The sequence below is a fragment of the Trematomus bernacchii genome, unplaced genomic scaffold, assembly GCF_902827165.1.
Source record: "Trematomus bernacchii unplaced genomic scaffold, fTreBer1.1, whole genome shotgun sequence".
NCBI classification, from domain to species: Eukaryota; Metazoa; Chordata; class Actinopteri; order Perciformes; family Nototheniidae; genus Trematomus; species Trematomus bernacchii.
Window position 1 is genome coordinate 405,621 of NW_022987690.1, and position 72,089 is coordinate 477,709.

A 72,089-nucleotide genomic window follows, 5' to 3' on the forward strand; every position below is an offset into this window, starting at 1 on the left:
AGCTAACTTGATCCACACACTCCTCTTTCATCAGACGGGAAGCGAAAGAACGAGCAAGACCCATTGCTGGTATAATAACAACCTGGTACTAAGCACACAGGCATCTTGTGAAAGTTATCTTATCTTAGCCAGCGCCATATAGATAGATTCTATCTATATGGCGCTGATCGTATATATACGGTATTATACGTATATCGTAGTGTCTCAATTGTGACATCACTTACGCGACTCTGGGATTTGTAGTCTTTCTAGTTGCGTATTTTTCATAGTCTTATATTTCAACAGTTTTACGACAAACTGTGACTTTTTTGACATGGAAATGATTTTTTAAGATTGACAAACATCATATGTGTAATTCATGGCACAATTCAAACGGGATCGAAAGATAAGTTTTCTCTCCCCATTGACTTCAATGCATAATTTTTCCGAAATAAGGTCCCATTACCCGGAAGTAAGTGGGCGTGACTTCGCCACTCTATAGAGTGGCGAAGTCCCTCCCCTTCCGGTGGACCTCCATGGAACCTTATTTCGGAAAAATTATGTATTGAAGTCAATGGAGAGAGAAAGATTATCTTTCGATCCCGTTTGAATTGTGCCACGAATTACACATATGATGTTTGTCAATTTAAAAGATAATTTTGCAAGTCAAAAAAAAAAAAATGTGTCGTAAAACTGTGAAGTAACACATTTGTTTGTGTGAAACGCTCAATGAACTACATCTCTGGTCAACAACACACGTCACCAAGATGGCCGTCACTACTGTCTTGTCAACAAAAAGATTGACTATCCTCACTATCAGCACAATGAAACACGTCCTGAAGAATGTCATGCAAAGCTGCCTGCCTGCCTTCCTTTGATTCTCTCTGAACTGCCTGGTCGTTTTAATGTTTAATGTCAACCATTTGTGCAGATAGCATGAAGTAGAGAAGATCGCCGATGCTAACGTTAGCGTTAGCATTTCTCCCCCGGGCTTAAATGGTGTATTATAGAATGATCACACCGGTGACAGTACTATTCAAAGGGTTCACGAAATATGACTACTACTCTTACTGTTTAACATTTTGGGTTACTTAATGTTACTTCATGTTAAGGCTAATAAAAATGACAAGGCTGTAATGCTAACTAACGTGCTAGCTACTAGCTAGGTAGCTAACTTGATCAAGCCACTCCTGGTCCTTTCATCAGACGGGAAGCAAAAGAACGAGCAAGACCCATTGCTGGTATAATAACAACCTGGTACTAAGCACACAGGCATCTTGTTAAAGTTATCTTATCTTAGCCAGCGCCATATAGATAGATTATATCTATATTGCGCTGATCTTAGGTATCTGAATGGTGGAGGAAAACAATTGTGACATCACTGGTACACAGTAAGGTCTCCACGGCATACAGCTGTCCTCAAACTACATGAGTAATATATACGCGTCATTTGCGCTGGGGACATGTCCCCTCTACTTTTTGAAATTGCCAATTTTGTCCCCACCACTTTTTAAAAGTATAACTTATAATGGCGCGTTTCCACTACAGCACGGAGCCCCGTTTAAGAGAGCTGTGACGTCAGCGGCCCGTCTTTGGTTGCGTTTCCACTTGGCCTAGTACCGGCTAGCGGGTCCTAATTCACAGTTTTTCTGGCCCCATAAAATCGAGGTTCTTAGCGGGCCAACAACCAGGCTGAGTCGGGCTGAGTATGCTAAACTAGAGAGAGAATCGCTGGCAAGGGGGCTACAACTACAACAAGATGAACATATTTGACCGTGATTTAATTGTAATAAACGTTTCAAAATGATGCCGAAGTAACAACATACTGATACCGGTTAGTAAAAACCATGAATTAATGCTTTGACAAGTCTGCAGACAGACGGCAGGCGAAAAACCTTTTAAAATGCGTGTTTTCTAAAAGGAGATTGGCTAAGCTAACGCAATATATGCTCCGACCGTCCACAACGGCCTATACAGACATAAATAAACCAGCGACTGTATTCACCATGACACAGACAGTCTGTGGTGTGTACTTGTTTAACTTTTGTCTAGTTTAGATAGATAGATAGATAGATAGTACTTTATTGATCCCAAATTGGGAAATTGTTGTTGTTACAGCAGCATAAAAGGCATTTTACAATAAAACAAAACTACAAAATATACAAGAATAGAAAGAAAAATAAAATAAAATATACATGTCGAAATAGAAAATATACATGCAGATATTATATATATATATATACAATATATATATATATATTCAAAATATATGGAATATGGAGTATAAATATTGAACAGATTATGTATGAGTAAAATGTACAACGTGGTTTTATTTCAAGAGAAACTATGGAGCAGAGAGTTCTCTTCCAGCCAGAGGTGATTTGTTGTACAGTGTTATTGCAGTGGGCAGGAATGTTTTCCAGTATCTGTCCTTGTGACAGGGGAGCTGCAGCAGTCTGTTGGAGAAGGAGCTCTGTTGACTGTCCAGCTGCAGGTGGAGAGGAGGGGGGGGGGGGGGGGGGGTTATCCATGATGGACAACAGCCTGTTCAGTGTCCTCCTCTCCACCACAACTTCAAAGGGGTCCAGCTTGATGCCGATGACTGACCCAGCTTTCCTGATCAGTTTATTGATCCTGCAGATGTCACCGTCTCTTATGCTGCCCCCCCAGCAGACAAAGAAGAAGAAGAGAAGAGTGCACTAGCCACAACAGACTGATAGAAGATCTCCAGCATCTTGCTGCATCCGAAAATAGAGTCGGCTCATCCCCTTCTTGTACACAGCGTCAGTGTTGATCCTCCAGTTCAGCCCATTGTCTAAGTGCACTCCCAGGTACTTGTAGACCTCCACAACTGCCACATCCTCTCCTAGAATGCACAGGGGCAGAGGAGGAGATGTCCTCTTCCTCCATTCTGAACAGATATGAGGAGCTGTGAGCTCTGAGTGCTAACAGCTAACGGCTGTGTTGTTTTTCTGGGGTTCTCATTGAAGATGACGTCACGGCTCCGCCTACACTGCGTTACTATAGATACTACCCCAGTTCCTAAACTGTAATGGAAATGCGCCATAAAGTGAGCCAGTCCTAACGAGGCCTAGCCATACCGAGCGAGGCCGAGCGAGGCCGTGTAGTGGAAATGCGCCATAAATGTTCTGAATAATAGCTCGCACAAACAAATGTAACAAACAAGAACATTGGTTTAGTGTCAAGATATGCAATTTGGACATGTTGGTAAACTTTTAATAGGAAATGTAAAAACGAACATTGATCCCGCTGTGCAGCAGGCAGTGCACTTTAATAAAGGCAACTAAAAAGAATTCCTCCTGACTCTACTGACTCTCAAATTACGCAAAACATGCAGCAGTGTTGTTTGGCCTGTTTGCCTGAAGTAAATGTTGTCTTTTTGCTTTATTACTCCTCAGAGTACGAGAATGCAGATATGTATGCGTAATTATTTACAATGCAAAATAATTGTGCAAAAGAGTTTTTTCTAAATATGTTTTATGTATATATTAATATATAAATAAATATTAAAATAATCTTTTTTATATATATATATTTTTTATATATATATTAATATATATATATATATATTTTTTTTTCATAAAATAATATATATATATATATATATTAATATAGTCTATAATAGGCTATATTAATATATATATATATATATATATATATATATTATTTTACGATATCCACCATTATGTCTGATGGTAATATGACACCATTAAACACAGTAGCCGTGACGCCCTTAAAACCAATCCCAAATCAGTCAGAACCCGAGCTGAGCAGAACCAATCACAATGCAGAGTTGTTTGAATTGAATGCTGAACAAGCCAATCAGAAGACTTCGCGCCTTCCTGGTCACTGGTAGTTTTTGCTCAGAGAGGGAGGGAGAACGAGCACTACGTCAAACGTTAGGACAGTCTGTTTTTTTAAAATATATAGCTACATTTATCAATTATTTGTCTTACAAGGGAATATTCATCAGGTGTAATTACTGGAGCTACCCGCGGTATAATAAGGTAAGTCCAGCGCATGAGTTTGTGATGCAATATCGCAAAAAGCTGTCGATTGCCTTTGTTGGGAAATTGTGTTTTAGGCTCCGACTACTTCCTGAAACCATAACTTGCTCTTCAGGTCCAAGTAAGATAATAAAGTAACTGTTAACCCGCTTATGGTTAATAGTTTTAGAAAGGTTAGATCACTGTGAAGTGAACTAGAATGTAAGCAGATGAAGGACACGCAATTAAATGGTCAGAAAGTAGACCGTGCCTGCTTGGTCAAAGACTGATATCAGCCTAGGAGCGGTTTAGATTTGTGTGCACCTAACGTTAGATGATGTGAAATGTTTATGTTCTGGGATACGTCCCTGTGTCCAGCAAGACTTATTCACTCATGTGCTTGCGGCTGAAGGACCGTCTGTTTTGCTGGCCAACAGGATTTGAATGCATGACGTTTTCCCTCCTTCCTTCCTGCTGTCTGCATGCTAACAAAGCTTAAAGCAACAGCTCAGAAACATTACAATGGAAGAATATAACTGCCTGCTTTACAGGAAGACTTTGTATGTTAGGATATATTTACATTGTGGAGCGTGTTGTAAAACAGCGAGGGGAAGTTCACAAAATAATTTAGAAAAGTGCTCTAAATTCGTCGATATTACCTTAACTTTGCCAAATCACAAACGGTAGCGCAGTGAAAACTGCAGCCAGAATGAAGAGTGTTAGGTTTTGTTTTATTTTAAGGAATAATGTTAGTTTAAATGTGATGGTAAGTGTTACTTAAGGTTTATTTTAGATTGTATTGTGACCCAAATGTTTGGTTTTACTGTTTTATTTCAGTTTTAGTTCGTTATTTTAAATGCATTCTGCTTTTATTGGAAAGCACTTTGTTACTGTTGTTTGATTACTACTACGGGGTTAGCTCACCTATCGTTTGATCTTAGCTGACACATTAACAAACGGAGTATATAAGTAAAGTTAAAGTTTGAGAGTCATTTGCTATCGACTGGAGGGCGTTTACCACTGGATTCACATGCTACATTTCAGAGGGGCTGTTCTGCATACCATGTGGAGCTAAACAGCAGTTTTCCGCACAAAGGGGGACTTGTATTTAAAACTCCACCTATGGTGCAGCCCTTATCCTGTCACCAGCCCAGCCGGAGATGGGGCTCTGCGGACAGGCCGGCCGGCACAGCAGCGCGGGGACTGAGCTCGGGTGTGTCATTTTAACATGCTTTCCATTTGGATGTTGTGGCTTTTTGAGATTCGACCAGTGCAGTGGAATAGGGGTTGACTATGTTTGACTCTCCTTGCCCTTTTTGTAATCCTGATGATCCAGTTATTTTGTGTTTTAGAAGGAGTACACATTGATTTGCTATGCATGGATTTGACAGTGAAACAGCTTGGTTCAGTATACTTATTGTAGTTTTTAACATGAATGTGTCTTTGCCGGTTTGAGTTTTTTTTTCTCAGATGGACACTTTATGGTGACAATCGCAATAGCAACTAATGGTAAGCAGTTTGTGAACGCTGCCTGCCATTCACTGAAGCAGAGCGCAGTGTTAACCAATGGAACTTAGACTGCTGTCAGGAGTCATTTAAGGTCGGTGGCTAAGCTGTCAGCAGCAGAGAGCTTCACCTGCTCTGCTGAAGCTCTCATTCAGTGAGCTACACTTGTTGTTAAGAAGTGCAAATAATCAAACATTTCTAACACATTGTAATGCCCCCCTAGGCTCTGGCGGTGGCAAAGTCACTTGGAAAAGGGATTTACTGCACCGCCAATGACATTAAAGATTCTGCAGATCACTCAGACTGTAGATTATGCCGTCATTATTGAAATAATGACAAGTCCTCTTCTACAGTGCCAAGTCACACACAGCCCAGCAAAATGTATAACCATTAGCGAATGTCACCTTTTTTACCGATGTGCTGACGGCAGTAAGTAGGGCGAACATTGGCCGATGTCCTGCCAATGCAAAGGGGCATCCCTAGATATTATTCAGGTGTTGGTTTCTGGAGCATTGAAAATAATAATATTTGTCGAATAAACTTAATGTTTGTCTCATAGTAACACTGAGCAGCTGTTATAACCATTTTAAATATTTTGGTTTCGTTAAAGTGGCTGCTAGATTTGACAAACTTAACAGTTGCAGCTACAGTTGAGGGAGTGGGAGTCGGACAGACAGCTGGGGGACCCTACAGGGACAGAGCTGTCAGCAGTTCTACACACTGAGCCTCCCTGATCTCTAAGGTCCATAATGCTGAGCTGGCCTTGGCCACCTCATTGTGTCCAGTGGTGCACATACAGTCATGTTAGCAAGTATGTTTGGATGTTTTTAAAATAAGACACAGACACATTTTAAACTTGAAGATAAACATAACAATGATGGGGTTTTTGATACCTTTTTAATGATTTATTTATTAATTCTAATACTGTTAATAAATATGATGATAGCAATGTGTGTTTTCTGATTGACAGATAAGCAAACAGAGTTGAATCAGAATGTGAGAAGAACATTTTATCCGTATTTCTCAGAGCAAGTCTTTTTTGGTTAGATGCCTGAAAGGTCTGTGGTTGACACCAGCTGAAGAAATGTTGATGTTTTCTTCTTCGACATAAAAAAACGTCAGTTAAAAACCCCACTGGTGAATGTCCAGATCCTTTTTATCTTATAAAAACAGATTCATAATGCGCTTCAGTGCACTGTGTGGGAACATAATGACAATGCCTTGCAAATTAGGTTAGCTCTGCTTTGACAGAGTTCTAAATACATATTTTAATGTATATGATTCCTAATGTAGGATTTTTCTCTAGCTTTTATTTTCACTATAAAAAAAAAAAATCAAAAATCCAGCCTACATTCTTTTATATTCCTATCTCCTGCCGCTCTGCTCTTATGTCTTTGCCTTTGTATTTTTGCTGTCCTAATCTTTACCCTTCTAATTCTCTCCCCTTTTCACGATATCGTCTGCTTTATAATCTACCTGTCCTTGTGTCTCTCACTCTTTCTTAGGTCAACAAAGATGCCTACTGTGAAGTATCAGAGAGGGGACATGGTGATGGGCCGCTGGCCTGGCAGCAGCCTGTATTATGAGGTGAAGGTGCTTCACTTTGATGCCAAAAGCCAGCTTTACACGGTCATCTACAAGGACGGCACTGAGCTGGAACTCAAGGAGCAAGACATAAAGGTACCTGTCACAAAATAACTTACAAACTGTCTTTTCACACTTTCATGAAACATTACTTTGTGTAAGTGTCTTTGTTATTATCGGCTTTGATATACAATACTAGGTGACACAGGTCGCAACCTTAGGGAGATAACCCCTTATCAAATATTGTAAGGCAAACGTAAAGAGGTAATTAAAGCTTTATCATATACAGTGTTAACCAATAATAGGGCTGTCGCCATTCTGCAATACACAATTCAAGTTGCCCTTAATTATAACGTCACAATTTGGTTTCTTCTGTTTTTTAGCATCAACTGCTATTCAATTGTTAGAATATAAAGTCTTGACTCTACAGATCATCAGATCATTTATATTCTGAAACTCTCATTGACAAGTCTTCATAAAGGTGTGGTATAATCACCATATTTGTTGAGAAGTGTACCAAGTAAATAGAACGTTCATCAGCTGATGCCGATATCTGAGCCATGCAACGGTGCATTCCTAATTGTATTAAGTTTCATTCGATGATGAAGCTTTATGTGCTTAGGCAATTTTGAGAGTTTCCCTTTGCTCTGTATTATTTATTTGCTTGTTCTATTTATTTAAATTTGAAAAATACTTGAAAATGTTTATTTATGTTACAAATGAAGACACACGTTCAAAGGCTGTGTGTACGATGATGTAACTCATGCTATAATAAATTAAATGTTTAATGTGTTTCCTTGCTGCTTGTTCCGACACACGTTAGGAATCGTTACAGGTGCAGTTTGAATTGTCTCTTCGTCCATGCTGTGTGATAACGATAACGCTTTTTCTCAGCCCTGGAATTGAATTTTGTGAAGCCAAAGAAAATAATAATATATCATAAATGTGCACCAACTCGACTTATAACCTAAAGTGACGACTAATGGTTAACTAGGAATATCTTTAAGCAGCCCTAAAAACCATGACTCCCATAACAAACAGTTAAGCCCGAGTGTACTGCTACTAGCCTTCACAACGAATGTAACTCGGAACATTTCTACTCGGGCAGATAAATTATATATTACGCTTTTAAAATAATGAAAAAGTATTGTTTTCCTGTCATTTCCAAGGCAGGATACAGCTTAAATGTAGAAACAACGCTAGAAAACTTCCGAGTGCTGACTGACTACTATAATGAATATTTGTCCTTATTGCCTAAACTATTTAATGATTTGGAGGAATGCTATTGTAATGCCTCCTGTTATCTTTGCCAAAATCTCTTCCTGACCTTACTGTGTAGTCTATGAAGGCTTCTCAATTCTCTAATTTCCCCTCCTCGACTCCCCTCCTCGTGACTTAGTCCCGCCCACAGGAGATGCGAGCGGAGGAGTCAAGGAGGGGAACCGAGGAGAGAGGAGGGGAAGCAGCAGGCGTTTAGAGAAATGAGAACTCCTCTCCTCTGAGCGGTCATTTTAAAGAGACGTCCATTAATGATGACAGGAGGCACAGCAGCCCTCTGTCTGATGGACAGATGTGTTCATGATGACTTATATATTTACTTTGAATTCATTGACAGTGCGGTATAATGAGACAATAACAGGCTACAGATGCGGACATATACACACACATATATTTATATAAATATATACAATTTCAGAATCAAACAACAAACGTAACACAATTAGCCCCCCCTCTCTGGTCGCTGAAATGGGGAATTGAAATTACGGGCCAAACGTTTTATTTAAAAGTAAGCATAGGACACCAAAGCAACTAAGACCTGTCTGTCCGCCGCATCTACGCACTGTACAACACACACCTACACACTGTACCACACACACACCTACACACTGTACCACACACACCTACGCACTGTACAACCACGCACCTACACACTGTACCACACACACCTACACACTGTACCACACACACCTACACACTGTACAACACACACCACCACACATACCTCCACACTGTACAACACACACCTACACACTGTACACACACACACCTACACACTGTACCACACACACACCTACACACTGTACCACACACACCTACGCACTGTACCACACACACACCTACACACTGTACCACACACACACCTACACACTGTACCACACACACACTACACACTGTACCACACACACACCTACGCACTGTACAACACACACCTACGCACTGTACAACACACACCTACACACTGTACAACACACACCTACACACTGTACCACACACACACCTACACACTGTACCACACACACACACCTACACACTGTGCCACACACACACCTACACACTGTACCACACACCTACACACTGTACCACACACACACCTACGCACTGTACCACACACCTACACACTGTACCACACACACACCTACGCACTGTACAACACGCACCTACACACTGTACCACACACCACACTGTACCACCTACACACTGTACCACACACACCTACAGCACTGTACCACACACACCTACACACTGTACCACACACACCTACACACTGTACCACACACACCTACACACTGTACCACACACACCTACACACTGTACCACACACACACCTACACACTACCACACACCACACCTACACACTGTACCACACACACACCTACACACTGTACCACACACACCTACACACTGTACCACACACCTACACACTGTACCACACACACACCTACGCACTGTACAACACGCACCTACACACTGTACACACACACACCTACACACTACCACACACACACCTACGCACTGTACCACACACACACTTACACTGTACCACACACACACCTACACACTGTACCACACACACACCTACACACTGTACCACACACACCTACACACTGTACCACACACACACCTACACACTGTACAACACACACCACCACACATACCTACACACTGTACACACACACACCTACACACTGTACAACACACACCTACACACTGTACCACACCACACCTACACACTGTACCACACACACTACACACTGTACCACACACACCTACGCACTGTACAACACACACCTACACACTGTACCACACACACCTACGCACTGTACAACACGCACCTACACACTGTACCACACACACCTACACACTGTACCACACACCTACACACTGTACCACACACACCTACACACTGTACAAACCACACCTACACACTGTACCACACACACACCTACACACTGTACCACACACACACCTACACACTGTACCACACACACCTACGCACTGTACAACACACACCTACACTGTACCACACACACACCTACACACTGTACCACACACACACCTACACACTGTACCACACACACCTACACACTGTACCACACACACCTACGCACTGTACAACACACACCTACACACTGTACCACACACACCTACACACTGTACCACACACACACCTACACACTGTACCACACACACACCTACACACTGTACCACACACACCTACGCACTGTAAAACACACACCTACACACTGTACAACACACACCTACACACACTGTACCACACACACACACCTACACACTGTGCACACACACACCAACCCTACAACACCTACACACTGTACCACACCACACACCTACGCACTGTACCACACACACACCTACGCACTGTACCCACACACACCTACGCACTGTACCACACACACCTACGCACTGTACCACACACGCACCTACACACTGTACCACACACACACCTACACACTGTACCACACACACACCTACGCACTGTACCACACACACCTACACACTGTACCACACACACCTACACACTGTACCACACACACCTACACACTGTACCACACACACACCTACAACTACCACACACACACCTACACACTGTACCACACACACACCTACACACTGTACCACACACCCTACACACTGTACCACACACACCTACACACTGTAACCACACACCACACCTACGCACTGTACAACACGCACCTACACACTGTACACACACACACCTACACACTACCACACACACACCTACGCACTGTACCACACACACTTACACTGTACCACACACACACCTACACACTGTACCACACACACACCTACACACTGTACCACACACACCTACACACTGTACCACACACACCTACACACTGTACCACACACACACCTACACACTGTACCACACACACACCTACACACTGTACCACACACACCTACACACTGTACCAACACACACACCTACACACTGTACCACACACACCACCCACACACTGTACCACACACACACACCTACGCACTGTACAACACACACCTACACACTGTACCACACACACCTACGCACTGTACAACACGCACCTACACACTGTACCACACACACCTACACACTGTACCACACACCTACACACTGTACCACACACACACCTACACACTGTAACACACACCTACACACTACCACACACACACCTACACACCACACACACCTAAACCCTACCACACACACACACCTACACACACACACACCTACACACTGTACCACACACACCTACACACTGTACCACACACCCTACAGCTCCTAAAGCATATAATAGCTATATATCAGGATACAGCCGTTGTGTATTTATTATGTGAAGCACTAATGGTCTTAGAAAAATATGGACTCTTTGTTTGTAGATATCTACTAAACTACAGCATACAAATACAGACGAGTAATGTAGGCCCTGTTATACTGAGAGATATATATTATACCACACTGCTCTGCTTTCTGCACGGACCTCACAGCTGTTCTCACTGTAAACATCGCGTCGGGATGAAAGCAGTTAATAACATAATATCCATCCTCCGTGGGTTATAGTACGGATACTATAACCGTGTATCCTCGGTTATAGCTCCTCCAGAGAGCCTCCTCGACGCTCGATGCTCGGTCCTCGATGTGCATTTAGAGAAATGAGATGTCCTTCAACATGGCGCGCTGAAATCCATTTCCGGGTCACTACCGGAGGACCGAGGAGGGGAAATTAGATAATTGAGAAGCCTTCAATATGTATTTTCTATACGTTATAGAAAAGATAAGGCAGACTTCTTTTAAATATCTTGTCCAATACAAAACAAGGTAAAATTGTTCACAATGTAGTAATCTCCTCTTTTGTCTAACTGCTGTCTCCCCTCAGAGTGCAGCTGGTTTCCAGTCGCGCCCTCGCTCCCGCTCTCGTTCTCGATCACCAGGGGCCGTCGACGCAGTCGCTCTCGATCCCCAGCACGGACCACGCGGCACTCGTCCTCGTGCACAGCGGCGGCCGTCGCTGCTGCAGCTATCACAGAGAGCGCACCGCCTTCTCGCAGAGATGCTAAGCTGGAGGATTCATTCGAAGTCAGGCTAATTCCCCCGGTGAGTGCCACCTACTCATTCAGCACTAGGGAGGTTGCAGAAGCTGATGAACAGAAAGAGATCAGTCCCTGCGACTGATATCAAAAGCATCAGTAAATGTTAAACACCACAGTAATTCTGTAATGCTGTTCTACTCTGCTGCCTACAGGACGTTGTTGTACGCCCCTGTCGGCTCAATATAAATTCTCTTTTATTGGCTGCCTTAGAGTAACTTGACTCATGTCTGCCATTATTGTCTTGTCAAACTTAAAAAAAATAAAGCTTGTGTGAAGTTTGATATAGACGTGCCTGCTAAGTGTCAGCTGCATAAGCAAAGACTGATTGTGTCGCACAATCTGAAGCTACATTCTGTGTTGACTGGAACTGTGCATTGGTTTTATTTCTATAGTTTGACTTGAACCTGTGAGATGTAGTTATGGAATGTTGGCTCCCTGTGAGTCAGTCAGTATTTGGGATTTAAGTATTTGATTTGTAGTTGTGTCATTCCACTCGGCTCTTCATTAACTCAATTACTAAATTAAAGAGCATCACAACCTTGTGGCTTGTTGTTCTGAATATTGACCAGAACCTCTCACGCTCACTCTGCTTATTCCTCACGTGGCGTTTTTCCCTTTTTTGTCCCTTTTCATCTCCATCAATCTCCCTCCATTGTTTGATGGGCAGGAACAGACAAAGGCACCTGAGAACAATGGCAACAAAAAGCATGAAAAGAAAGAGGACAATGAGCCTGCTAACAAAGTAAATGAGGTGAGTTGTATTTTCTTATTTAAAGCAATTCCCCTCTGTCTGAAAAAAGGACATTTCTTTTCAAATGAAAGATTCAGAAATGCATAATTGGTGCAGTCACATTGGCCAGTTCCTCTCAGTACCCACATGACCATCAACAAAGAACAAAGTCAGGACATACACTCACACAGAAACCTTAGTATGTGTAAACACAGCTGCATTAGAAGGCATTAATGTGTACATGTACAGCACTTTGGCCCGACCAAAAATCGCTTTTAAATGTGCTTTATAAATAAACCTTGATTTGATTAATGCCACTGTTTAACTTGACACGCTTTTCTGCTCTCTCTCAGGTTGAAGGGCAGTTGAGTTGAGAGTTTAAGAGTTTAATTAAAAGTTCTTCAGACTATTACAAACAAGCAACATCTAACTTGCCTGGCACTACTCCTATAGTGAAAGTTGGAGCTGATGGAATGTCATGATGCATGCAGGTTGGGGGGCCGTGTGAGGTTTCAGCTGAGAGGCTCCCCTCACAAGATTGGGCTTCATGAGCCGGTCACATGGCGAAACATGTGCCTCTCCTTTCCTCTCCCTTGCAGCTTGTTTTTAAATGCCATTTTAGATCTTTGCTTTTAAATTAGTGTTTTTAAATGCCATTTTATAATATGTTTCTTAATGCTCTTAATGTCTTTCATTTTTGTAAAGCACTTTGAATTGCCTTGTGTTGAAAGGTGCTATTTAAATAAACTTGCCTTGGCAGTCTCCTACATTTACACAAAGTGCAGTGGTAGAATATGTGATCCTTTTTAAAAAGTACTACGTGTTACATGAATACACTGTCTTATTTTTCTAGCTCGGTTTAGTTTTTGTTAGTAGGATTGCAGACGCAGACCCGAGAGCAGCCAGCCTCTAAAGCAGGGGTGGGCAAACTTTTTGGCTCGGGGGCCACTATGAGTTTTAAAATGTAACAGACGGGCTGGCAGATCGGTGAACAAATATTTAGCTGTCCACTCCTCATTAAACACTCGGCACTCATTGTCGACTTTTCTTTTCTTTGGTCCACTCATTGTTACAGATGCAGGTTCAAAGGTGAATTAGGTTCAAAGGTGAGTTATTGCGTCATCGTTTGCGTCATGGCGTAACCGTTTACGTGCCTTCTTATTACCCACACGGAGTTTTACGTCGCTGATTTTCTCCGCAACACCACTCACAACAACATCAATAGAGGATTGCGTCGGGTCGTTTTTAATCATACGAAGCCAGATTAAATTAAATAACTACTTCTCCAACCTTATACCTTTCTCCAGAGTGCCGTGGTGCATTGTTTATTAACGTGGTTCAGCGGGATTACCGCCCGCTGCAGTGCTGCTCGTTATTCTACTGTCAACTCACGGCAGCGGGCGCTGTAAAGTATTCGATGTCCGACTGTCACACAAGCAGCTGATAAATATCCCTCATCCCCTTAAGTGAATGTGTTTCAGTCTGAATTGACGCTGTTTGACATCACAACGCTGTTATGAAAGTTTCTCTGGCATTCTACAGGGGATGTTAGCATAGCAACCGAAGCTAATCAGACTATCTCGACTACTCGTTGCTATCATATTGAGGCATACCACCGTTTTTCTACACAAAATAAACAGAATCACACTAAGCTGGTTAGTGTTGCCTGATTTTATATAAGTGTTTTTTACAAGTGTGTGTGTGGTCGCGTTCTAGTCCTTTTTCTCAGCGCTACTGCTTGTTACAATTTGTATTCGCTGTACTGTACTAACCGTGAACTGTTATTGCTCAGGTAGGTTAATCTTGAGTCACCCCCTCCAATGTAAGCGTGACGTATTTGGTTCTTAGATCTTGCCGACTCCAGCAAAGGTAATTTGTGTCTCGAGTGCGCCATCTAGTGGGATCAACTGAAATGCCGGGTATTGCAGGAAAAAGGCAAAATGAATGCAGTCTTTACTATAATTTGGACAATTTTGTACCAATATTCGGCGGGCCGGATTAAAAAGCCCAACGAGCCGTATATGGCTTTAGTTTGCCCATGCCTGCTCTAAAGTCATTGTTGTCTGTTTGCCCCGATGTTTAATCCTAGATACCCTCTGTAAGAAGCGTTCTGAGGACAAACAGGAGCTCAGTCATAGTGCCGCTAAAGAAAAAATAAAGCCTCACTACATCAACAGATTGACTTTGACAGAAAGGGGTGTAGAGGGCAGCGACTGCAAGATCATCCTTTGTTTATGATTTTAGATTTTAAATTGAAGAGAACAAGAATTTATTTTGATCATTTTAACATGAATATTTCAATCAACATAACATACGTAGTTTTTTTACCTTAAATCTTGTTCCCACTAAACATTTATCAGGTTCAACTCCTATAGAAATACACCCAACCTGTATGTGTTTTTGTCTGACGAGCAATACCGTGTCAAAGTGTGTAAATGTGATGGACAGGACTCCTGGCTTCCTTTTTAAGTCAAGAGATTTTAAACCGCCGCACCTGTCACCAAACCTGTATGGTGTGCAGGAACTTTGTTGAGATTGCTAGCCCACATCTTGTGCAACTTTTGAATTTGATTGTTATGTCCGAATTGTTTCTTCAGAAGTCAGAGCCAGAGAAGAACCAAAGCCGTTACAATCTACGGCGCAGGAAGGACGATGGAGATGGCAAAGCTGAGGCCAAAGCAGAGCAGCTGGAAGAAAAAGAGGCCAAGATGGCTGCAGCTGCTTCTCCCCCCTCCGTTTCCCTTGACTTTGGAGGGAAGCTAGGTAGTTATAGGACGTTAAGGAAACTACATCCAGTAGCCTGGAGGATGATCTTTAAAGCAAAGACTGACAACTTTTTTTTAGAGGACAGTAGCATTGTACTGCAGAGAATTCTACCAATCTGCTCACTCTGTATCATTTATACTAACCCCTGTGTGCTCACAGCCTATTTAAAAAAGTATGTGTATATGTAATACCTTGTCTGCTGTGTGTGTGTGTGTGTCCTACAGGTGCTTACTTCTGGCTGCTCTTCCTGCCAGCCTGGGTTCTCTTCCTGGTACTCAAAGTCAACCAGGAAGACCCCAGCCTCGCCAACTTCCCCCCTCCTTGGCCCCCCCTTGAAAGCTTTTGGGATGCTAAGGCTCTTGGATTTGTCGTTCTCTGGATCTTATTCCAGGTCCTGCTCTACATCTTACCCGTTGGAAAGGTGAGTGAAAAGAGACCTCTACACTCAGAAATGCATGCATAGTTTGATGGAGAGAATTAACTTGGTATCGTTCCGAAGCGGTGATCATCATGGTTACAGTTTTTCTATCAAGCCTCTGTGTATTCACTGGTACAGGAAAAACACGTGGCGCCGCACATACTGCGCCTGGCAGTTAGCTTCAGCAGGAGGCAGAAATTGAATGAATGGTCAGGAGTAACAGTGACTCAGATGCTGCACTGAAACACAGAGCTCCTGTTCTTTGCATCCTGTGTCATCTCTCTCTTGATATCTTACACACAAGATAATAATAAGACTTACAATGACATTTCTATTTTGTGTTAAGTTATCAGTTCAATTAGTACAACTAGTAAGCTGAGGTGTGTCGTTTCATAGAACTCCTGGTCACCTTTAAAATCACCCCAGTACGATGAGGACAGAAGCCTCCAATAAACACAGACCAGCTACATTATCCAGTGGCTCCATATATTTTAGCATGCATGTGTTAACTCCAACTACACTTAACAAAATGTGTTTGTGTCTCTAGCTGAGCGAGGGCATGCCGCTGCGCTCTGGGGAGAGGCTGAAGTACAGAACCAATGGTGAGCCTCCAACTGCCAGCCAAGTCTTACTTCACTTAAGTCTCAGTTAAACAAAAGGATTGAGTTTTCACTACCACTCACTCCCTTTGGTTGTTGTTTTATTTGAATTTCAAGTTTTTTTTATTTTTCTTGCCCAACCGTATCTAACTGTGTGTCCGTGCAGGTTTCTTTGCCATGGTGGTGAGTTGTGTGGCAGTAGCAGCAGCGGTGCAGCAAGGTGCTGACCTCACATACATCCACAGCCACTTCCTGCAGCTGGCTGTGGCCTCCTTCCTGATCTCCATCCTGCTCAGCAGCTACCTGTACGTCCGCTCTGGGCGCGCTGCTGCAGAGCAGCTGGCACTGGGCGGCAGCTCTGGTGAGTTCCCTTATGCAGCTGTTATTCACTCTTTCCTTTTGTGCTCAGCTGTCTCATTTATTTTCTTTATTTCATCAGGAAATGTGGCTTACGACTTTTTCAAAGGACGTGAGCTCAATCCACGAATCAAATACTTTGATCTAAAATTCTTCTGCGAGATGCGCCCTGGTCTGATTGGCTGGGTGAGTTCACGGAAAACCAAAAAAAAACATTTGTCTTAAAATACACCCAATGAGCACTCAAAGTAGGAAGATTATTTGTTGTTATTGCATTTGCATAGCCAGATGCATGGGCTGTTCTGATGTAGCATCATTGGTCTTTAAACCCTTGAATGAGTTGGCAGGTGTTACAGCTTTCTGAATGCTCCAAAAAAATTCCTATTGTTTTGGATTTGTGTGTCATTGTTCAGTGTCTGATCAACTTTGCGCTGGCGCTGGCGGAGATGAAACGGCAGGGTCTGGAGGCTCCCTCTCACGCCATGATCCTGGTAAACCTCTTCCAGCTGCTCTACGTGGCCGACGGCCTCTGGAACGAGGTATGACACACAGCACACAAACATGGTCACTCCAACATGAACAAAGAAAGAAAACAATTACATAGATTGTCATGTTAACAACTTCTAAACTGTGTGTGTGTCTGTGTGTGTGTCCAGGAGGCCATCCTGACCACCATGGACCTAATGCACGATGGTTTTGGCTTCATGTTGGCGTTTGGAGACCTGGTGTGGGTGCCCTTCACTTACACCCTGCAGGCTTACTACCTGGTGAGCCGGCCCACCCCGCTGAGCCCCCCTGCCCTCGCTGCCATTGTCACACTTAAACGTAAGTGTCAAATTAAATTCACTCACCATTTTGCCTTTAGTCCTGAGGTTTTGTATAGCTTCTCAATCAGAAATGTCGCAGGCATTTGATAGAGAAAACTGTTAAGTCCTAGAGAGATGATCTCAACATCTCAGTGTTAATTTCCTTTCCGGTTTCGAAACTGAAATTAAAATGTTCTGTGTCTTTCATTTAGTTGTTGGATTCTACATCTTTAGAAAGTCCAACTCTGAGAAGAACGCCTTCAGGAGAAACCCATCAGACCCCCAACTTTCCCGTAAGCTCTGCTGTTTCCCTGCAGCTGATGCCAAAACACTCAGTGCTTTGTTCATATCTGATTCACTCTGGTAACCTCTGTGTGTCTGCCTCCCTGCAGATCTGAAGACCATCCCCACAGCTACAGGGAGGAGTCTGCTGGTGTCTGGGTGGTGGGGGGTGGTGCGCCACCCTAACTACCTGGGGGACCTGCTGATGGCTCTGGCCTGGTCCCTGCCCTGTGGTGAGTGTGTTTTTTGTTGATCCTCTGACACTAATGGTGCATTTCCACTGTGCGTAGTACGGTTTAAGCGTGCCGTGCCAAACCCGGCCCGCTTTTTTTTTGCTTTTCCACTAGGAGTAGTTCCGGCTCAGGGCTACTTTTTCACCTTTTTTCTGGCCCTCCAAAATCGAGGTTCTTACCGGGCCAACAACCGGGCTGAATATGCTAAAGTAGTGACGTAAACACTCTCGACTGCTGAATGGTCAGAGAGAATCGCTGGCAAGGGGGCTACAACTACAACAAGATGAACATATTTGACCGTGATTTAATTGTAATACACGTTTCAAAATGATGCCGAAGTAAAAACATACTGATACCGGTTAGTAAAAACCATGAATTAATGCTTTGTCAAGTCTGCAGACAGACGGCAGGGGAAAAAACCTTTTAAAATGCTTGTTTTCTAAATGGAGATCGGCTAAGCTAACGCAGTATATGCCCCGACTGTCCACACTCACAACAACGGCCTATACAGACATAAATAAAGCAGCGACTGTATTCGCCATGACACAGGCAGTCTGTGGTTTGTACTTGTTTAACTTTTGTCTAGTTTCTGAACAGATATGAGGAGCTGTGAGCTCAACGGCTGATGTTGGTTTTGTGGTTCGCATTGAAGATGACGTCACGGCTCCGCCTACACTGCGTTACTATAGTTACTGCCCCAGCTACTAAACTGTAATGGAAACACAGCATAAAGTGAGCCTGGCCTACCAAGGCCTAACTATACCGTACTAAGTCGTGCGAGGCCCTGCAGTGGAAATGCGCCATAAGAGGTGTGTGTGTGTGTGTGTGTGTGTGTGTGTGTGTGTGTGTGTGTGTGTGTGTGTGTGTGTGTGTGGTGTGTGTGTGTGTGTGTGTGTGTGTGTGTGTGTGTGTGTGTGTGTGTGTGGTGTGTGTGTGTGTGTGTGTGTGTGTGTGTGTGTGTGTGTGTGTGTGTGTGTGTGTGTGTGTGTGTGTGTGTGTGTGTGTGTGTGTGTGTGTGTGTGTGTGTGTGTGTGTGTGTGTGTGTGTGTGTGTGTGTGTGTGTGTGTGTGTGTGTGTGTGTGTGTGTGTGTGTGTGTGTGTGTGTGTGTGGTGTGTGTGTGGTGTGTGTGTGTGTGTGTGTGTGTGTGTGTGTGTGTGTGTGTGTGTGTCACTAGGATGTAACAATACCAAAAACTCACGGTACGTTTATATCGCGATAACAAGTCCACGGTACGGTATTTATCGGCGATATTGAAAAATAAAGATTTTTTTTTTTTACATTTTTGGGGGAAACATTTATTTTGACATTTATTTATTTTTACCTTGAAAAAATGTTCTTTATTAAATAATAAATCTGATTTGTACAGCATTTTAGTTGGATTGTAGTATTTAAAGTGTCAAAAACAAAGTGACAGTAACAGACTGGAACAAGAACAACCAGTGTTTTTTTACCTACTAGTACTACCAAACAAAGTAGGCCATTTTCTTTGTGCCACTGCATCTCACAAATAAATAAGGACATTTAATAATCAGACCCCTCAATAAAATAAATCAAGTTTCACTTTAGTTTTTTCAAGTAGTACTCACTCTAACTCACTCACTCAGCATCATCAGACAGGTTTTTTTTTTAGGAATATGAGCATGTCCACATTTCCAGGTAGAAGCTGTGATGTTTGGGCGTTTACAATATCCCCTGCTGTGGAAAAAACTCTCTCGCTTGGTACTGATGTTGCTGGGACAGCAGTGGTCGCGTTAACTGAATATATTTTTTAACAATGACGGAAAAATCTGAAAGCAGTCTGTCATTTTTTTTTTTTTTTTTAGGACTTAATTTTTTTCTCCGTTTCAAACAATAATACAGTACAATATATTTTACAGTAAAATTCACATTTTCCGTTATGATTATACAGTGCCACTCCAGGGCTAAAAAAGATGGCCTACCTTGGAAAATAAGACAAATAATCGTAAATAAACAAAAATAATAATGATGGAAAGAGAATACAAGTGACAAAGGTGTTAACAATTCTTATTGTATTAGTAGATGCATGACAGGGGCCCATCGCTTGATAAATATATTTTTCTGTAGGCGTAATAAATATGTGATTTGCTCCATGTGGTGGATATCCCACACTCTCTGAATCCAGCAGTTATATGTGGGAGGTTCTGGTTTCAACCATTTAATGGTGATGCACTTCAGGGCCACTGTCAATAAAATTCTTAATAGATAAGTCTTAGACCTCTCTTCTGAGACCCTCAGGTAAGACTCCCAGTATAGCCACCAAAATATGAGTATAATTTCCCACAGTTCCACAGTTCCTCCAACATAAGTTACTATGTGTTGGGCCCATTTTTGACAATATATCTGGTGTTCGGAAATATCTGGTAACTACTTTCCATTTAAATTCTCTCCATGTATATGAGTTTGTCACTAAGTTTGCTTCGGTGAATATGTCCTCCCAGGTATCCTGGGTAATATCTACGTTCATTTCTAATTCCCATCTTTGCTTTATATTCACCGAGCTATCCAGATTCATTAATAGGAATATTTCATATAATTTACCAACTATTTTCGGTCCTTTATTTCCCAATTTTAATTGTATCAGATAATTTTCTATTGGGGTAGGTTTTCTGAATTGTTCCCATTCTTTGTGGGTGGTAAGGAAATGTCTGAGCTGCAAATATCTAAAAAAGTCTGTTTTAGGAATATTGAAATCATTTTTTAGCTGTTCAAATGTCCTAAGATTATCTTTATCCAGTATCTGATATAATGAAGTCAAGCCATGTTCCGACCATTTTTTAAACCCTGCATCTAAATTACTAGGCATAAAGGTTCTCATATAACCAATATTTGTTAGCGGTGAAATATTTTTGGGTAACCCAAATGCTGATTGTATTTTTTTCCATATTTTTAAAGTAGCTGCAGTCCATTGTCCCATTTCCTTTATGGGGGCATCTGAAAAAGGGTAATATATGCAGAGGCTTTGGGCACATACTTTGCTCAATATTAAGCCAGCGTGTGTAAGTACAGTTACCCACGCTACTAAGGGTTTCATCTGTGCAGCCCATAGTAGTGTCTTAAATTGGGGAAGTTTAAGACCTCCATCTGGCTTAGATAGCTGTTGTGTTTTAAGCCTAATTCTTGGGCGCTTCCTTTGCCATATGAACTGGGAGATTAGTTTATCCAAGGTGTCAAAAGTCGATTTAGGGACTTCAATAGGTAGCATCTGAAATAAATAAAGTAACCTGGGCAAAACATTAATACGTATTGTCTCCACACATTAGTAGTAGTAGTAGTAGAGAGAGGGGGAGTGTAGACCATCGGTCCATATCGCTACCAATACATTTAATACATTTCTTATAATTGGCATCATATAGATTATGTGCTGATTTGGTGATATATATCCCAAGGTACTTAAAGCCGTCTTTCGACCATGTATAACCACTCTGGAGTTTTGTACTCAGTGATATTCTACCATTAATATCCATGGCTTCTGTTTTTCCTACGTTAATTTTGTAGCCTGAATAATATCCATATTGGGTTATCAATTTCTTTAAATGTGGTATCGTTGCTGTCGGTTCTGTTAAATACAGTAATAAATCATCTGCATAGAGAGACAACTTATGCACCTCACCATTTATTTCAATTCCTTTTATGCTCATATCATCCCTTACCAGTTGTGCTAACGGCTCAATGCTAATGGCAAACAGGAGGGGGGATAGAGGGCACCCCTGCCTACATCCACGTTCCAATGTAAATCTGTCTGATCTAAACCCATTAACCTTAACAGCGGCTTGTGGTTCTGAATAAAGTGTGTGTATCCAATTAATGAAATTAGGGCCGAATTTTAATCGTTTTAGTGTTTGAGTCAGGTATTGCCATGATACCCGATCAAAGGCCTTTTATCCAGTGATAACATCATTGCTTCATTTTCCTTATCCCTCTGATATGACATTATATTAAACAGCCTTCTAATGTTATCTCCATAGTGTCTCCCAGTAATAAAACCTGTCTGATCAGGATGAATAATATGAGTGATAATTTGACTGACCCGTTTAGCTAAAATCGCTGTCAGAATGCGCAAGTCTCCATATTCATAATATCGCTGATTAGTGAACCTTAAGTTCCCCTCAATCTTATCTGCTAGTAAGCTGTTAAGTTCTCTACGGGTTGCATTAAGAGTTTTAGTAAGGCACGGTGTGGCAGTTCGTTTATGCTCTTTTTCTAGTCCCTTTATTTTATCCTCTAATTCCCGTTGTTTGGCATCCTTTTTCTTTTTATTAGCACACGTGTACGAAATGATACGACCTCTGATAAACGCTTTGGCACAATCCCATAATATAAGAGGTGATGTTTCTGGTGAGTCATTAGTTTCTAGATAGTAATTAAGCTCTGATTTGATAAAAGTGGTAAAATCTTTATCATTAAGGAGGGACGTGTTAAGTCTCCACTGTTTAGAGATTGGTATAGGGCCTATGTTCCATTTAAGTTCAATGGGTGAGTGGTCAGAAATAGTAATGGGCATTATCGCTATGTCTTCTACTCTATGCAGCTCTGATCTGGATGTAAAAAAAAAATCAATCCTAGAGTACGATGCATGTCTACATGAGTAGAATGTAAAGTCCCTGCTTCTCTGATTCCTGCTCCTCCAGATATCTACCAAACCTAGCTCAATAGATTGATGTTTAAGCATTTTACTCATTCTGGGGAGGGGAGCTTTTGATGAGGGTTGTCTGTCCATGTTGTCTGTCCAACACAGTTGAAGTCCCCCCCCCATCATTAAGAGTCCAGAGCTATGCTGTAGTATATTATTGAAGATTGTTCTGATAAAGCCAGGATCGTCTTCGTTCGGTGCATATACATTAATAAGAGAGACTTTGATACCTTCTATTGACCCATTTACCAAAATATATCTTCCCAGATTATCTTTATGTATTAGTGTTGGTATAAAATTAATCTGTCTGTGTATTAGAATAGAAACTCCCCTTTTCCTCCCTGACTGGTGTGAAGAGTAATACACCTTGTCTGCCCAGGACTTTTTAAGCTTATCGTGTTCATCATCGGAGAGGTGGGTTTCCTGTAAGAATGCAATATGAGAGTTTGCTCGCTTCAATTGGCTTAGTGCTATTAAGAGAAAGAAAGTACTATGTAGGCCTTTAACATTATAACAGGGTTCCCGCGGGGTCTTAAAAAGTCTTAAAAAGTCTTAAATTTGATAATCTGAATTTAAGGCCTTAAAAAAGGTCTTAAATGTGACCAAAAAAATAAGAAAGGTCTTAAATATGATTTAGAAGGTCTTAAAAATGATGGGATTTGAAAGGTACTTCTGTGTTGCGATCACATCTTTCACTACCCGATCTGCCGCCCTGCCCTATCTGCAGTGCGCATGTGCGAGATGGTCCGCCATATTGCACAACTCCGTACGGCAACCCAACTAGGGCACTTGACACAGTGGCATTTGGCAAAGCCAAAACCCGAGAGAGATGAGTTATTGTTATTACAACGTGACTTCACTATTATTTAACAACTCTTTATATTGGGTTCTTTTATTTGGGGTTAAATACATTGTCAGAATAAGTGAGAAATGGATTTAACTTCTGTTAGACAGCTATATGCCATACATTTTTGCATACATTCACAGTAAATATTTATTCAGTATGATAGTTGTCTAACAGAAGTTAAATCCATTTCTCACTTATTCTGACAATCTACTTAACCCCAAATAAAAGAACCCAATAAAAAGAGTTGTTAAATAATAGTGAAGTCACGTTGTAATAACAATAACTCATCTCTATCAGTTCTTTTTCTGCTTTGCCAAATGCCACTGTGTCAAGTGTCCTATTAGAGTTGCCGTATGTAGTTGTCAAATATGGCGGACCATCTCGCACATGCGCACTGCAGATAGGGCAGGGCTGTCACTACCCGATCGGTCCACCTGCCCGATCTGTACTGCGCATGTGCGAGATGGTCCGCCACTACATACGGCAATTCTACTAGGACACTTGACACAGTGGCTTTTGGCAAAGCAGAAAAAGAACTGATAGAGATGAGTTATTGTTATTACAACGTGACTTGACTATTATTTAACGACTCTTTTTATTGGGTTCTTTTATTTGGGGTTAAATACATTGTCAGAATAAGTGAGAAATGGATTTAACTTCTGTTAGACAGCTATATGCCATACATTTTTGCATACATTCACAGTAAATATTTATTCAGTATGATAGCTGTCTAACAGAATAAGTGAGAAATGGATTTAACTTCTGACAATGTACTTAACCCCAAATAAAAAAAAAACAATAAAAAGAGTTGTTAAATAATAGTGAAGTCACGTTGTAATAACAATAACTCATCTCTCTCGGTTCTTTTTCTGCTTTGCCAAAAGCCACTGTGTCAAGTGTCCTATTAGAGTTGCCGTATGTAGTTGTCCAATATGGCGGACCATCTTTCACATGCGCAGTACAGATCGGGCAGGGGGACCGATCGGGTAGTGACAAGGGCTTTAGTGACAGCGTCTAAATGTGTTTTGGCGGAAATGTCCGGGCTGCAAAGTAACCTGTACGGTAGAGCCTTTCAGTTCCCCCCAACAATCTGTATTGAAATAAATCAACATGGAACCAGTAATCACTAACTTAATTTCCCCCGGCCCCCTTATTGGAGAACACCCAGCTAGTAACCTAGCACCAAGCTTCAGCTAGCGGCAGTCAGAAACTCATGTATCTTCAAATCTACTTACAAATAAATATGGGGAAGTGTAAGTTCAACCGTATTTGGTTGGAAAACATCGAATTTAGTGCTTGGTTGAAATCAGTGGAGGGGAACGTGTTTGAAGCCCGCACCTTTTGCTAAATACATTAGCGTTTGTTTTGCTAATGTAGCGTTAGCTAGTGCAGCGTTAGCTAGTGCAGCAGCTCCCGCAACAACACCGGGGGACCTCCGGGCGACGTTTGTGTCTACGTCAACCCTAAAAGCGGAGGTGCTGTAGACGCTAAATACCGTAGCTAAACACCAATCTTACAACAGCAACGATGAAAGATTGTAGCCAAGGCAGCAGAGCTCTGAATATAGCTCTTGTCACTCTCTCTCTCTCTCTCACACACACACACACACACACACACACACACACACACACACACACACACACACACACACACACACACACACTGCTCGATTATGGCAAACATCATAATCACGATTATTTTGGTCAATAATTGATATCACGATTATTAAATAAGATAATTCATTGACTTTGAAAACATCAATTTATTGAACTTTAAAACAAATAATAATTTGAACAGTATCTTGTTAACTGTTGATTACCCTGAACGTATAATTCAACTGAAAAACCAATACAAAAATAAATGATACATTTAAATAAATAATATCAAAATAATAAATACCAATAAACAAGATCAACAAATATTTTGGAGCGCACTTCCACAAGCTACTAAACATATATAAATAAAAATAAATTAGACTAAAATTAATTAGATCAAATATGTTCTAGTGCACTGTCACAACCTAGCAAGCAAAATAATCGTTTTTTTCGATTATGTTGTTTTCGTAATTGTGGCAGGCCGAAATCGTAATTGCGATTAAAATACGATTTAATTGCACAGCCCTAACACACACACACTTTTTGTCTAACACGCTAACACAGTTCTGGGCTGTTATGTTCAGTCATTGTTCTTATGTTGAACATGAATACATTTACTTTGTAAGTAATTATGGGACGTATTTCTTCTTTCATAGCAATTTTCCTTCATACTTTCTTGCCGTGAAATAGGTCTTAAATTCTATTCAAAGTGGTCTTAAAAAGGTCTTAAATTTGAGTTGGCGAAACCTGCAGGAACCCTGTATAAGTCACAACTTTAAGTGATCCCATCGTGGTTTGAAAAAGAGTATTGAATAGCGAAATACAAACAAAACAAAAAGGAGTGGACTGTGAATATGCTTAATACAGCTGTACTATATATTTCCATCTTCAGATAGGGCCATTTGGCAGTTTCAATAGTTGGATAATATGGTAGTAGTGTTGACCTTACATTGAACTTAGGATCCCGGGGGAACAGAATCAGTAGAACAGAGAGAACAAATAAACATGTGTTTATCATCATGTGGTGAGGGGCGGGACCTAGTCCCTCGCTGCTTCAATAAAAGCAGCGAAAAGGCAGTCTAGATAAAGTTTGACTGCACTGTGTGCTAAGATATAAGGGAAGCCAGGTGTTACTCAGGCTCCTGCAGAGCTTAATATGTTTTATATTTGAAATAATTAAGCATAACGGCATATACGAGTAATACAAACAAAATAGTGTCGCAAATAATGATTGGATATGAAATGGTACATAGCCATTCATATATAAAGAACAGATATTAATTATCTTATCAAGTGCAATGGTTTTCTTTGGCAAACATTAGTATTCAGAACGGGGTTATTAGCTTAAGTGTGTTTATGTGCGTTATGTGGACTATTTACATACTGACATTGTGGTCTTCAATGCTGGTGGTCATCTGTCGTCTGTCTGAGACTGAGAAGTGAAGTTCATTCACTTCTCAGTCTCTGGGATGACTTTCTTTAGCACGTATTCCAGAGCCTTTGCAGGGTCCATAAATTCCTTTTCCTCGTCTCTAACTGAGATCCGCATCCGAGCAGGGAACAGAAGTCCGTAGCTAACTCCCTGACGTCCTCGTAGCATCTTCCTCACGTCCGTGAATGCAGCTCTGGCTTTAGCTACGTTGTTGGTATAGTCGGGGAAGATGGCTATCCGTTTTCCATTGTAGTTGAGTGGGGCTCTGTCTCGGGCTCTTCTAAGCACCTCCGCTGCGTCTCCGTCATTGTGCAGCTTGGCGATAATGACCCGTGGTCTATCCCCCGGCTTCCACTTCATAAGGCTGCGGTGTGATCGGTCAATTTTGATGTCTCGGTCAAGATGTAGTGCTTCTTTGAGAAGTTTGGAAATAGCTTCGGGAGTGCTCGAGTCTGGCTGCTCATCTACACCTACTATACGAATATTCCCCCTCCTCATCCTACCTTCCATGTCTTCACTCTTTTCTTGAAGCTCTTTGACTTGGCTTTTCAGGTTAGTTACGACAGTTTGTAGCGAGTTTACTTTGTCAGACCATGTCGACAGGCCTTCCCCTATGTCCTTAATGTCTCCCTTCATTTGATCCATTTCAGCCCGAATTGCAATTGTGTTGGTGGTGATTTCTGACCTGACAGCCTCCACTTTTGAGGAGGCCAAATTCCTTTGCAAGGGCGTTCTTCACTTCTTCCCGTAACATATTAGCCAAGTCTCCCCTCAGGGACGACAGGACGTCTGCCTTGATCTTTTCAGGCGGTCATATCTGTGGCTTCGGTCCGGACAGGTGACGCTCCGTTACGGTTGGCTGGAGTACCCTGCGTCGGGGATTGTTCAGGCCTTCTCGTATATTTGTATTTCCGGAGATTTGCCGCCATCAAAGTCGGAATTTCTGACTTAGTTAAGGTTATAATATCTTCAAGCTTCTTTTAGTTAGGTTTAATCTGGTTTTGATGTGAATAACGCCGTTTAAGTATAAAACTCTGCAGGAGCTTTGAAAAAGACGTCTCACTCCATACCCTGCTCACTAGCGCCCCTCGCAGTCTGTCATTTTGACAGATTAGAACAAACTCGGAACAGCGCCAAAGTTTCTCCGCAGCGAGGCTCTGGTGTTTGCCGTGTTATGCATGCCCTCCAAAAGGAAATTATATAGTTTCCAAACCAATGTCTGGGAGTTTATGCTTTACGCTCCCGCAAGGGTTCCCGTTGACAGTTCTTCACGAGCGTGCTCTCTCTCTCTCTCTCTCTCCCCCCCCCCCCCCCCCCCCCCCCCCCCCCCCCGACGGGTAATAATGGATTATGACGGAAATGTACGATCCTGTCTGTCAAAATGACAGACAGCGAAAAAGTCTAACGCCACCTCTGTGGGACAGAGAGATATGCTTTGGCCATGGGTGACAGCAGTGGGTAAAACTGTGCATTGTCTCTCCACCACTTCAAAAACAATACAGTTTTTGCCAAGAAGGTGACACAAACCTTCTTGTAAATATCTCGCCCTATTGACAGGGCGAGATATAAATATACTGTTGGTACTTGTCAATGTCTCTAGGTATGTAGCCCTGTAAATACGATGTCCTTTTGTGTTATCTGTTGTTTTATGTTCATGTTGTAACCTACTTGCTGCCATGTTGGACAGGTCTCCCTTGAAAAAGAGATCGATGATCTCAATGGGACCACCTGGTTAAATAAAGGTTTTTTATTAACCATGTAATATCGCGGTAGAGTTTTGTCAGTCACGCGACGGTATTGAGACGTTTATTTATCGCGATATTCGGTATATCGTTACATCCCTACAAAACACAGTGAAGCATACAGTCCAAATAAAGAGTATGGGTTTGTTTGATGTACTCCCTAACATGTGTCCTACCCCTGGCAGGCTTCAGCCACCTCCTCCCTTGGTACTACATGATCTACTTCATCATCCTACTGGTGCACCGAGACTCCCGTGACATGAGCGAGTGCCGAAGGAAGTACGGCTCAGCGTGGGACGAGTACTGCCGAACAGTTCGCTACCGGATCATTCCCCGCGTCTACTGAGGGCGCCAGACACTCCTCTGCTGAGGCCCCCCCAGTCAAACTCTCATTAATAATGGATGGACCATTGTTTTTACTTTTATAATATTTTGTTTAAACTAAGAATATTTAAAATTGTGTTTCTGGACTGAAGAAGCTAAAGTATTGTCAATGTTTGTAAGGAAGAAAAACATGCCACATTGGTATTGTAGACTATTCGAAGAACTGCCTTTTTAATAGAAAATACAAAAAAAATATAGATTTTAAAAGTTTGAAAATCTGGGGGAATTGAAAACCACCTCTGCTTGGAATGTGTTGTTGGGATGTATATTTTTGTAGATACACATTTGTTTTTATACTTCAAGAATATTGGACAGATTTCCAAAATGTATATTATTTTGGTAAATCTTTGCTCCCATATTCAATAGAAAAAACTATTTCAGCTTAGTTTATATGAATAATTGTGTAGTACACCTGCTTGTGTATATTATGAAGGAGGTTTTAAATCTGCACAGTGGAATGTGTTTTTTCTCAGGACCCAGAACCTTGTCCAAAGCTCCATTAGAACAGTTTTGTCTTGTTTATTGTGTGTATCTTTTTATATAGATATCTAATTTTGACTTGAGAGTGTAAAATGATTTTGGAGGGTTCAGGAAAGATGCACTAATGTGTTTGTAGCATGATCAATCCCAAAGTGTGTTAGATTTGGCTTTGCTACCTCAGGTTCACTCACTTGGTCCTCTGTAGTGTGTGTGTGTGTGTGTGTGTAATTATGAGCGTCACTGCTTTACAAACAAAATGACTATGACTCATATTAACAATAATATAAGTTTCTGTCATGAGCTATTCCAATTTACTTTTATTTCCTGCATTTTATGCCGCTAAGGAAACCATTTTGTCCAGCTAGATTATGAACTGGTTGTTCATTTCCCACCACTGCCACACACATTTGCTTTTACTTGTCTAGCAGATGTAATGATGTTTATACTGTGATGACATGGAGCTCTTTTTGTTAATGCATTTACAAAACCAAAAAAGTGTTTTCTGCCTGCAGCTGTAGAGTCCAGTAGCAATACATTGACTAGACTAGTAAGCATTTCTTATGCTGTGCTGACTGACTGCAATGTAAATATTGTTTTTTTAAATCCTTTTCAATGAGAGTAGTGATGATAACAATGTTCCCATTGGATATTTAATTTGTTGTTTGAAGTTAACTTTGTAAATCTGACCACTGTAGTAATGTTTACACATAGATCTGCCATGTTTCTGGACAATACTTATACGTATTAAAAGCACATGTGGAATGGTCTGTAACAGTGTTTGTCTGATCAGAGAATACATGTTAGATAAAGAGAAGAGAGGTCACATGTCTCAACATATTCTGTGCTTAATATGGCAGTGGGTGGGCAGCCTGAGTGGAAGCAGTACGTTGGATCTCCTTTGTACTGTACAGCAGGCTGTAAGTGAGCATCAATCACTTACAGCCTGCTGGCTTTTGCTGGAAAAAGCTTATCTATAAAAATGGTGCAGCATCAAATAAAGATTGAGAGTACTTCCTTGTGCTTTCCGTGGGCTTTGAGTTGAGATTTAGAGTGTCTTTAGAAGGAATAGGAGAACATGTAATTAGGTCATGACAGTTCAATTCTTCTCGTGCTCAGAACCAAGCTTACTAAATCTTATGATACACTGACACAGATCTATTATGTGGAGAACACTACACAATGAGACTATTCAATGTAATATAGTTGTGAATGCTCACAGCAGCAGGTTTCTGAGGGTCAACGTTTTTTTGGGTTAACAAAATAATTCAGTTTGTTATTATTTTTCAGCTAACATTTTGTTAAAAATGTATAACTGACAAATCAAAGAAAGTCACAAAACCAGTAAATGTGTTTGCTGAAGATGGTCTCGAGCTCCTCTCCGTGTCACTTGTTACTTTGTTGTGCCCTTTATTTTATTTATATCTCAGATTCTTCTTGCTCTATTTTTTATTGTTTTATGTCTTATATATTTATATCACATTTTTGGAGGAGCCTGGGACATAAGATTTTGATTACCAAAACTACACCAGCTATCTTGCCTTTCCATCTTAATCTTGAATCTCTTCCATTTGGATATCATGTCAAAAGAAGCTTGTCTTAAGCAAGAAGTTATACTTTCTATCTGGCCGGCTACTGACTTACATAACATCCCACCACTGCCTTTTATAACTGAGCTATTTTAAGTAAATACAAGATTAAAATATAAAGTGTTAATCTCAAAGTTCTTTAAAATTGCAGTTTTAGTGAAAGTCCTGTGTTTCTGCAGTGAGCATAAGACTGGAAACATGAGGTGTGGATTCTACTAAAGCACTTCTGAGAAACTTTTTAAACAGATGTACTTTTACAGTTTTTTACAGACTTTAACATTGTCGTTGAGTGCTTAGTCAAATAAAAAAAAACTCTAAATACAATAAGCCACTGTTAATGTTTTCACACGCTGTGTATTCAGTTAACACCTTTCCAAAATGCTAATATTTACTTCACATACAAGCTTACCTGATATCAAAATAATGGATAATTCTTGTCATATGTTCGCACACAGAATGCCATAAATGATAGGTCCTGTTGGAAACCTTAACGTGGTTTAAACTCAAAGTCTGTATGCTCATAGCTGATCATATTTTTATGAATGAACAGATCAGTGAAACTTTGAGAAACAGCTGATTTGCTATGTTTAATAATCACTGCTGCTTATAAAGCTTTTACTGCTGCTATTATATCACTTGCAAAACATTCTACTGTACATTCCATAAAGCAAAGATGACCTATTTACTTTTACGTAGGTTGCCAGAAATGCCCACATCCCAATGGAAACACTCCGGGGTTTGCAGGGTTCCGTTAGATGTTACTGCTGCTCTGTTCAGTTCAGGTCATCTCTCTTTAGGGTTAAACCTGTGAAACTGTACTTGGTTGTTTACTTTATTCCACATGTGTAATTTACATGTTTATCATGTGTGTTTAATACTCTATAATACATGTACCTGGCAGAGTTCATCACTGCATCACATTGTCTCCATCACTAGGTGGTGCTGTGCACTGCTCCACTAGAGCACCAAATGTGACTCATCATCATCATCATCATCATCATCATCATCATCATCCTGATAGTGCCCTTTTAAAGAAAAAGAAAACAATAACTAATCATTTGAATACATAACAGAATAATAATGCCTATGCAGGGGTGAGCCAAGACAAATTCAAATGGCCATAAGGACTATATTACACGCATTGTCACCGTGTTTTCTGGGTTCATGTGGAGCTGCGTGTTAATGTTGAGGCTGCTAGATTCTTGTGTCACAATAGTAGAGTATCTGAAAGCTATATTTGTGAGGAGTCGGGCCTCAGCAGTTTGTCCTCTACGGACTCTGCAGGGTGCTGGGATCTGACTAAAAATAATTAAGAGTAAAGAATAAATAATAACTTAAAGCATAAAGAATACAAAATAACACAAACAAATAATATAAAGCATTAATACTTATAAATAATAGAGTAAAGGCATTCATTTAAAAATGTAGACTAAAGCATTAATAATAAGATTGAATAATTAACAATAATACTGAAGTCTAAATAATACAGTATCAAAACAATTAATGATTAATAAAGCAATAATAGTAAAGCATAAATAATAAAGAGTTTGTTATTATTTAAAGAGTAGGCTAAATAATAATTGCGTAAATAAAAAAGCATGAAAAAACAAAAATAATTCATACATTTGAGTATATGATATAGTAAATGATATATCAAATATAATAAGAGTAAAAAAGAAAACATAAATAAAAAAGCAATCATAGTTAAGAGTAAATAACAAAGATTAGAAAAAGAAACAAGTCATAATAAGAGTTCACAACACAGGCCCCCCCCTCCTGACGTATGCATCAGGTGACTGGAGTCTGACGGGCCTTTATAAAGGAACTTTGACAAGTTCCTCTCAGTTCCTCCTGGTCCCGAACTTGGATTTGAAGTGCTCAGCGGCTGCGGCTCTTCTTCTGCTCTCGGAAACTTTGCGGGTGAGTTACACTTTCCTCTGTCTGAGCCTGGACACAGCCGCGCGCTCCTCACACGCGCAGTGACACTTTTAAAGTTACAACTTTTTCCTTCACTGTGTGCGTTGTTCTGGTTGAAGAGTTTAAGAGACTCCGCTGCGGCTCTCCCTCCCTCTGGACCCTTCCCCCGCTCACACTCTCCATCAGACCCGGGTCTGGGGTCCGTTGGCCCTCAGAAGTGTTGGACTCCATTGTTCTCTTCTGTCTGATCAATTTCAGCACACAAAGTCACTCATGTAGAAAGTGGCGGGATATGTTCTGTGTAATAACAAAAAGTAAAACTGTTCCCATTGTCTGTCTCTCCTGGAAGAGAGTTCCCATGGTGAAGCTGACTTATTATTATTATTATTATTATTATTATTATTATTATTATTATTATATATTAAGATAATGCCTTCAGATTCGGCAGAGAGTCCACACCCCTGACAACTATTAATTATGGCATGTGACAAACGTTTTACTTCCTTAGGTCATATTCTCATATAACTGAGGAAACCATAGTCACTTCAAGACTCAAGAAATATTGGTCCTGGATGTAACCCATGTATTTAGTTTGTTTTGTTAAAGAACACTAATGTTGAACAGAGAAGGTCAGCTTTTCCAGCTTAGTGAAGCTAGTCAGATTTATGCTGAGAGATGAAGAGGAAGACTCAGTGGTCAGGAGAGTGTGTGAGCACTGTTAAAGTTCTGAACATCTCCCAGCGTCGTCACGGCTCTGTGCTGCTCTCAGAACAGCTAAAAGCTTTACATGCTCTTCCACCGGCTGGAGGGGCAGACACTTTACGCTGCCTCCCTCTGTGTCTTTGTCCTCACCATGGCAAATAATTAAAAGCATAAATCTTTGTTGGAAAAAAGCTCACAGGAGTAGAGAGGAGAAGACTGATAAGATGATATAGAATAAGGTATTTAATATGGGGGTTAGCATACCTGCGTATACTCGGGTCATGTGACTCGCGCTGCCCAGCTAGTTGCCTGCCTCAGAGCGCTGTGTGTTAGCTTTGCTTTAAGATGCATTTAAATATGCCATTATTTACTTTCCCATGGTTCTCTATTGAAGAGCTACATAACATGATTTGATCGTCTTGCTGATTCAGGGTTTCTTAAAATATATTTCCACATTTACCTGAATTTAAATGCAGTGTTGCATACACTGACCACTGATCGCAGTGTTTGGATTAGCTGCTGTTTAATCATGAAATGCTCCAAAAGGCCAAAAACCCTGAGGAAGTGAATCTTATGTTATTCTGGTTCTGTGTCTGTATATGATTGACAGTTCAACATTGTTCCCCTTCTTCTTTAAACAGCTGAGGCTACCTGAGAATGGGCGACTGGAGTGCTCTGGGTCGCTTGCTGGACAAGGTCCAGGCCTACTCTACTGCGGGGGGGAAGGTGTGGCTGTCAGTCCTCTTCATCTTCAGGATCCTGGTCCTGGGGACCGCCGTGGAGTCCGCCTGGGGAGACGAGCAGTCTGCATTCAAATGCAACACTCAGCAGCCTGGCTGTGAGAACGTGTGCTATGACAAATCCTTCCCCATCTCCCACGTGCGCTTCTGGGTCCTACAGATCATCTTCGTGTCCACGCCCACGCTGCTCTACCTGGCTCACGTCTTCTACCTAAACAGGAAGGAGCAGAAGTTTGCCAGGAAGGAGGAGATTCTTAAAGCTGTGCAAAATGATGGAGGTGATGTTGACATCCCGCTGAAGAAAATTGAGTTGAAAAAGCTCAAGTATGGCATCGAGGAGCACGGCAAAGTGAAGATGAAAGGGGCCCTGCTCAGAACCTACATAGTCAGCATTTTATTCAAGTCTATGTTTGAGGTGGGCTTCCTGGTGATCCAGTGGTACATATACGGCTTCAGCCTTAATGCAGTGTACACCTGTGAGAGGGACCCCTGCCCCCACAGGGTGGACTGTTTCCTGTCCCGTCCGACGGAGAAGACGGTCTTCATCATCTTCATGCTGGTGGTGTCTATGGTATCTCTGATGCTCAACGTCATCGAGCTCTTCTACGTTTTCTTTAAGAGGATCAAAGATCGCGTGAAGGGCAGACAGCCCCCCATTCTGTACCCAAATGCAGGCACATTGAGCCACACTCCTAAAGACCTGTCCACCACTAAGTATGCCTACTATAACGGCTGTTCCTCCCCCACCGCACCACTCTCACCCATGTCCCCCCCAGGCTACAAACTAGCCACAGGGGAGCGGGGAACTGGCTCCTGCCGTAACTACAACAAGCAGGCCAACGAGCAGAACTGGGCCAACTACTCCACAGAGCAGAACCGCCTTGGCCAGACTGGTGGAGGAAGCACTATTTCAAACTCCCACGCTCAGGCTTTTGACTTCCCTGATGACACCCACGATAAGAAACTGTCGTCGCCCGCGGGACACGAGCTGCACCCGCTGGCGCTGATGGAGGCGCGGCCCTGCAGCCGGGCCAGCAGCCGCATGAGCAGCCGGGCCAGGCCGGACGACCTGGATGTGTAAGCCCTGCGCCCCCCCCCCAACATGTGGCTGAAAACACTTCATCACATGTAAGATCCATGTGGGGGGGTAACCTCAATCACAGACTCTTAGTCACTCAAAGAGACATTTCATTTGTTATGTAACACTGTCATAGGTACAAGTTGCAAATATTTGTTCAATAACTGTTGGTTGAGAGAAGACTAACAGCCGGTGGTTTACTGCTCTCAGTTGCCATGGTTACAGCTACATTCTGTTCTTTGTTTCTGCTATTGGTGACAGCATTTCACTTCCCATCATCACATCTGAATGAGGAGCCTTCTTTGTTTTGTTTACATGTGAGCAGATCAAAATAAGTCTTTTCTGCTTCTTCTGGTTCATTTACATTCTGTTGGCCAATAAGCACGCCACACTGTTTGGACTTAAAAAAGTGAGTAAACTCTACTCTGCTACTTCTGAGTTGAAGGTAACTCTTAAGTGAGTCAGCTTTCAGGTTCAAAACAAACACACATGCATTGAGTAGCTTGTACTCTTTGAGTGCATCAATAGAATGAACCCATGGGAACTCTTTAACTCTGGTCCCAGTTCTTTATTCAAATCACTTGAGTCTCAACAAAGACGCAGCCTTATTGGGGCCTACAGCGAGTGTTAGGGCAGGATGCTTAATATCAGTTGAGTGAATATTTATTGCTTGGCATCAGTACGACTTCCAACAAGTGACTACTATCAGCATCTCTAACTCACAGAAAACATTTTTCATTAATCCCCTGAAACTTTATATTTATTGACAGTTAGACACATCTTTCTCTTTGGTTACTTTTTCAGTCAGCATGGACTGTGGTTTCCTGATCAACTGAATGTATGTGCTGTTATGTTTCCATGTGTCTTTGGGGCTGTGTGTGTGAGGGTTCAGCAAACATAAAGGAAGGCTTTATTATTGTGTCTTATCTTCTTATCTTCCGTGGCCTGTAGAGAAAGACTGTAGAGAAAGACTGTAGAATGGCTTTCCTTCTTTTACATATTTGAATGAATGATCTTTTTTGTTCTGTAGGTATTGTTTTCTTTTTCAGACTCAATGTAGCCCTTGCTGCTTGAGAAATAGATTTTTAAGTACTGTAAATTCAGCTAACTATGTCACAATACAAATGTGAGTTTTTAGAAGACTGCCTATAGATCTGGACTAATATTTAGTCAGTTATATTAAAATGTATGCCAATGTAGCTCCATAACTACAAACACTAAGATAATTCTCAATTTGGCCTTTTTTCCTTTGAATTGTAATTGAATTGTTTAAATCATCATTTGTGCATCATATTGTCGGTACTTACATGTGTCATGGATCTTTCAGCTACAATGGCATTTGCACTGAAATCTTGATGGTAGAGATGTAATGTGATGCACACAGTTAGTTGTAAGAGTTTTCTGATACACATGTTACTAATTTATTTGATAACACAAAAATCACTACAGAGTATACCATTAGACATCTGAGCTCTGGTCCTGTGAGAGCAGGAGCAGAGCTCATTTGTTGCCATAATTCAGTCAATGCTAATCCCTCCACTGTTGTACAGTGTAAGTGCAAAACTCTCTCATTGTATCTGTGAAAAGCTATTTTAACCAATAAATGTACAACAGTTGACAAAATTGTTTTGTTTTTGGCAATGATTATTCCACGAAGACCTGAAATGTCTAATTTCATCATCATTTTTAGTTTGAATGAATCATTCAGATTACAACGGCTGCCATCTTTAATATGCAGTCAGAGGTGTTTGGCCTGCTGTAAGGTGAGAAACAACGTTTATAGCAGACTGACTCAACTCTGCCGGCTGCAGATAAAAGAACAATGTCACAGGGTCCATCAGAGAGACATTGTCATGAGGTGCGTTCACACCGGAGTACTTTGGTGTACTTTTCCCACAATAGTTCATCAGAACTACGATATATTTGCGTTCACACCAAAAAGCCCCAGGAACTAAAGTAGCTCAACTTAGTTCGCGAGACTCGCTTTTCAGTCCCTGCTACAGAGCAGGGTCTATCGTGGGAGAAAGTAGTTCGTACGTCTGATTGGCTGTGCGGAATGCAAACCACGCCCGTTTGACTCAGAATTTTTTGTTGTAAGCGGCCATTGTATTTCCTCGCTTCGCAGCACACACGAAGAGATTCCTTTTGTGAAAGCAGTTATTATAGCAACACTAAATAAATCAATTGGAGCGGTGGAGTGATGAGGATGAGGATGTGTCTGCGCTTCTGGCGATTGACTCGGAGGACGCGAAGCGCCACATTCCGAAGCTTCTACTGCATGCAGTTTCAGTGGATCAGCAAAGTTAGCAGACCTGGCAAAGTCATGTCGGGACGACTACGAAGGTCAAATAAAATACATGCACTGCACTGTTTTAATCTGCACAATACTGGTCTTAGATGTACTTTTATTTGCTCAGTAGATCGAGCTAGCCACGGTAGAACTTGCTAACGTTAGGTCCAAGCTGGCTAATAACATCTAGCTAGCTAGCTATTCTCATCCATGCCCGCTATGAACACGTTTTGACTTGTTAATAAGTGTGCAATGTTATGTAATTTGCTTCACTAACTCATGGCACTAATCGTGTGTTTCAGGCGAGGTGTTTCTCTCAGGATTAGAAACTAGTTTTCCCCTCCGGGATAACTCGATAATATAACGTTAGCAATTAGCATGCTAGCTGGACCTGTGTGGCTACACCAGGGTTGCCAACTCTCACGCATCTGGCGTGTGACACACGCTTTCACTCTCAATCTCACGCTCTCACGCTGCTCAAACTATTCTCACGCCAAAAACAAGAATACCGAAGACTAGAAACGGTTTTGAAAACTTTTGTCACTAGTGATCGTCTTCTCAATAGAACATCTTTGATAATGTCTTCTGGCCAATCAGAATCACGATAACGGCGTGGTGTTGTTGCAGGAAGTCCCGACGGAGAATACTTTTGCGGTAGTACATCTCTATATACATCGATACAACATTACGTGTTGATAGAAATCAACACGTAATGAAATAAGACCCCACGGTTTGATGATTGATAGGTGTGTGGGCTGTCTTTCATTTTGACACACAGAACAATGGGGGCTATCCACCCTTATCCACAATGTACAGTAATTCACACAGCCTCTTCCCTCTTCTCTCTGTGAGGAGCAGCAGGTTCAGCTTTCAGAACAAAGTAACAAAAAACTAAAATGGCATTCATTTTTTTAAATATGTCGTGTAGTAATAGATTTATTTATTTTTCTTCTCAAGAGAGTACCAGAATGTGTATTTTATGTTAGTATTTCAAAAAATCTCCTGGGGGAGACTCCCCCCCAGACCCCCCTGCAGGGGTTGAGTTTTCAGCATGTCAACTCTTTCACTTAAGGGGAAATTGCAGGATTGGCTCCAGGTCGCCCTTTTTATTTACTACAAGACAAATGTGCCTTTTTATTTCATACAGTTCAATTTGGATTGAGATAATTAAATAATCTAAACCTCACGCGTGGCGTTTCACTGTCGGGGGGAGCGTGTATGCAATTACATTGCAAATACTGATTTGAGCCCCACCACTGTATGGGTTAGCCCTACCATAGATTACGCAACAAAAATACTCTGGAGCCGCAACTGCCGACCCGTATTGGGCATGCGCAGATCTAAGATCCAGTAGAAATGATAAAAAAGTAAAAGTCTGCTGGTTATTGTTCTACTAGGCCAAAATAGAGTCAAAGAGTATATGAGAGTGAGAGTGTGTTAATTAATATATTTGGCAGTTTGGAGTAAGTCTGTAGATTTGTTTGTGTGTGTGTGTTTCATGTATAGGCCTCTCACGATAATTAATTTTGTTGGATACATTTTCCCGGAAATTATTGCGATAAACGATAATATTGTCGGCACCGTTGTATGACCATTTTAGACCACTGACATAATGATAATATATAATAATAATTCAAGTACATCCTTTCAAACTGCTAGTCACATCCTCATGTAAATGGCAATTTATCGAGGTCAGAAAAGTTATCGAGTTCATTTTTATTTATCGTACAATAAGTCAATTAATTGCTTATCGCGACAGGCACACAATAAAACAGTGGAAACAAACATGTTTGACTTTCATTAGTGAATGAAACTGTGTGCCCTTTATAGTCTGTGTCCATTATTGTGTATTTGTATATATATCCTATATATATGCTAAGGTCCCGCTGCTGACACGATAACAGTCATTTCGTGCGCATATGTGTAATTAAACCGAATTAAACCCATGATATCAAAATCTCACTCCAGCCAGGTACCCAAAGTTGGCAACCCTGCTACACTGAGGTAAACAATATATTGTAGTTGCTCTAATTTCAAGTAATTTGCAACATTCATTCTACATGTTAATGGTAAAAGCTTAAACAGTTGATTACCTGCATGCCACAAAGACTGATGTTCTAATATTTTTGCACATTTAAGTAGAAATGTAATTGAAATTCTATTTACTGGCTTAACATTGTTCCTTCTCATAGTATTATCCTAAATAGTTTGACCTTGTTTCCTCAGAAGGCTTCTCAGACTACATGGAGGATCCCTCAGAGAAACACAGTTTCCACGTTCAGTTCCCCCCCGCTGAGAGTAGGCAGCCTGCGCCCGGTCAGCGGACACCATCAGGACCACTATCTGATCACAGAGGATCCCATCCTGACCGCTGCTGCCATACTGCAGCAAACAGGAGGGAACGGAGGTGAAAACACACTTTATACATTTAGATATGTGGAGCACAAAGAAAAGTGTTGAGTTTAACTATAAAAATATTAGTTTCAACTAACCTAATACCGTTATATTAACTTTGCTGTGTTTTCAGCGTAGCTTTGTAAAGGTAACATTTAGCAGCTAAACTGTGGATAACAAGTAAACCACATTGGTTTGTTATTCAATATGGCCACCAAAAGCTTTTTGAATCATTACATGTCACTTGTTAGACGCTTTTATCCAAAGCTTACCTACTCAATACTGTGGGCAATCCCCACAGGAGCACTTTGGGGTGAAGTGTCTCGGGGACACAACGACATGCTACACCCTACCCCTACCCCTCCGTTTGCGCGTTCGCACGGAGGGTCCGCCACATTAAGTGCTGTTCCAAACCAACGAGTGTGGAGGGGGAGTGGGCTATCAAGCCCTCAAACAGCGAGTCTGCATCGGTGCTGACTTGAGACCGGTCTCTACCTGACCGGAGTCACGCTGTGTGTGTCCGTCAGGAAACACGCTGTTAAAAAGTAGTTCCAGCAAACATCCACTGATAAACTGCGATGTTAACAACCTCATGATAACCTCATATTTTTTTAACTTAGGATCATACCTGTGTTTAGTCTAGAAAAAGGTAAATGTGTGCATTTTATTATAAAGTTGTGTATATTTACAGACTGTTGCAAAAACTAAGAAGCTTATAAACATCAGGTTTAAAACTAAAAGAGCTTTACAAAAAAGTAACACAATGAAAGATGTTTGGAGTTTTATTTGAGTTATTAATTTATATTTTTTGTCTAAGAGATGCTGATTTGAAACCGTTGTTACATACAGTTACGGCATTTCCTGTTTCTGCCGGAGAGAGGGGAGTTTGTCCCAAAGCTTGCCGCTGTATTTACTCCCTCCATCTGACAGGAGGGAGCCTCGTTGAGCTGCGAGTGTGGCTACAGACGGAGTTCACTCCGTCACGGAGGGGTAGGGTCGAGGGAGTGGTTTGGGATTGGGCCTCAGAGGTGGAGATCGCCCACAGTGATGACTCTGACGTGGGGGGCTCTCTGTTATGGGCTGCTCCCCTTCTGGTATTTGGACAATGTTGTGTCGTTGTTGCGATTAAACTGATCTTGTATCTTGCATATTTCACCTTAGGAAAGTGGGCACGCAATGACAGCTTCCTTGACACCATGGACTGCCGTGCCATGGTCAGCAAGGAGAATGAGGACCTGCGTGCCAAGGAGATGCACGACGAACAGCTGCTGCATTCACACAAGGCCCAGGAATCGGACGACCAGCTCATGGTGATGCAGCGCCATGCTGACTCGGCGGCGCCAGGTGGAGGTGTCGGCGCGCCAGGTGGAGCAACAAAATACCTTTCAGGCTGGGCTTCTGGCAGTGCTAAGCGAGCTGATTAAATCCAACAGGCCTTCAATACAAAAATTAAGAAAAACTTGTCGTCGTTGATAAACTGTACAATGACTTGTTGGGAGGCGTGTGGTGCAGTGGTCTGGTGCGTTGGTGTTCGGATCAGGGGAGCACAGGTTCAAACCCCACTGCAGTCAGGATGTCGTTGTGTCCCTGTTATTATATTGTTTTGATACTACTGACACTTATTGATCTGCTGCTGATAAATAAAAGAGAACCTACATTGCGATTAAACAGAAAATGTATCTTGCTTATTTCTCCTGACACTTTATCTTTATGGTGACCTGTGTAGCATCCTATACATCACATGTAAGTGATTATTCTGATACCATCATGAAACTGGCGAAGCTTTATTTATTGTGTCCCACCCCATATATGTGTCTTTGAAAAAGATCATTCAATTGTATTTCAAAATGGCGTCCATCAACACAAACACTATTTATAGAAAGATAAATGGTTAAGTTTGTAATTAACAGTGTTGTGAGTTCAATATTTTAATTAATTATAGTAAGGGAACATAGGAGGATATATAATAAAGGTGTTAACTGCTGAGCCTATTTACTGTGCAATACTACAGACATGTTAGTGGTATTATTTCTTATCTAACTCTTTCCTATGGTCAGACAAATCAGAAGTCATTTAAACAATTTCAGATTGTTCTTTTTGTTTCTCAATTGATTTTCCAGAATATGCACCACCTAGGCACAGACTTTATATCACAAATAAATGAATGACATGTACTACAGTAATTGATTATATTGATATTGCCTACTCAGATATAAATGTGATCCGCGATCTTAACCGCGATCTGTATTTGTGGCTGAGTTATTGGCTTAAATAACTCAGCACCAAAACCACAACTTCAGTCAACTCCATAGCGTGTCTGACTGAGGTCGGAAGGTAAACACAAGCATACAGCGGAAGCGGAAGTTTTTTTTCTTCTTCTCTCGGTTTTTTGGCGGATTGCAACTTTAAGGTGCATACCGCCACCTACTGTACTCGCCGTGAAGTTGTTTGCGGCCTGCCAGGAAAAGCTAAGCAGAAGAAGAAGAAGTGACGTCAGCGGCTCATTTGCCTAATCCACCCCCAGGAACTCATTTTGGTGTGAACGCGATCTGCTTTAGTTCATCAGAACTAAAAGAACTCTCATGAACTAAAGTTCTCAGGAACTACTGTGGGAAAAGTACTTGGTGTGAACGCGCCGATGGCCTTCATAAAGTCTCTTAGCATTAGCCAATTGTTTTATATGATGAGAGTTGTTTTGAGATGCATCATGATCGAACACTGGAGAGCAGCAAGTTCTGAGCCCGCTGAAGGACAAGATTCAAGATCTTTCAAGATTCAAAGGTTTTATTGTCATCTGCACATACGACCTGAGCTACTCCAACGTAGGGCTGTGCAATTAATCGTATTTTAATCGCAATTACGATTTTGGCCTACCACAATTACGAAAACAACATAATCGAAAAAAACGATTATTTTGCTTTGCTAGGTTGTGACAGTGCACTGCAACATATTTGATCTAATTTATTTTAGTCTCATTTATTTGTATTTATCATATTTACATATGTTTAGTAGCTTGTTGAAGTGCGCTCCAAAATATTTGTTGATCTTGTTTATTGGTATTTATTATTTTTGATATTTATTTAAATGTAAATTTAAATGTATCATTTATTTTTGTATTGGTTTTTCAGTTGAATTATACGTTCAGGGTAATCAACAGTTAAAAAGATACTGTTCAAATTATTATTTGTATTTGTTTTAAAGTTCAATAAATGGATGTTTTCAAAGTCAATGAATAATCGTATTTAATAATCGTGATATCAATTACTGACCAAAATAATCGTGATTATGACTTTTGCCATAATCGCACAGCCCTACTCCAACGATGCAACATATACAGTGATTTCTTAATATGAATGGACACTGCTCTTTTCTTCTCCTCCAAGTCTTCTCTTGAATCTTTCCACAGCACTAAATCAAACCACATGTTCTCACAGGGCTGAGCTGCAGCTTATCATTTTATTAATCGAACATGGTATTATAACATAAGATCTGAGATATCAGACCTAAATCCATCATTGACCCTGGTGTTTTCACATTCAGATGTAAAGTAATGTTCTAATGCACTGAAAATATACAATTCTAAATGAGAACAATTTAAAAGTTATTCAAATGTACAAATTACATTCAAAGTAGATTCTACTCATTTACAAATTGCCCAGAAGAGTTATTGCACAACAGTGGTGTCGTAGTCTTGTTTGTTATATTATTGCAAGTGGGTGTAATTACACACAGTGGTGTCTTAGTCTTAAGTTGTGTGAGTGTGTGTGGGGGTCTAACGAGGGGCTGTGGTGGTTGTACACTCTGACTGCTGCAGGAAGGAAGGACCTGCGGTATCTGTCAATGAAAGACCTGCACAGTGATGACAGGGTGTCCTGGAGGGGGGGGGGACACATTGTCCTCCAGGGAGGACAGCTTGGCTGCCCTTCTCCTGTGTCCAGAGGACTCCTGTCTCCCACCACCTCCACAGTGTCCAGAGGACAGAGCTGGCCTTCTTACCCATTCTGTACAGTCTCTTCCTGTCAGATTTTACAATCTCAATGTCCGCTCCCTGGATGTTCACTGGTGTGGGGGGGGAGTGTTGGGGCTGTCTGAAGTCCACCACCAGCTCCCAGGTCTCCCCTGCGTTGAGCTGGAGGTGGTTCCTCTGCGTCAGCTCCCTGTACTCCCTGTCGTCCTCGTTGGAGATGAGGCAGAGTCGTCAGAGAACTTCTGCAGGTGACAGGTGACCACCTTGTTTCTGATAGAGTGATGTTTCTGATAGAGTGATGTTTCTGATAGAGTGATGTTTCTGATCGGGCCGTGGGCGTGAAGCTAGCCCACATTTCCGATATTACGTCATATCGGACGCAAATCTGGATCAGCCCCGTTGTACCGGCGTTTTTAGAGATTTGGGTACGGAGGAAAAGACAGAGGGTTTTGTTGTCTGCCACTTTGTGAGTTCCCCGACACACCGGGGACACATATTCATGTATAAAAGACATCAAAAAGTGCATTTTGCACGATAGGAGAACTTTAATAGAAGATTATTGCTTGCTTACATTTTTGTTTTAATAAAAATAAGGTACTCAGTGTTGTACATGTCTATATTACTTGCAGATCTCCCTTGAAAAAGAGATCTATGATCAGATTTGACCAATCTGGTTAAATAAAGGTTTGAAATTAAATGAAAAATGAAATTCCCTTTTCTTTCCCCAGCAACCACTTTCCTTGTGTCTTTTCAGAAAATGTCTTTACTGCCTTAACCACAGACAGTCAGTGCGCATACAGCCAAATGAAAAACAAGCTGTGTGTGTGTGTGTGTGTGTGTGTGTGTGTGTGTGTGTGTGTGTGTGTGTGTGTGTGTGTGTGTGTGTGTGTGTGTGTGTGTGTGTGTGGAAACGGCTTAAAGTGCATTAAGAGGTTAAACCAAACGATTATGACATTTAAGTCCAAACACAAGACTGTTTGTATAGGAGGAGAAATGGAAAGAGGCAAAGTTCAGTTAGATGGGGTTTAGAATTCCAGGTCAACAGCTCTACAGTTGACCGTCACTGGTCGTTGGCATTGGGTTACTTGGACTGCTGATTCTTAAGTTTTGCACTGACATTTAATAATTAGTTATTCGCACGCATTTTCAGCAGGAAATGCATTTTCTAGTTATGTTAAATACCTTTAATTAGGGCCGGAGCATGAAGGTGCTTGGACCCAGTCTTTAGCACTGAAAAGTCTTTCATATTTTTCTGCATGTAAAACGTGCAAAATGTGCACAGAGGTCAGGACTGGCAAAGATTGCAAAGTTCTGCAGTGACTGCATTCGGGGGTGGCAGGCAGGCAGTCTAGTGCCACCTAGGTATACATTATTTTGGAAGGGCCACACCACATTCAATCAGATTGACTTGATATGTGGCACACATATCTAGCTGAAGGTGCTATACAAAAAGGTCAAAAGTACTTTAGGCTCCAGAAAAGTTTTGCGAATTAGCACAATGTGAAAAACAGTTAAATAACTTCAACAGTTTTACATTTTGTGTGTTAATGTGTATTATTTTAAATGATCACGATCTGTCAAAAACAATGGTAGCCATTAATCAAAACATTTTCGCAAAAGGTGGGGCTTAGAAAGAAACGTACATAACTCCTTCACAATAAGTCCAATCATCATACATTTTACACCCGACCACCACACAATTGTATAAACCGGTGAACAGAATTTTACAAAATTTGGTACAGATGCTCTGGGGGCGAGTATGAAATAAGATCTCAATGATCAAAACTTTGAAGAATGTGGTTGTGGCCTATGATGTTTTCTAATTTTGCAATGAGTTAGAGTTAGCTGCAAACACAAAACTTTGTACACACGTCACAACCCATGATCTATTATGTGTTATAATAGCTCCAATACCCTATCGTGGTAGTCGGATATAGTTTCCCCGATTTTCACAGAATTTGGAACAGACATTGCTCATGGAATTGTTAACACATTTCACATTGGCTTTCATTAGCCGCTCCCACCTGGACAATTTTATTAATGTGAGTTTTTCCTTTGTTTTTAGCAAACTTTTAAAACCTTCTCCCAGAGAATAGATCCTACAAATTTCAATTCTGGAAGGAATAGCTGCTAATCAAATGTAAAGCTACATTTCAAAAGAATATCGATAACTCAAACGATGAGTAATTTGACATATTTAAATCTTCAAAAATGGGGCCTTCTCCTGGAGAAGGCCCCATTTTTGAAGATTTAAATATGTCAAATTACTACTCACACATAGTTGTTCTGATATTCACGTAATTTGGTCCATGTAGCTCTTATGTTTGCAAAAATATTTAAAATTGTCTTTCATTAATAATAATAATACGTTTATTTAGTATAGCACCTTTCACAGAAATAAAATTCACAAAGTGCTTCACAAGAAAGAACACAAGTTAAAATGAAGACCACAGGAACATGAATACAATAACAAAAGGAGGCATAAATTAAGGTTAACATAAAAACAAAACACAGACCACGTAGAGTCCCGAAAGGAACAAACATAAGAACATGACACATCACACACATCTCAAGTAGAAACAAAAGCCAATTCTACCTTTCTATTTACGAAAGGTCTTCAGTGGTTTTTTAAAAGCTTCTACAGAGACTGCAGAGCGGATGTATGTAGGGAGAGAGTTCCAAAGTGTTGAAGCCACTACTTGAAAGGCACGGTCACCTTTAGCTTTTAAACAAGACCGTGGGACAGCCAGTAGGGCCTGGTCTGAAGACCTAAGGGACCTACTGCGATATAAGGATGGAGAAGGTCACATATATACTCCGCTTCTCCATGCAGGGCTCTATATGTAATAACCAGAACCTTAAAATCAATTCTAAAACGGGTGGGGAGCCAATGTAAGGATCTTAAAATGGGTGTCATCCTGCTGGACCTGGTTAACCTGGTGGCAGCATTCTGGACCATGTGTAGACAGTTCAGATATGACTTGCTGAGACACGTGACACATTACAATTATCCAGTCGGGATGATATGAAAGCATGAATGATCCTGTGGAGGTTAAGGATGGCAGGATTAATCGCATGATTGTCCATAGTTAATCGCGATTAATTGCAAATTAATCGCACATTTTTTATCTGTTCTAAATGTACCTTAGAGGGATATTTTTCAAGTTTTTAATACTGTTATCAACATATGAGTGGACAAATATGCTTTATATGTTTGTTTATTATCATTTGAACAATGACAAATATTCTCATGAATATTAAACACAACAACCTCTGAACATTACAAATATTCGCCTCAATTCAACCTGGAACCTCTCTCATACAATAATACAATACTGTGTGTGTGTGTGTGTGTGTGTGTGTGTGTGTGTGTGTGTGTGTGTGTGTGTGTGTGTGTGTGTGTGTGTGTGTGTGTGTGTGTGTGTGTGTGTGTGTGTGTGTGTGTGTGTGTGTGTGTGATGTGAACTGTGATGGATCGTTGGAGCTATGTGCAGCTCAAGGCATTCGGGAGCTGCCTGGACGCTGCAATCATGTTGCGCACACTATCCGTGCTGAGTGTGCTGACTTTTCGTACAATGTCCCACTGTCTGGCTACCTGCATAAAGTCAAGTGCTCGGCGCAGTTGTCGGCGAAATGTCGATCCTCTGTTTTCATTGAAACAGCTCCTTATATCCGTTAGCGCAGCTAGCTAGCACCAGATGCTAACAACAACAACACGTAAGGTGTGCCTCGCTTGCGAGTCGCCCCACACATACACACACCCTCCCGGTCCTCCCGATGGCCAGTCCGGGCCTGACGGTGAGCGTGGAAGTGTGGTCTGCCACAAGCGGGCGGCAGGAGCGGGGCTGTCAGCATCAGCTTGTAGATGGTATTTTACACTCGATGCGCTCTGAAACTACGGGGCGGCCGAGGACAACAAATACACATGCGTTGACAGCCCTAATATATATACATATACAGGGGTGCACATAACTGGTACGCAGGTACGCATGCGCGGCACAAATCTGAATTGAGGTACGCGCCTTTGCGTACCTCAAAACATCAAAACAAAACACATATTTCGTCTACACGTGTTTCTTGTACGACTTACTCCATTGAGTGTTTACAAGAAACACGTGTAGACGAAATATGTGTTTTCTCCTTTTACGTGACTCTACGCCGACACGTAAATGTAGCAGAGTGCGTGACTCCACCACGCACTGCGGTGTTAAGGAGTCGTGGTGGAGTCACGCATTCTGGTGAGACCAGGTTGGCAAAATCAACTGATGACAACGTTCACGGGCTCTGTGGTCAAGTAAAAGTAGTCATTGTGCAGATTGGTCCATTTCAGAATAGTATATATGATATGTTTTATAATGATTGATCATGAAAGTGTTCTCAAAGCTGGTAAAGGTGCAGCTAGTTTGAATGACTTTGTATACACCATCTCCTGGATTACCAACTACCTCACGGACAGACCACAGTACGTCCGGCTGGGCAGTGTGCTGTCTGATGTGGTGGTTGGTAGTATTGGAGCTCCACAGGGGACTGTGCTGTCTCCTTTCCTGTTCACCTTATACACCTCAGACTTTCAATACAACTCAGAGTCATGCCACCTGCAGAAGTTTTCGGATGACTCTGCAGTGGTAGGGTGTATAAGGGATGGACGGGAGGAGGAGTACAGAGCGCTGGTGGGTGATTTTGTTGAGTGGACTGGAAGAAATCATCTGCTTTTGAATGTGGCCAAGACCAGAGAGATGGTCATTGATTTCAGGAGGAAGAGGACATCTCCTCCTCTGCCCCTGTGCATTCTAGGAGAGGATGTGGCAGTTGTGGAGGTCTACAAGTACCTGGGAGTGCACTTAGACAATGGGCTGAACTGGAGGATCAACACTGACGCTGTGTACAAGAAGGGGATGAGCCGACTCTATTTTCGGATGCAGCAAGATGCTGGAGATCTTCTATCAGTCTGTTGTGGCTAGTGCACTCTTCTCTTCTTCTTCTTCTTTGTCTGCTGGGGGGGCAGCATAAGAGACGGTGACATCTGCAGGATCAATAAACTGATCAGGAAAGCTGGGTCAGTCATCGGCATCAAGCTGGACCCCTTTGAAGTTGTGGTGGAGAGGAGGACACTGAACAGGCTGTTGTCCATCATGGATAACCCCCCCCCCCCCCCCTCCTCTCCACCTGCAGCTGGACAGTCAACAGAGCTCCTTCTCCAACAGACTGCTGCAGCTCCCCTGTCACAAGGACAGATACTGGAAAACATTCCTGCCCACTGCAATAACACTGTACAACAAATCACCTCTGGCTGGAAGAGAACTCTCTGCTCCATAGTTTCTCTTGGAATAAAACCACGTTGTACATTTTACTCATACATAATCTGTTCAATATTTATACTCCATATTCCATATATTTTGAATATATATATATATTGTATATATATATATATAATATCTGCATGTATATTTTCTATTTCGACATGTATATTTTATATTTTATTTTATTTTATTTCTATTCTTGTATATTTTTGTTTTATTGTAAAATGCCTTTTATGCTGCTGTAACAAAAACAATTTCCCAATTTGGGATCAATAAAGTACTATCTATCTATCTATCTATCTATACTGCAGGGTAGCTTGTGGATTTACTCCAGGTGGAACTAAAGTCTGATTTAACACTTGATTATATTTCACATCATTCATCCACATCTGTAAAGTAACTAAAGGGATTAAATACATGTAGTGGAGTAAAAGTACAACATTTATCTCTGAACTGTAGTGGAGTAGAAGTACACGGTAGCATCAAAGTCAAGTAAAGTACAAATATCTCAAATTATTGTACTTAAGTACAGTACTTGAATAAGTGTACTTAGTAACTTCCCACATCTGAAATCAGATATGACTTCAAGTCATGTGATAATTTCTTAGTATTTGATCCTTCAACTTGGCCTCAGGAAATGCAAATCGGAGGCTTAAAAGAGACAGGGAGGTGCATCTTCATCATCTTCATCATCTAGAATGCAAGAAGTGTAAATAGAGGACAATGAAGGAGACACTGAGGTGAGTACCAAACGCTGTCTCCTGGTACTCATCTGAGTAACTCACTAAAGAAGTTATGTGCACCCCTGTATATATATATAACAACTGAGGACATATGTAAACATTTCCCTTAACACCCCCACTTGTACTCAGGTTGCTGTACTCCAAAACAAATGTAAACAAACAACAAAAAGAAAATGTGGACCTCCTCAAACATTTTAAACTCCAAAAACGATTCCTGCAAACTTCTTCAGTTTCAGCTTAGTTACAGGTTTTGTCATTATATCTACCCCCATCTCTTCAGTAGGGCAGTACACCAGAGTTAGTTTCCCATCCTTTACAGTTGATCTTATGAAGTGGTACTTTATGTCCACGTGCTTACACCTCTGCTTACAGGGTATTTGGCTAGGGCAATTGTTCCCTGGTTGTCCTCATACACTACTGTTTGTGTATATTTGTAATCATCGATACCCTCCAGTAACTGGTCTAGATATATACACTCTTGTATAGTTGAGGCCAGAGCCATGTATTCCGCCTCACAGGTGGAAAGTGCCACTGTAGGCTGCTTCCTACTCTTCCATGAGACTAAAGAGCTGTTCTTACTGAGGCTTACACAGTATCCTGTGGTACTGCGCCTGTCGGTGGCATCAGCTGCCCAGTCGGCATCAGCTGCCCAGTCGGCATCACTGTAGGCTAGTAGGCCTAGCTTCTCACTATCGTTTCTTCTGAAACACAACTCTTTCTCTATAGTGCCTCTAAGGTATCTTAACACGTGTTTCACAGTTACACTGCTCCTCTGTAGGCTCAGCTAAATATTGTGATAGTTTGCTCACAACAAAGCTTAAGTCTGGCCTTGTACATGCGGTCAGGTATATAAGGCTGCCTACCGCCTCTCTGTACATCCTGCCATCATCCATTTTTACTGCATTTTCTGTATTGTCAAGTTTTTGATCACAGGGTGTTTCTCTGGGTTTACAGTTTTGCATGTTAAACCTCTCCACTATCTTGTTAACATACTTTTCCTGTGACATCTTTACACATCCATCCGACTGTTTGAAATCGATACCCAGAAAATGTTTTAGCCTGCCTAAATCTTTCATCTTCAATTTGGCAGAGAGCATCTCTTTCACTTCCTTCAGTATTTTGTCATTGCTAGCTGCAATTATCAGATCATCGACCGAGATGATTATTATCACCTTTCCACCTTCGGTCTCTTTGGCATAGACACAGTGGTCTGCTGGGTTCTGTGCAAAATCGTCTTCAGTTAAACAATCGTGCAAAATCCTGTTCCAATTTCTACCGGATTGTTTTAGACCAGGGGTGGGGAACCTTTTCCCTCTCAAGGGCCATTTCAATTTTTACAACATCCTCTGAGGGCCTTACAGATTATTTAACTCAACGTCTGCTTAAAAATACTAAAATCACAGCCCATTCATTTCACCTTTCTTTCACGCTGTGCCTTTGCACAGCATAAAGCAACCTCTTAATCCAGATATCTTACCATGACTCGCGCATGCATGCACGTGCACGGTTGTGGCATGACCACCAAAACAGAAAGATATGGACACAAGGTGTGCAAATGCATTTAGTGTCCTTTCCATGTGAACATGATTTAAGTGGCGGGGGACCTAACCTCCTCTAGGGGGGTCCGGGGGCATGCTACCCCGGGAAGATTTTTTTTTAAATGTTGAAGTTAAAAGCATCAATCGTGCACTTTGAGAGCAACATGGAGAGATCTATGGATACATCTCTCAACACCCATATGAAACAGAACTGTAAGCAGATTTATTTTTCTTTATGAATATTTTACAAATCACTCCCCTTTCAAACTGTATTCTTGTTTATTAATAACAACTTTTTTTTACTGTCATATAGTATTTTATACCTGTTTACTTTATTCTCTTATTTTTTTATAACTATAATGATCATATAAAGATGTGCCTTTACCTCACTGGTTGTAGAACAAGCTTCTTATATTCGTTAGCATAGCTAGCTAACCAGATGCTAATAACAACAAAGTTATTGACTGTATGTGTTAGGTTTCCCGAGAAGAGACTAGAGATGAGAACCCGCTACGCAAGCACTTAGACGGAAACAGTGGTGAAGTGTCAAACAATAGTCTTTATTTGACCACGGGACAGGCAAGGTGTAGAGAGGAGCTCAGAGAAGGGAGACGTGGAGCTGGATAGCTCAGGGGGAGACGGAGGTGCGGAGATGCACGGAGGGAGCACCGGCGTGGAGAGCCGGAGATCCAGAGCTGGCGAATGTAGTCAGGATGAGCTGGTGTGCGTGGAAGCACGGAGGAAACACAGACGAGGAGAGCCGGGAATCCAGAGCTGGCGAATGTAGTCAGGATGAGCTGGTGTGCGTGGAAGCACGGAGGGGACTCAGACGAGGAGTCGGAGGCTGGACGTGGCAAGCAGAGCGGCAGGTGTGTGGATCTGGAACAGGAAAGAAGCAGGGTTAGGAAGGAATATCCTCTCACTAGGAGCATCAAAAAAGGTTACTAGGATAAGTGCTAGTAGGCCTGGACGATAGTTTACCACTGAAGAATAAACGAAGAACTGGCGAAGTCTGAGGATGGGAACCAGGGTTTTAAGCAGGTGCAGGTGAGTAGTGGCAATCAGTGAGATGAACAACAGCAGCGGAGGTGAGTTGGCGGGAATCAGAAAGTAGGTCAGCCACGCCCAGCCAGGAAGACAGACAAACACAGAAGGGGAAAAGAAGGAGGAAGTACTGCAGATCCTCACAGTACCCCCCCCTCAACGGGAGCCTCCTGGCGACCACCAGGCTTGTCTGGATGAGCCCTGTGAAAGGCCCTTATCATTACAGGGTCCAGGACTCGGGAGCGAGGGACCCAGCATCGCTCCTCGAGGCCGTAACCCTCCCAGTCCACCAGATACTGTAAGCCCCTGCCCCGGCGCCTGACGTCCATGAGACGGTGCACTGTATAGGCAGGATGGTCATCAATGATTCGGGGGGGAGGAGGGGGAACGGTTGGAGGGCTCAGGTCACTGGTGTGAACAGGCTTAATCTGGGAGACATGAAAAGTAGGATGGATTCTCAATGTTCTGGGAAGCTTCAGCCGGACTGCAGAGGGGTTAATAATCCTTTGAATGGAGAAGGGACCAATAAAGCGTGGGGACAGCTTCTTAGATTCTGTGAGGAGAGGAATGTTCTTGGAAGATAACCAGACAGACTGACCTGGGACGTAAGGAGGGGCAGCTTGTCTGTGGCGGTTGGCCGACTGTTGGTTCCGAGCTGAAGTCAGGAGGAGAGCAGAGCGAGTGTCTCTCCAGATCTTCTGACAACGACGAACATGCTGCTGGACCGAGGGAACTGCTAGTTCTCTCTCCTCTTCAGGGAACAGGGGCGGCTGGTACCCTAAAGAGGCCTCAAACGGGGAGAGACCAGTAGCAGAACAGGTTAGGGAATTATGAGAGTACTCAACCCAGGGAAGATGGGAGCTCCAGGTAGAGGGGTTACGGTCAAAGATGCAGCGGAGGGCTGACTCCAGGTCCTGGTTGGTTCGCTCAGTCTGACCGTTTGACTGGGTATGATATCCGGATGTTAAACTGACAGAAGCTCCCAGGGATTGACAGAACTCCTTCCACACTCGAGAGGTGAATTGAGGACCGCGGTCAGAGACTATCTCAGAAGGGATTCCATGTAGCCGGAAAACGTGTACAGAGAGGAGTTGGGAGGTCTCCAGGGCTGAAGGGAGCTTAGGAAGAGCTACAAAGTGGGCAGACTTAGAGAACCTATCCACAATGGTGAGAATTGTGGTGTTACCCTGGGAGGGAGGCAGGCCGGTAACAAAGTCCAAGGCGATATGTGACCAGGGACGACTAGGGATGGGTAGAGGCTGGAGCAATCCTGCAGGTGTCTGGTGGGAGGACTTACTCCTAGCACACGTGGGACAGGAAGAAACAAACTCCTGAGTGTCCTTGTTGACAGTTGGCCACCAGAAGTGTCTCTTAAGAAGAGAGCGTGTGCGGTTTACTCCGGGATGGATGGAGAACCGGGAACTGTGGACCCACTGTAGAACCTTGGAGCGAGCAGCATCGGGAACGAACTGACGGTTCGGAGGACCGTTACCAGGATCTGGTTGCTCTCTCAAAGCCTCCTGGATGGTGTTATTAATCTCCCAAGAGAGGGCGCCTACAACACAACTCTTGGGCAGGATTGAAACAGCAGAGGGCTCGGGAGAGTCAGGAGAGTACAGTCTGGATAGAGCATCGGGCTTTACATTCCGGGAACCTGGACGGTATGTGAGACTAAAATTGAAGCGACTGAAGAAGAGAGCTCACCTGGCCTGTCGGGAGTTCAGCCGTCTCGCTGACTGGATGTAGGCGAGGTTCTTGTGGTCTGTCCAGACCAGGAATGACTGCTTGCTGCCCTCGAGCCAGTGTCTCCACTCCTCTAACGCCAACTTTACTCCCAGAAGCTCCCTGTTTCCAACATCATAATTGCGCTCAGCAGGAGAGAGGCGGCGTGAAAAGAAGGCACAAGGATGAAGGATGTTATTAGAACCAGCTGTTTGCGACAAGACAGCTCCCACCCCAGTGTCTGACGCATCAACCTCCACAATAAACTGCTTCTCTGAGTCTGGCTGGATGAGGATGGGAGCAGAGGTGAACAGGGACTTGAGTTTGAGAAAAGCCTCATTAGCCTCTGGGGTCCAGAAGAACTTAATATTGACAGAGGTGAGTCTTGAGAGAGGTGCAGCAACCTTACTGAAGTTCCTGATGAAGCGGCGGTAAAAGTTGGCGAAGCCCAGAAACCTCTGAAGCTCCCTCCTCGTAGTAGGGGTTGGCCACTCGACCACAGCCTCGATCTCTCCAGGGTCTGCCTCCACTCTGCCCTGACTAATGATATAGCCCAGGAAGCTGATCCGGTTCTGGTGGAACTCACACTTCTCAGCCTTGACATAGAGCTTGTTCTCCAGCAGTCTCTGAAGCACCAGGCGGACATGGTTCTCGTGTTCCTCCTGGTTCTTGGAGAAAATCAGGATGTCGTCTATGTAAACAAAGACAAAGCGGTTAAGGAAATCACGCAGGACATCGTTGACCAGAGCCTGAAATACTGCTGGAGCGTTAGTGAGTCCAAAAGGCATGACTAGATACTCAAAATTACCTAAGGGAGTGTTGAAAGCCGTCCTCTATTCATCCCCTTGACGGATACGGACCAGGTGATAGGCGTTCCTAAGGTCAAGCTTGGTGAACAGGGTTGCCTCTTGGAGAGGTTCAAAAGCAGAGGTGAGAAGGGGTAATGGGTACTTGTTCTTAACAGTGATGTTGTTTAACCCACGAAAGTCAATGCAAGGTCGCAGTGACTTATCCTTCTTGCCAACGAAGAAGAAACCGGCACCCACGGGGGAGGAGGAAGAACGAATAATCCCAGCAGCCACTGAGTCCGTGATATATAGCTCCATAGCCTCCTTCTCAGGACGGGACAGGTTGTAGAGGCGGCTGGTGGGTAGAGGAGCCCCAGGAAACAGATCTATAGAGCAGTCGTAGGGCCGATGAGGAGGAAGAGAGAGAGCCCTCTCCTTGCTGAAGACCAATCTCAGGTCGTGGTAGGTCGCAGGAACTCCAGTTAAGTCTACAGAAGCAGCAGAGTTTGGGGAGACAGAGACAGGAGGTACGGCAGATAACAGACAGTTAGCGAGACAGTGCTGATCCCATTCAATGATCTTTCCCTTAACCCAATCAATATGTGGGTTGTGGGTGCGAAGCCACGGATAACCCAATACCAGAGGTGTGGAAGGTGCAGAGATTACCTTTAACTGGATGAGCTCTCTGTGGTTGCCGGAGGTGATCAATGTCAAAGGGGCTGACTGTGCTGTTACAGAGGAGATTATTTGCCCATTAAGTGCATAGGCTGTTAGAGGTTCATCTAACGGCTCCAGGCAGAGTCCCAGCTGTTCAGCTAGCTCACGGTCCAAAAAACTATCCTCAGCACCAGAATCAATGAGAGCTTGGATAGGCAAAGTCATAGTATTAACACAGATCTTGGCGGGTATTAGAAAACGGCACAAAGAAGGGGGTAGAGATGATGGCTGTGGACTCGTCAGGACCCCCAATCTCACTGACGAGCTCCCACGTTTGGGCGTACTGGACAGTTGGCAATGACATGCCCGGCGTTGCCACAATACATGCATTGGCCAGCACACCCCCGGCGTTGACGCTCCTCCGGAGATAGTCTAGCGCGACCCAGTTGCATAGCCTCCTCGTGAGAAGAGGTGCGCCCGCTGGGCTGCGAGAAAACGGAGGGAGACTTAAACACAGAGGGAACAGGGTAGGTGGAAAAACTGGGTTTACTGTGTGAGACTGGTGGATTCCGCTGTGTCCGCTCAGCTCGGCGCTCCCGCAAACGACAGTCCAGACGGGACACCAAGGAAATCAGATCTTGGAGATCCGCTGGAACGTCTCGTGCTGCTAATTCATCCCGGAGCTGATCCTTTAATCCTCTCAAAAACACCGCCTTGAAAGCCGCCTCGTCCTATCGAGCCTCTGCAGCGAGTGTGTGAAACTCGATGGAATACTCGGCCACACTCCGGTTTCCTTGTTGTAAACCGAGCAGCTGATTCTCGGCGGAGCCAGAATAATTGGGATGATCAAAAACAGCAGAAAAACGCTCTGAGAGGCATTCAAAACGCAGAGTGTCATAATCCACTGAAGAGCACAAAGCCTCTGCCCAGGTTAAAGCCTTGCCACGGAGCAAACTCAGAACATAATTAATCCTGGTAACATCAGCTGCAAACGAAACAGGACGCTGGCGAAAAACCTTGTTACACTGGAAAAGAAATCCTCTGCATTTCTCCACCTCACCGTGGAATGGCTCAGGGTCGGTGATGGGGAAATCCTGGCGTGGAGTAGGAAAAAGAGCTGGATTGGGAGTGGCATGAGAAGCTGCAGCCGAGGTAGTTAGAGCTGAGATCTGGCAAGCTAACTCAGAGACATGATGAGCCATGGATTGATTGCTCTCGACTAACGCCCGAATGAGCTGGTCGTGTTGACCCAGAAGGGAACCCTGACTAGACAGGGCATGATGGACTGTGGCGGGATCCGCTCCAGTGCCTGCGGGGTTCATTGTTGGTCAGTTCTTCTGTTAGGTTTCCCGAGAAGAGACTAGAGATGAGAACCCGCTACGCAAGCACTTAGACGGAAACAGTGGTGAAGTGTCAAACAATAGTCTTTATTTGACCACGGGACAGGCAAGGTGTAGAGAGGAGCTCAGAGAAGGGAGACGTGGAGCTGGATAGCTCAGGGGGAGACGGAGGTGCAGAGATGCACGGAGGGAGCACCGGCGTGGAGAGCCGGAGATCCAGAGCTGGCGAATGTAGTCAGGATGAGCTGGTGTGCGTGGAAGCACGGAGGAAACACAGACGAGGAGAGCCGGGAATCCAGAGCTGGCGAATGTAGTCAGGATGAGCTGGTGTGCGTGGAAGCACGGAGGGGACTCAGACGAGGAGTCGGAGGCTGGACGTGGCAAGCAGAGCGGCAGGTGTGTGGATCTGGAACAGGAAAGAAGCAGGGTTAGGAAGGAATATCCTCTCACTAGGAGCATCAAAAAAGGTTACTAGGATAAGTGCTAGTAGGCCTGGACGATAGTTTACCACTGAAGAATAAACGAAGAACTGGCGAAGTCTGAGGATGGGAACCAGGGTTTTAAGCAGGTGCAGGTGAGTAGTGGCAATCAGTGAGATGAACAACAGCAGCGGAGGTGAGTTGGCGGGAATCAGAAAGTAGGTCAGCCACGCCCAGCCAGGAAGACAGACAAACACAGAAGGGGAAAAGAAGGAGGAAGTACTGCAGATCCTCACAGTATGATCAGTATGACAGATGAACAGATCGCCACTGGGCTTTCAACTAAAGACACAGCCACGCAAAAACTGCGGCATGTGTACGGCTCCTTATGGGTACTGACCAGTGGCGAGCCGTGACTTTTATACCTAGGCCCTCTGACCCCCCCCCCCCTTCCCTCGAAAAAAAAGAAAAGCCATCATGAACAAACTTATGCTAATCATAAATCTATCGATCATAAATCTATCGATTAGATTTATGATTCGAAAATAATAAAAGTAGGGTAGACATGTGGATATTATCCGGCTGAACAAAACGTGCATTTATCTAACAGGTTCGTTTTCCACAGACCTTATTTCCAGCTATTACATCCATGAGAAATCCCATTGCTTTTCTGTCGAGGGAACTCGAGCGCAGCTTACTTCCGGGTTTTAGGACGCGTCACTGCACCACTTGCACCACCTCACAGCGGGCGGAACTTGTCATAAAGTCCGCGAAAATAAAGCCCACCCATTTAGAGGGAGGATATGATTGGTCAATTGTACTGTCATTTGACATTACTCTCTCATTGAGTTACTATAGCTGGCCCTCTGTGAATGTACAGAGGGACCAACAAGCGCTCCCGTCTTCACATAACTCGCAGAGACGGCATTTAACCCTTCACATTCCAACATAAACTGAACAGGCAGATTTGAAGGATTTATTTATTTGGAAATGTTATTTTAAATACAATTAAATCAAGTTATTTTGGTAAAACTAATGAAAAATGTAACAAAAAAAAATATTAAAAAAAGATATTTAAAAAAAAATGTTTTTATTTGTATTTATTCAAATATTATTTTTTAGAATATCTTAGGCCCTCACAGAGGGCCTAGAGGGCCCTGACGGCTCGCCACTGGTACTGACATTTCTGAAGTGGCGGAGCCGGAGCGACTCTCCTTCAGCATGTGTCAGACGAGACATATACCACGTGATGACACGTTAGGCTCGTGTTGTGTTCAAGGACCCAGACCTTGGCCAGGAAAAACAGGCACTCACTTGTTTAATTCTTTTGCGGTCTAGATTTCTTTAATTTTTTTCTTTTTTGCGTGTGTTTATAAATTACCTCGAGGGCCGTATCAAATGGTCTCGCGGTCCGTATACGGCCCGGAGGCCGGAGGTTCCCGACCCCTGTTTTAGACCATAAAGAGATTTTTCTAGCTTACACACTAGACCTTCACCTCTTTCTTCATAACCCTCTGGTTGTTCGATATAGATTTCATAATCTATAGGAGCGTGTATTCCGTGTAAGTACGCCGTTTTTACATCCATCTGATGCAGCTGTGCTGCTTTCTGTAACAACACTCTTACACTCGTCAAGCTGGCCGTGGGAGAAAAAGTCTCTCCATAGTCTATCCCCATCCTCTGGCCAAAAACCTTGCTTTGTACTTGTCCATTCCCCTCAATATCACTTTTGATTGAGTAAACCCATTTACCCCCCACTGTCTTTTTGCCTTTTGGCAGATTTGTCAGGGTAAATGTGTTGTTGTCGTTTAACGACTGGATTTCGTCATCCATGACTTTGACCCACTTTTTTGAGTCAGTTGACGTCATAGCCTCCTTAAATGTCTGTGGAACGCCACATACTGCTCTGTAGCAGTAGTCTACGGTAGTATGAATCCCATCACTATCACTGTCTTCAGTTACAAAGACCTTTAAGTGACTTGGTTTCCTCCTGTGTCTAGTCGGGTACCTCCCACCCTCAGATTCATCATCTGTCCCACTTGGTTGTGTTTGGCTACTGTCATCAGACATAGTTACTGGACTATCACTTTGTGCACTAGTCTCTTGAGCATTCTCTGTACTCTCATTTATCTCCTGTGTGACCCTGCTTGCCCTAGGCTGCCTCACACTGTCTTTGTCATCATTTGGGTCTGACCCAAATGTCTGTGTCTGTTTCTCCACAGTTACCCTGTTTACAAACTTGACTAGCCTGTGCTTTTGTACTTTCTCAGTATCTGGGTGATAGACCAAATACGCGGGGCTGTTCTTGTCATAACCCACAAAACGCCCCTGATCACACCTGGAATCAAGTTTTCCCTTGTCCTGTTTGTATGTGTAACATACAGACCCAAACTTCTGCATTGTAGAGACGTTAGGACCTGTCAGCATCTGGTAAGGGGTTTGTCTTGTACGCCTATTAAAACATCTGTTACGTACTATGGCTGCTGTTTGGACTGCCTAGTTCCATAACGGTTTTGGTCACTGACTTTCAGTTAGCATACACCTACCCATCTCAAAAAGAGTACGCCAGCTTCTCTCCGCTGTACCGTTCTGGTGGGGTGAGTACGGGGCCGACGTCTCATGTCTAATCCTCGTGGGGGCGCGCTCATGTGATTGGCTTAGAATTGAGGAGACATCTGATTGGCTATAGATAGAAAAAATTACAAGTACGAATCGGGTGACCGTCAGGGGAGTCTCAAAAAACCCACACACGAATGCACAGCGATCCATGCACAGAAAGCGGTTTGTGTTTGTAGGTGCAGGGGATTTAAACGGAAAACAAATATGTGAGGATCAAAAATACATATGTAAAACTTTTTTCTGTATTTGGATTTTATTTACATGTATATGAAACGGAACACATTTGTGTGTGCATTGAAAAACACAAGTGTGGATCCGGAAATACAAGTGTGAATCCTTTTGTGGATCATGAAATACAAGTGTGAATCCTTTTGTGTGCATGTGTGTATTATGAGACTGTTCTAAGCCCATATCTGAGTGACTATCTGTTGACTTCACATCTTGTCACAAACCAGGGGACTTTACTTCCTGATTTTTGGAATACAAAATCATTTATCTGTGTACGTGTTTTACTGAACAAGCATACTGTACTGTGATCTGCATGCACTTATCAAACATTTAATTAAAGTAGTGAAAACAAATAGTGAGGGGGTCCAAAATCAGCCAACATGCTTTGTTTTTAATGTTCATCACTATAATAATAAGTACATTATTCAAAAGTTTACATTAACTTTGGATAATAACACGGGAGAAACGGATCCTCTCTTTTCCTCTCTCCCTCTCTCTCTCTCCTGACAGCCCGTCAGTTTCTCATGCAGCTCGCCAAACAGTGGGCGGAAATAATAATAATATTAATTATTTCACACAAAAAGGTTATGACAATATATGACTATTGACGTACAAATAACACTGTCTGTCAATTGTGTAAAATAAGAGGATTATATTACAACTTGTATTTAGAAATACTCTGTTGTAATTATTGATGCATAAATGTGTTCATCCATTCAATGTGGCATCTGCTATAATGGGGTTAATGTATGATATTACTTAATAATACAATACACTATATAATATATGATATGATAATTACATTTTAATTTGATTCATTTCTTATTTCATAGTTTCTCATCATTATTATGAAAGCACCTATTGTTTTAAATAATGGTCGGAATGTGACCTGTGAGCCTTCTGAATTACCGTGGGATAGCACATTCTAAACTAAAATGTTCAATCAATAAAGTAACATCTTATCTTATCTTAATAATATCTTCATATTAATAATAATAATAAATCATACAGTATGTGTCCGAAAGGGAGCAGGAGGAAGCAAACACAAAAATATACAAAACATATACTGCATATTAAAGCAAATGATTGTAAAGGTAAAAGTATGAGCATCAAATCAAATCAAATCAAGTTTTATTCATATAGCACATCTTTAAACGATTTTTGGTCGAGCCAAAGTGCTGTACATATAATAAAAATACCCTACAGTAAAGACACTTTACAGCAAATACAACAGCACAGTTTGTTCAGAATATCAGTATGAGAAAACGACACCCTCTGTCCTTAGACCCTCACATCGTACAAGGAAAAACTTCCAGAGAAAAACCCACATTTCAAAGGGAAAAATGGGAGAAACCTCGGGGAGAGCAACAGAGGAGGGATCCCTCTCCCAGGATGGACAGAAGTGCAATAGATGCCGTGTGTAAATCGAAGAGATAATACATTTTACAGCGTAGGTAGACCGCATGACAAATAAAGAAGTGTAATGTAAACATTTACATTATTATTATGATTATTTAATATATAAAGACTATATATTATTGAATTACAAGATTAGATATACTTTATTTGATCTAAAATATTGATGTGTTCAAATGCTCTTCTAAACACAACTGAAAGTCCATGAAAAGTTGTCTTTCTGTATTTGTGAATGAAGCGCCATCTCCTGGTTAAATCCTGAAATTGAAAATCTGGCAACGCCCTCTTGGAAAATAGTGGGAGGGCTTAACATTCCCAGATGCTGGTCTTAGGCAGGTCTTAGGCAGGAAGCTGTAAACTGGAGTCCTATCTGGAGTGCTACATCTGTAGGTTTTTCGGATGGAAAATTAGCCAAACGCGAAAACGCAGCAGCATTTGGATGCACTTCAACCAAAACCCAGGCAGTGATAAAGCGCACCATTTGTAAAGGCAAAATATCCTTTAAAGGGGACCTATCATGCAAAATGCACTTTTGTACGTCCTTTATACATGAGTATGTGTCCCCGGTGTTCCAGGGAACTCACCAAGTGTCAGAAAACACAACCCTCTCTATTTTCCTCCATACCCAAATCTCTAAAAAAGGGGCTGCAACGGATCTGATAAAAACTGATCCAGATTTGAACACTGTCCTGACGTCAGGACGGTGGCGCTACGGCTATTGGGCCAACTCTCCACCTATCAGGGGAATGTGGGGTTGGGCCACGGCCGGCCATTGCCGCTCGAAAGCGCTGGAGACGCTGTAGTACATATGCCAGGCCTGTAAGTGGCGCTGTAGTCTGCCACAAAAGCAGCGAAGAAGACGTCCCGCGCATGGTTACCATGGTTACCCTTCTGTTTATTCTCCGCTGTGGCTCTTTTTCTCCCTCCCTGAGGCAAGCGTTTGCTCCTGCTGCTGTAATTCAATGCAATCCCTCCCCGTCGAGGCAAGCACTGTAATTCTCTCCGGTTAGTCCACCAGCAGATGACAAACACCCACCTCTCCGCCTCTTCCAAGGAACGAGGGGACCGTGCGGCAGAGTTTCAGTTAGGTTTTCTTTCGCCGGTCAAGATGTCCGTTAAAGTTTCAATCTTCCGGACAAAATTTGAAAAGTGCCGGTCAAAGGTCTTCTTTGTTATTTATTGAGCTTTAAAACAAATGAATAACGACTCTATATAATAATATAATAAAACACGGAGGACTGAGATCTCCTGGACTTTGAGTCGTGGCTGAACCTGTCTCTGCGGTCCTGCCTGACTCATCATACTACTTCCCTGATGGCTCCCACAGGATTGTTGACATCCTCGTGGATTCATCTTATTATTATAGACACATGCATTTCCAAACATTTGGTCTACCTATGCTGTAAAATGTATTATCTCTTTGATTTACACACGGCATCTATTGCACGTCTGTCCGTCCTGGGAGAGGGATCCCTCCTCTGTTGCTCTCCCTGAGGTTTCTCCCATGTTCCCCTTTAAACTGTGGGGTTTCTCTGGAAGTGTTTCCTTGTACGATGTGAGGGTCTAAGGACAGAGGGTCTAAGGACAGAGGGTCTAAGGACAGAGGGTGTCGTATTGTCATACTGATATTCTGTACAAACTGTGAAGTCCACTGAGACAAATGTAACATTTGTGATATTGGGCTATTTAAATTAACATTGATTGATTGATTGATTATTATTTGGGGGAGGGCAGAAATGTAAAATGGGAGGGCCTGGCCTGGTTGGCTCTAGTCTAAAACATATGGAACGAATATCAAAACACTGAATGCTTTGAGTTTCCAGCTCCTGAGGCAGCTCAGACATCTTCTAACGGTTCTTGGGCCCTTTGGATGTCTTCTTTGAGGATTTCCTGTTGAACTGTGAGGAGAACCCGGCAAACCCATAACACCCTGGGGATATCATATACTCCATCTAGCCTGGGAACATGTATGTACTGGAAGGATGGACAGTCCTGTCTACCTCAACTGACCCAGCCTAATATGAAATGTTGAAAATGGACCAAAGATAAACTTGTTTGCTGTCTTGAATACATAACTTATTTTCAGAAATGTTCAGTGGCATGCTTTGTGAACAAACCATTGTTGACATGAATTTTCTACGAGGTGTCGAAAAAGTGGATCTGAGGCATCTCTTCCATACCACTGTCGATGTGTTTTAACCTCTGTCACACAACCAAATACATTTCCCTCGTCCTTATGTCTCCTGTCTTCGTCTTCTCCACCGTTCCTCCACCCTGCTGGCCTCTGTTAGAAGCAACAAAGACTTTGACACATACTTAAACTGTGTGCCAAACCATAGATGTATTTATGGAGGTTCTAAAACAAACACCCTCCCAGTCCAGAAGCAAGTTTGACATTTGCTTTGTTGTTTCCTATTAATGCAGCAATTACAGTTCATTATTAATGTTCCTCATCATGAAGCAGCCTGTTTGTGAGCACATGGCATGCACACCAGAGGCCAATGAGCTCACCCCATTAAACACAGTGATTTATAAATCATGAGCTCCTCCTGGTTCCATAATTTGTCTGATATAGCTTTACTTTCTGCAGTGGTAGAAGATGAATCCACATCCTTCCCTTAAAACATAAAGATAAAAAGGTTTAAAAAAGTTATTGTTTAATGTTTTAAGGAGGTGACGCTACTCATCCAATCAAATCGGTGCAGTCAGTGAGTCAGCACGATAGATTCAAACACACACAGAGACGAGACAAGAAGACAGAAACAGTCGGAGTCATTTCAAATGGCGTGCTCAAAAAAGAGGTAGACAGCGAAAACAGAGCATTTAATGACATTTTCTCTTACTGGACCTCTTTGAAATGCAATTGAATACCCCTGCATTATAGCAACAACAGCAATAATAATAATAATAATAATAATAGCAATAATAATTGGGAGGGGGGGCGCGGCTGTTCTTATGTTCTCTGAGGGGAGGCTCACCTTCCCACACTTTGAAAACCCCTGGTATAAACAGTAAAGTTGTTGTCAGAGGGAGGTAGACACGCCCTGCGACAAGGATTCTATTTAGGCTTTTCATGTGTTTACAGCATGCAGGCCTGGCTTCAGAGTCACTTATGATGTTCAGCTCTGGGGCACTTTGTAATTATGTTAGTGCAGAAACCCAGACATGACTACTTACCAGTGTTGATGGAGACTAACCAGGGGTGTCGTGCTGCCGGAGCGCACCGGAACGCTGCTCCGGCACTTCAAAAATTGCAGTACACATCAAGAGCCGTACAAATGCCACGTTTCTTGCGTAGCTGTGTCTTTACTGTAGATGAAAACCCAGTGGCGGTCTGTTCATCTGTCATACTAATCATACAATAAAGCAGTGGCGGTTCTAGAACATTTTACATGGGGTGGCAAAGGGGGGGCAAGAGGTCATGCCAGGGTGGCATGGGAGGGCGGACAGTACGTGGTATTTTATACTATATATATAACCTTTTTATTGTTAAATCATGCCCAAACACAAGTGTTCTTAATGCACAACAGAAACAAGGTGTTCAGACAAACAAACTCAAATATAGTATAAAACAGCAGAAAATACTCATGATACCCTAGAACTCTGTTTACTGTAAGTACAGTAAAAGTACTTAGTTATAATTAAGTACACAAATGAGATCACCTATCTCTTAAGAGAGCTAAAGGTGACCTGTGCAGCAACACATTTCAATAAATATGTGTCAATACTAAGAGCCGCTAGATTGTGCTGCATGGGGTCCTTAGCAGGGTGGGTGTGGGCTACAATACAATAGATTGGGGTGATTTGTAGGAATGGCCCGTCTGAAGTAGGTCCTTAAGCTCAGGCCTAACTTACTTTAAACGAAGGGATACAAAAATAACATGTTGGTTTCAAATGGAGTGGTATGTAACTAAGGCCCCTGGCTCCACGAGGACGAAAACGGGTTGAATCCGCATATTTCTCATGCGTATAGCCCTCTAAGCTCGACGACGCCGTAAGGGAAACGTAGAAACAGACCCCGCAAACGACAACGGGTCCAAAGGTGGATAGATCTGGGAACGGAGCGCTCTGGGGGGTCCAACGGGGCCGTGGAGTCGCCTATACGGTCATTCGTTTTCATAGCCACGCCTCTCCCCCGCAGGGTTGCTATCGTGCTCCAGTCTCTACTGACCATGCTACAGTTCTTTGTGCAACATCTACAGGAGCTCCTCCTTGAATTCAGATTATTTATCTTTATCTCGATATGGACATAAACGCGAGTGAAGTCTAATCTGACAGGACGGAGACACGCAGCTCCTGCCGCTGTGATGCAGCGGGAGCAAAACACACACTTCAAGTCAGATCATCACCCTTAGCTATTTTAATTACCTCTCAAACTACCTAAACTAGTTATAAATATGTTCATTTTTACTGTCGGGTCACTCATTACTGGATCAGCTGCTGCATGAGACAGACACTGACGCTGTCAGAAGAGAGGAAAAAGAGACAGGCTCCGTGTATTTGATGATTATATATCATTATATCGTCGTTATTCATTTGTTTTAAAGCTCAATAAAGAACAATGAAGACCTTTGACCGGCACTTTTATAATTTTGTCCGGAAGATTTAAACTTTAACACACGTTGACCGGCGAAAAACTGCCCGGTTCTGTCGGCCCCCACCGCGGAGAATACACAGAAGTGCAGCCATGACAACCATTCTTCTTCGCTGCTTTTGTGGAGGAAGTTGCTGCTTTTGTGGAGGAAGTTACAGCGCCACGTACAGGTTCGGCATATGTACTGCAGCTTTTCCAGCGTTTGGATGTAAACGGAGCCGTCTCGTGGAGCTTGACACAATCCGGTGTATATTGCGTGGGGACGGAAGGTTTTTTGCGGTTGCATTTGCGTTACTCCGATGCGTTTTGCCGTATTTGTCCTCGTGGAGCCGGGGCCTTACATGTAGGCCTTTGCTTCTGTTATAAAGAATGCTGATATAAAATATGAAACATACAGTTGCCAAACCAATAGGCTGCTCAGTGTGCAAAATCCTAATTGAATGGTGAATTTAATCTACGTCTATTGGGTTCGTACGTTCAGGGAGAGTACCTTTGGTCAGTTATCATTCTCGGTCACAGCAATACAAACTGGAACTCTCTCCATTCAAATCAAAGACATACATACATATACCACCTTTACACAGGCCCAGTTCCAGAACAAAATGACTTGGGCTGCATCTGAGATTACAGGGGGTGCAGCTGTAGTAGGTTTACGTGAGCAATAGTGGCCGGCAACTAGGGCTGTCCCGAACAGAGATGGGGTCGTTACTAAAAGAAAGTAATATATTACATATTACATATTACTTTAAAAAAAAAGTAATATATTACACTACTTCGTTACTCTCTACATAAAGTAACTCGTTACTTTACTCGTTACTTTACTCGTTACTTTACTCGCAGGGCCGGCCCGCCCGTCCCTACAGGCAGATCACGCAGACTGCTAAAGTTTCAAATGTTCTCTTTAGTTCAGTTTCCATTGTCGCATAAGACTGATCCAGATAGCTCTGACCATGGCTGTCCTCTGTCTCCTGCTATCTGTATTTTGCGCAGTATATCTCTGAATGATGCGATGGTGATTCCACTGTGCAAATGAGCAACATTACCTCTACTATGAAGGATGCTACAAGCCTGTCCATCTCTGCTTTGGTTACCGGTCCTCCAAATTCTAATTTGTGCCGCTTCGGAGTCGGCGGCGGCGACTCACAACATCCTCACTCTGGGTTCGGGGGTCCGGTCCTTAGCTATTAGCTTCACCTTAGCATGTGTTCTTTGCAGGTGTTTGTTGAGGTTTGACGTGGTGTTTGCAGCAGTGGATAACAGCTTCTGGCCTGGACACAGTTTGCACCTCACCGTCACATTCCTGTCTATTCTTCGGACGAACTCAAAATAATGGGCATACCTCCACCCCTCGAAAGTTATCGCTGACTCGGCCATGTTTATGCAGCACTGCACGTGGAGAAGTGGACGCGCAAGTCGCGCAGATTACGTACATATAAACCTGCGGCGGAAACCCCTCTTGTCTGTCAGTGTGATTATGACTGATTTTATAAAAGTAACGAAGTAACGCGTGTCGGGGCAATGTTAGTAACTGTAGTGTGATTACTGAATTATAAAAGTAATGCGTTACACTACTCCGTTACCGACAAAAGTAATATTATTACAGTAACGCGTTACACCCAACTCTGGTCCCGAATACCATTTTTCAGGCTCCGGATATTCGGTAGTAATCAGCAGAGAATAATCGGATATTCGGCCCGTGCGGGGGGGGCGTAGTAATCAGCAGCGAACCGCTTCAACACGTGTATTTCGGTTTATTCACGCCATTCATTTTGTTATTCTACAGTATTGTTGTTTTATAGTTATTTGTTAATGTAACCCAATTTGTGTTCTTTGAAATTGAAAAGGATATTGCATTGTGTTTGTTACTTTCGTTGCAGTTGTATATGTTTTAAGTGTAATTTGGCTTGGCTTCCTATTTTTTATGGACATGCTTTTATTTTGAAGGAAAGTTAGCGATGTTGACAGGAAGTTGTTGTTGCTATGGAAACAACGTGAAGGAGATTAACGGAGAAAAGTCATATCTACATATAAAGACGGAGAAAGTAAACAATAAAGTTTATGGTTAAGTGTTAGCACCCCCCGAAGAGGCACAAGCTCTTACGTTGATATTGGAGATTTCAATAAATTCAATTTATTGAAAAAAAAAGAAAAAGAAAAAAGAATTAATTTCATTTCATTTCAAACCTTTATTTAACCAGATTGGTCCCATTGAGATCATAGATCTCTTTTTCAAGGGAGACCTGCAGAATATCCGAATAACGAAATTGAAACCCCAATAGTACTCCAACGAACGAATATTCGGATATTCGGGTACAGCCCTACCGGCAACAGCAATGAAAAATAGCATTGATGTTATGCCATAATCTGGCATTGATGTTATGCCATAATCTGTCCCAATGAACAGATTATGGCATTTGTTATGTTTTGAAACCAAGCAAGTGAGAACATTTCATCCAGTCCAAAGTGAACTGTGGCAAAGAAAAGCACAAAAGCTTCAAAACTGTAGTGATAAAACAAATGAGAACATATTGTAAATCAAGGCAAACATTATTTGAACCAGCTCATGGTTTGAAATGGCAAACATTGAAAGGCAAAAGTATTATTAAAACCATGTACATCATCACCTTGGTCCCATACACTCTGGGAAGAGAATATTTACTGTGCTTGAAAACTGGTATCTCATCATCATGTGAGGTTGACTTTGTGACCTGGAGAACATTTCAGATGCAACATTAGCTTGTTGATAAGCTTGGGATATGAGATATTTTTGTAGCCATTCGTGGTGAAGGCATCTGTGCTATTGTATGCATTATTGGACCCAACATTTCTACAGGCATGGCAGAATATGGCACTATTTTTACATGAATATTCTAGCCAGTCTATTTTTATACCACAAGCTGCAAAATTACCACCTTACCCCACTTTACAGGCGTACTGGGTACTTGTTTAGATATACCTGGGCAGGCTCTGTTTTGCCGGATCCCCTGGCACCTGCGGGCCGCCGAGGGGCAGCGATGTTTGGGGCGACGAAGACTGCTGCTCCGGGGGCGAGTCGGGCGGGAGTAAGCTAGTGTCCATGACGGAGGGTAACGTAATGTCCCCATCTGACCTGTTGCTATTGTCTGCAATAGATGCAGTGTTGCTGGCATTTAGTGACGGTTGCTTAACCATTTTTGTATATCCATGATTATCCACAGATGTGTGTCACTGCTGTGGAAGCACTTTGGAAATGATGCACGCGCAGCGGAGCAGGTCACGCACACCTGACGCAATTTGTTGTTTGTATTTTTCGCTCCGTTCTCTTTTTTGAATAGAGGGTGCATAACATTCAACTGAGGGTGCAATGCATGCCTATGCAACCCCGTAGAACCGGGCCTGCCTTTACAGCTCACTTAGACCCCGTCCACACAGAGAAGAACACGAAAACGAACCGGATTCGACAGCGTCCACACGGAATCGGCTCAAGAAACCTGTCCGTCCACACGAGACCGCTCGACCCACTGGAGACGCTGTAGTACATATGCCGGGCCTGTAAGTGGCGCTGTACTTCCGCCACAAAATACACCAAAAGCAGCGAATAAGACCCCCCGAGCATGGTTACCATGGTTGCCTGGTTGCCCTTCTGTTTATTCTCCGCGGTGGATTTAGCAACATGTAATTCTCCATGTCCACTTGTTGCTGATGGTTGTGGTAGAGGAGCTGTTGATTTTGCACTAACATCTGTATCATGGTCAGTAGCGTCTGGAGCACGAAAGCAACCCTGTTATCCGCCATTGTTGTTGTTGTTGGCCAAACACATCAGAATGACGCGGGGGTGAGCAGCAGAGGTGGGGGGAGGCGGGGCTATGGCGTCACACGGAGCCGCAAGCGCTACGTCCGCAGATCTACCCACTTTGGGATGTGTTATCGTTTGAGGGCTCTGTTTCCGCAGTTCTGTTACGGCCTCGTGTGGACGAACAATCTATACGATAAAGAACTGTAGCGGATACAACCCGTTTCGTCTCCGTGTGGACGGGGCCTAAAAAACATGGTTCACTGAGAACTACACCTGCAGACTATTCTGTGTTGAATATGGCGTGTGTGTTACATGTTGTGATCATGGATGTTGCCCCTTGTTTCTGTTATATGATTGTGATGTGCTATATGTGACATGTAGTAATGTGTGTTGTTTGCATTTTATTGTTCTCTTTTATCCTTTCGCCTGAATCTACTTTTTTTTATAACTAATGCTGTTGATGTATTGTGATTTTAAAGGTGTCCATTATCATCTGGACAACAGCTGGAAATTAGCGATGTTGGCTAAAGCTGCCCCATTTACTGTTTTTGGGACAGTTGATCAATGGGGACTGTCCACGACACTATAAACAAATAAACTAAACTAAAGGTTTGTAAATCTGGCTCTGACATTAGCTGGTTCCTCCCCATTCACTGAGCTCACTGCATGTCACTGGTCTGCACAGGAAAGGATCACAAGAGAGAGAGACAGAAGCACTTATGTGGAACACCTTTTAGCCCTTAGTTCTGTAAACCCCTGAGCAAATAAGAACATTTATGTTTTTAAAACAAAACTAAGAGACTGAATGTTGATGGAAACATTCCAAAGCATCCTGTGCTAAAGATCCACATTATAAGGATGTGAGAAGTGACACAAACCTATTTAAGGCTTTACCAGCAAAGTGTTGTGCATTTCTACATGTTTCTGTTAATGATCCATGAAAAGACTTGAACTGTTGCGTGTGCCGCCAGCAGAACTACGTCAGGTCTGGGTGAAGGAGGAAAAGTCTGAGCAGCCTCCGGTGGATGGAAGGACAAAGGTTTGGTTTGGGGAATAACACATTTGGGCGAAGAAGAGTGACAGAAATACAGACTGGACAAGTTGGGTACAGTGGAGGCTGGTGCATTTTTCTCCAGGGGGGGCTCTACCAAAATGTAAGCAAACTTATACACAAACTCAAAACATATGTCCTGTTACAACGCAGGACTAGCTCAAAGGCACACAGCACTTGATACAGTCTATTATTTTAGTGCCTGTTTTTGTCAACATCCTTATTATGCTTACTGATCCCTATCCTGTAGCCCTCATTGGACAGCTGTGTTTACCAGAGGTGGGAGTAAGTCCTACATGTGCAAGTCATGAGCAAGTCTCAAGTCTTGACCTACAAGTATCAAGCAAGTCCCAAGTCACTGTGGTGAGAGTCAAGCAAGTCAAGTCAAGTC

At 42.5% G+C, this 72,089-nt stretch overlaps 2 protein-coding genes across 2 annotated transcripts; both read left to right on the forward strand.

The window, feature by feature from the left end:
• Window positions 1–5,050: 5,050 nt before the first annotated feature.
• Window positions 5,051–30,798, forward strand: lbr (lamin B receptor). The gene is given in 15 exon segments (XM_034138307.1): window positions 5,051–5,199; window positions 6,998–7,172; window positions 12,254–12,307; window positions 12,310–12,471; window positions 13,135–13,218; window positions 15,795–15,960; window positions 16,188–16,384; window positions 16,929–16,983; window positions 17,147–17,341; window positions 17,420–17,523; window positions 17,751–17,876; window positions 17,994–18,162; window positions 18,356–18,436; window positions 18,536–18,658; window positions 29,112–30,798. Coding segments are annotated over 15 exon segments (1,905 nt in total). The 5' UTR covers window positions 5,051–5,146; the 3' UTR covers window positions 29,273–30,798.
• A 2,399-nt stretch (window positions 30,799–33,197) lies between these two features.
• Window positions 33,198–37,438, forward strand: cx43 (connexin 43). Its single transcript, XM_034138306.1, has 2 exons — window positions 33,198–33,296; window positions 34,637–37,438. Exon 2 carries the CDS (start codon window positions 34,653–34,655, stop codon window positions 35,814–35,816), a length of 1,164 nt encoding a protein of 387 aa, XP_033994197.1. The 5' UTR covers window positions 33,198–33,296; window positions 34,637–34,652; the 3' UTR covers window positions 35,817–37,438.
• Window positions 37,439–72,089: the final 34,651 nt, after the last annotated feature.

Bases quoted from the DNA above. Each gene is read 5' to 3' on its own strand.
- cx43 (XM_034138306.1), top strand. From the start codon at position 34,653: ATGGGCGACTGGAGTGCTCTGGGTCGCTTGCTGGACAAGGTCCAGGCC.